The 70,511-nt window shown below is 54.7% G+C and overlaps 2 protein-coding genes across 3 annotated transcripts; one reads left to right on the forward strand and one right to left on the reverse strand.

Annotated features, from left to right (window-relative positions):
- Positions 1-24,652: 24,652 nt before the first annotated feature.
- On the reverse strand, positions 24,653-26,274 carry AMIGO2 (adhesion molecule with Ig like domain 2). The gene has a single exon (XM_040979036.1). The coding sequence runs from the start codon at positions 26,218-26,220 to the stop codon at positions 24,694-24,696; it is 1,527 nt and encodes a 508-aa protein (XP_040834970.1). The 5' UTR covers positions 26,221-26,274; the 3' UTR covers positions 24,653-24,693.
- Positions 26,275-51,484: 25,210 nt separating this feature from the next.
- Positions 51,485-57,284, forward strand: PCED1B (PC-esterase domain containing 1B). Of its 2 annotated transcripts, none has more exons than XM_040978938.1 (3): positions 51,485-51,632; positions 53,603-53,886; positions 55,693-57,284. In XM_040978938.1, the coding sequence occupies exons 2-3, from the start codon at positions 53,725-53,727 to the stop codon at positions 57,034-57,036; spliced, it is 1,506 nt and encodes a 501-aa protein (XP_040834872.1). In that variant the 5' UTR covers positions 51,485-51,632; positions 53,603-53,724; the 3' UTR covers positions 57,037-57,284. The 2 variants fall into 2 exon arrangements, with proteins under 2 accessions (XP_040834872.1, XP_040834874.1); XM_040978940.1 differs by having other exon boundaries at positions 55,696-57,284.
- Positions 57,285-70,511: the final 13,227 nt, after the last annotated feature.

Consider the following 70,511-nt stretch of genomic DNA (forward strand, 5'->3'; position numbering starts at 1 on the left):
ACTGAATGTTGGCAGCAAGCAATCTTGGCTGAAGTCCTTTCTCCCTCCCTGACCTCGCCCATGCCCAGAGGTGCCATAGCCAGCCTGCCTCTTCTGCAGCCCACCCAAGTATCTTGTACCCACTGCCAGGCCTGCCCCAGGACCTCCTGCCACACCCTCTGACCTTTGCCTGCCTTCTCTTTCCTGGAGCTGGTGCCACCTGGGATTTGGTGACAGCCTTAGCTTCCCTGGCACCAGCTCCTGCTCCGCTTGGCTGCACCGCTTGCCCCCACCCTGTGCTGTCGCAACTCCCTGCTGCCCATGCCGAGGGGACCTGCCTGAAAGGAGGTCACGGAGCCAGTGGAATCTAGGCAACAGGGCATGGCAGTCCCCAAGGCTGCAGGACATGACATGACGTGGGCTCTGCGGGTCCTCTCCACGGTGACATTTACTTCAAAAATAAAAGTTTAACAGCAAAAAATGTAAATGGAAGAAGAAAGTCACTCACTCCAGTACCCATTTACAATAAGGCACTTAGGGTCAGTGGGAGTGAGCACCTGCTGAACTCCAGGCCGTGCCAGCACACAGCGCTCAGGATGCTGAGCCCACGCCTCATCCCAACACACGTCAGGAGGGTCGCAGGGCCGTCAGTCGCATATCAATTAAGACACTCATATCAGTTTTCCTCTAAAAAACATACGCTAAAAATACTTAGGGGCTAGCACCTCAGCCTATCACCCTAAGCCTTTACCTACAGAGCCGCCACCCCAAATGGACACCAGTTTGTGTCCTGGCTGCTCCACTTCTGATCCAGCTCCCTGCCAACAGCCTGGGGAAGCAGTGGAGGATGGTTCTGCACCCATGTGGGAGCCTGGAAAAGCTCCTGACTCCCAACTTCATACCAGCCCAGCTCTGGGAGAGTGAGCCAGCAGACAAAAGATCTGTCTCTCCTCCCTGTAACTGCCTTTCAAATAAAAATAAAATAAATCTTTTCCAAAAAAAAATGCAATGCCTTTTGACAAGTGCTCAGTATAAATGTCTGACTAATGTGCCACCTGCTTATGTTCAGTAGCACACAGATTTGGAACTGTCTCATCTGCAGACCACAGAGCAGCTCGGCACCTGTGACACAGTAAGAAAGCAGACTGCACCTGCCCGCTGCCAGTCCAACTTGCCAAGTCACCTTCCATAAACAACATCAGCTGTAATACTACACTACAATTTAAATGTTGGTCATGCTTTTCCTAATGCTTACTTTGTAAGTATAGCAGCTTTTTAAAAAAGAATTATTTTTTTTTATTGGAAAGGCAGGTTAGATTTACAAAGAAAAGGAGACAGATCTTCCATCTGCTGATTCACTCCCTAAAAAGCCATAACAGCTGGAGCTGAGCTGATCTGAATCCAGAAGCTTCTTCCAGGTCTCCCACATGGTTTCAGGGTGGCAAGGTTTGGGGCCATCCTCTACTGCGTTCCCAGCCATAAGAAGGGAGCTGGATGGGAAGTGAAGAGCAGGAATGGGATCCCGGTGCTTTCAAATTAAGGATTTAGCCATTGGGCCATCACACTGGGTCCAGTATGGCTGCTTTTATAATGCGTAATTATCATGACCAATTTTTATGCTCAGCCTTTACATATTTAAGTAACATAATTAAAATAGTTCAAATAAATCTTGGGGAAAAAACTTAAGCATATTACCCTGTGAAATTGACTGCCATTTAAACAATGCATTTTCATTTGCTTGAATGGCACACAACACATTAATCCAGTGGTTCACTCGAAAGCCAAGACTGTGTCGAACCAGGAGTTTGGAATTGAACTCTCATAATGTGGACAGACTGCTAGCTGACTGACATGTCACCTCCACCTACAGGGACCCCCAGCTGACTGACATGTCTCCTCCACCTAGAGACCCCCAGCTGACTGACGTGTCTCCATCCACCTAGAGACCCCCAGCTGACTAACATGTTACTGTCCACCTACAGGGACCCCAGCTGACTAACATGTTACCGTCCACCTACAGGGACCCCAGCTGACTAACATGTTACCGTCCACCTACAGGGACCCCAGCTGACTGACATGTCTCCTCCACCTAGAGACCCCCAGCTGACTTACGTGTCTCCGTCCACCTAGAGACCCCCAGCTGACTGACGTGTCACTGTCCACCTACAGGGACCACCGCCTGACATGTAGACCCCCAGTTGATCAATGTGTCATTGTCCACTGCAGGAACCCCCAGCTAACTGATGTGTCTCTTTGGGATCCCCAAGACCTCCATCTGACAGTGTCACCAGCAACCCTGAGTAGCCCAGAAGACAACGACAGCACTGTCCAGAGTTCACTGAGGCAACATCTCAAGCTGCATCCTGACCCAATCACACACTAACAGTGGGCTCACCACCACACGCAGGCTTTAGTCTCACTGTACAGTCGCCACATGTCTGTCTCAATCCAGTGCCACCACACTCCTTTCTCGGGTATATAGACTGACGTTATCTGCCAGGACACAACAGCCCACCATGGCAGTCACGTCATGCTGCCGTCCTGAGACACCTGCGCAGTGTTGCTGAGCTCAAGACCACACAGCACACTCTCGGATGAGATTTTGAGGGAAATACTATCAGACCAAGGTCACACAGACAGGCTGAAGTTCTTCTCTGCCAAGCCATGAGCACAGCAGGTAAGAGATGAATGATTAAATGCACAAATAAGAGCACAGACTGCCAAGTATATTTTAATTTCAGCTTTAGCTAAATGTTACCTTCTGAAGAAAATTAAAGCCATTGAACTTCTATTTATAAGTGCATTTAAGAAAAAATAATCCTATGGGATGCAAATTTATGTTCCCAAGGTAAAGTGCTGGGGCAGGCACATTGGTGAGGGATGTAGAACGGACGGGAGGATGGAGAGCGATGTAACTTGTGGGTGGGAGTTGGGAGAGGAGGAGGAGAGGAGGGCAGGATGGAGAGGAGGACGGGAGGATGGGAGGAGAGGAGGGAGGAAGGCGGAGGGAAAGGGAGGAGGGAGGAGGGAAAGGGAGGAAGGAGGAGGGGAGGAGGGGAGTATGGTAGGGCAGCTGCACCCATCTCACTGCTACAAGCATGCAGACAGGAGGCCGAGGGTGGAGGCCTAGCAGTAGTCAACTCCAGGTCCAACCAGGACCTGTGTGTGCCTATCATAACCCCTCAGAATGTGGGTCACCCCGCCCTCCCCAGCTAGGTCTGCCCACGGCCCTCATGCTCTCCTTCTGGTCAGGCTGCCGCAAGAAGACTGGCAGTGGCCAGTGGTGCTGGGTTTCCTGCCCTTCTATTTGTAGCTGTGCTGTAGCTGAGGCTGTGGATACCCAGGGCTGTCCCGAGCGTCAAGTGCACTGCGAGGGTGACACAGATCCAGGCCCATGAGTCATCAGCTCTATTTGTGGACAGGGCAGGGGTGTCTACCACAGGGTCACCGCCCTCCATGTGGACAGAACCTGGAGTCACTGGACTCACAGGTCACTCTCCAGAAGTGTCACCCGCCCTCAGCCCCTTGGTGGGGCACACTAACAGCCTTGCCACCCTGTCGGATACTCTCCCTGGTCTTCTGACATTTTTCATCCTGGCTTCCTAATTCCTCTGACTCGGTAAAGAGACTGGATGAGGCCTGGAGGGCCAGCCACTGTGGTCACACAGCTACAGGATGAAGGTCACAGCTCCCAGGGCCAACAGCCGCCCGTCCAGTCACCTGGACTCTGCAGGCCTGGGTGTTTCCATTTGTGACATAGGCTAACTGCTCACTCCTGGGTTAACTGGAGAAAAACAAATGCGCATGCACACGGGGCCTGGCACATGTCTAGCCCCTCCTCCTCATTTAGAAGATAATGTCTTGGTTCTGATCTAGCCCCCTCAAACTTACAAACCCACAGAAATGTAACTTGCGAATTCCAGTCGGTGCTGGCCCACTTGCCCCTTAGCAGGACAGCAACAGGACATCTAACAGTGCCCTGCAGGAACCACCATACAGGAAACCTCAACAGGGACGGAACTCTCTCCCCAGAGAAAGAACTGTCGAGTGCTGGATCCCTGTGACCCAGACCCTCCACAGGACATGACTGCTGCACTTCCCTCCAGCTCCCCGCCTGTGGCCTGGGAAGGCAGTGGAGGATGGTCTAAAGCCTTGGGACCCTACACCCATGTGGGAGACCTGAAGGAGGCTCTGGGCTCCTGGCACCCAGGACCCCGAGCAGCTCTCACCACTGCCCATCCACAGTAAAAACACTTAGACAAGATTACCCTTCTTGGTTCACACACCTAGATGGGAAAATAAAATTTGTGCAAGGAGGAGGAATTCTCAAATGAAGGGGCACTTATTTTTCAAAACATTCTTAAGGCTGCTTTTGGAGTCAAAATAACAAATACAAATAGGCAAAGGCCAGAGGTCCTAGGTGGGTATGGGTGACTGCAGGTGGCCATGGAGGGCACGGGTGGCTATGGGTGGGCATAGGTGGACACAGGTGGGCACCAGTGGACACAGGTGGGATGGGGTCACGGGTGGCTATGTGTGAGCATTGGTGAGCACTGGTGGCCACGGGTGGGTAGCACCTTTGGAGTCCTAGTCTGACTGGAGAGGGTGGGGCCCATTAGGTCAGGAGGAGTTTGGGGAACAAGGGCCTTTAATGGAGCTGTCCCTTCAGTAACTGGGAATCCCTCTTCCTCAAAGAGGAGGAAGGCCAACCGAGGTAGGTCTCCATGGACACACACAGCACAAGGCCACACTGGGTCATGGTCTTCAAGCACACATAGGCATCTCCCTAGACATGGCTGTGACCATGTCTGTGGTTCTGAAAACACACAAAGCACGTAACAGGAGCTGGCTGCATCTTTCTGGGCTGAGTGACTGACACGGATGAGGGCAGGATGGGCCCAGGGCCGCCACAAGGTCAAGCTTAGTTCCTGAGTGACCCTCAGTGACTACTCACACAGAAGACTCTCCACCTGCGAGCATCGCCAGCCCAGCTGCCTCAGCTCATTATCACCAACAAGCAAACAGACCCCAAACAGTTCAAGTGTGTTGGACCCCAGGCCCTGAGGCAGTGGCTCCATCCAGAGAGGGTTACTCACAGGCAGTCCAGCCTGCAGACTAACCTATACCTTTATGGAGGTGCTCTGGTGGCTGGTCCCTGGCCTCTCGCCCACCAGCCATGCGCCGGATCCCTGTAATCTGGAGCAGATGAGCTACAAAACCCTTGCCTCTCTCCAAGGGTAGCGTGGCGCTGCTTGCCAGGCTCACTCTCAGACCACACCGGCTTCCTCAGCTGGTGTGTGGCTACTCTGGGTGCCAGCAGGGGAGGGTAACAGGAGAGCAAGCCGCCTGCAGCATGAGCATGGACCCTCTGAATTCAGCCAGAGCCCATGCCATCACAACAAACACTGGTGTGGCACGCTGCCTCGTGCACCCCTTGTGGGCAGCTCCTATCACCACGGGTCTACCCACTGCCGGCACGCAACCTCTCTTCTGGTGCTCCCGGGCCCCAGCTCACCAGCAGGCAGTGTCCTTGTGCGCACAGCCACTCGAGCCACTGGGAATGACAGGGCTTGCAGTGCTGGCCTGTGGCAGCTGGACACAGGTTAAGTCACGAGCGGCTGTGGAGAAGGTGTGGCCCCTCCTGCCACATGACCGGACCACTACCCTGGGTGGCCATGAGTTTGCCTCAGCTGCCGCTAGGATTTTAAGAACTCCAACCCTTCTCACCTGCCACAGAACTGAGGCACCACTACCGGACACAAGGTCAGGGCGGAACGGGCCTGCAGTGGGACGGAGGCTGGCAAAGCTGGGACGGCCAGGCCAACTCTCAGTGCCCAGGAGGCCCACATGTGTTCCAAGTCCACACGAAATCAGGGTTCCTGCTTCAGGCCTCTCCCCCTTTATCCTTACTGCTCATAGTCCTTGAAACCCCAGGTTGAGTAACACAGAAGGAAAACGGTAGGCCCACCTTTCCGGCTGTGCTGAGTCATGCCGAGACAAGGGCAGCTCTCCAGGGCGCAGCAGACTCCTCACTGTAGAAGCCATCACAAGGCGACAAGAATCACGGTTGGCAGCGCCGGCCAGCAGCGGGATGAGGAGCCGGCGCAGGCCTGGGCGCACAGCTCCTGCGTGGCTGGCCACAGCGGAAGGGCGGGGAACGCAGGAAGCGTTCCCCTTAATTGCCCACTGCTGTGTACCCAGGTGGGAAGCAGAGCGCCTCCCGAGCGCACGCAGGGAGCCTTCACCTGCTGCTCCTCCCAGCTCCAGCCACTGTGAAGCAGCCAGGGTCCGCCTCAGCCTCGGGGGGCTCCCGGGGCTGCCTGGGATGGGGTCCCCAGCCGCTTCTCAGGCCTGTAGATGGTCGGGCTCCATAGGCCCAGCGACGTGCGAGTAGGGTCACCTGCTCCACGTGCCTCTCCTGGTCACACATGGGTAAGCCGCTACTCTTCCAGCCATTCCTGGGGATCCACTCCGCGGCTCACAGCATCTGTGGCTCCTGGGAAAGCAGCGTAGAATGGCCTACATGTTAAATTAAGGTCGTTAGAGGCACGGCATGATGGCCTAGCAGCTAAAGTCCTCGCCTTGAACATGCCAGGATCCCATTTGGGCACCAGTTCTAATCCAGCTCCCTGCCTGTGGCCTGGGAAAGCAGCCGAGGACAGCCCAAAGCCTTGGGACCCTGCACCCGTGTGGGAGACCTGGAGGAGGTTCCTGGCTCCTGGCTTTGGACTGATGCAGCACCAGCCGTTCCGGTCACTTGGGGAGCGAATCATCAGATGGAAGATCTTCCTCTCTGTCTCTCTTCTTCTCTGTACATCTGACTTTGCAATAAAAATAAATAAATCTTAAAAAAAAAAAAAAGATTAATGTTGTTTGGACCAACCCAGCCCCTGATGTTGGGGCCATTTGGGAAGTGACCCGGCAGGTGAAGGTCTGTGTGTGTTTGTCCAACCTGAGGGCGGCACAGGCTTGAAAGGCATTGTGGGAAGATAACCGGCGGGGCTGGATAGGTGCAGCACACCGGTTCCTGAACACACCACAGTCACCTAGGCAACACCAGGTCCTAGGGATAGGGGACAGCCTTCAGGGACCTAACATGGGTTTAAGGAAATGGAGGAGCAGACCTCGAGGCCGGCTGGAATGAGCCAACGTGAGGGAACAGGCAGGAGGAGCCAGGGGCGGGTCGTGCACTGCGCATGCCAGGTGACTGTGGGGAAGACGTATAAACTTAGATTGACGAAATCAGTGAGTGTCTAACAGCCGACTAGCACGGTCTCAGCCCTGGCTTACAGCAAGGCTCCAAGCGCGGTCAAGCCACATCGCGGCTGGCAGCACACACTGCTTCTGTTGGTCTTTTTAAAGATTTATTTTTATTATTTTTTTATTGGAAAGGCGGATATACAGAGAGGAGAGACAGAGAAGAAGATCTTCCGTCCGATGATTCACTCCCCAAGTGAGCCGCAACGGCCGATGCTATGCCGATCCGAAGCCAGGAGCCTCTTCCGGGTCTCCCATGCGGACGCAGGGTCCCAAAGCTTTGGGCCGTCCTCGACTGCTTTCTGTTGGTCTTTAATTGGCTTGTGGAGTTATAATTAGCTCCCAGCTGCAAGTCCTTTAGAGAAGCAAAGGGTCCTTCTATCTGAAACCCACGGAGACGGAGACACCGTGTCCTTCGTTTTCTCCCAGGATCCCACCTGCTGAGCCAAACGGCTGGGGTGTGGCGCTATGTCCTCACCCTGCCATCCTGCCCCCTGTGAGAATCAGCTGTGAAGGAGCTGCTGGTGGCCTCCAGGGCCTGCTCAGGCCTTAGCAGCTGGGGCTGCAGAGGGCACAGACACCCTATTATTCTGTTACCTTCTCTGTCCCACCCATGTTCAACCCTGCCCTATGACACATCAGTCCTCAGAATGTTGTCGCACGCTCTCACCGACTGAGCTCACTGGTCACGGGTGAGGCCCTGGTGTCAGCTCGTCTCTGTGTCTCACAAGGATAGAGCGGATAGGCCCCCATCGGCACAGCCTGGATGCCCTCAGCCCGAGCACCTTAACTCAGACATTCCTCCAAGCTGGGCCATCACGGTCTCGAGATCTGGGACTCACCCAGGGAGCTCTGCAACGTTTGGATTCCCAGGCCCTGCCTGGGGACTGCTGGCTCTGCGGCTACATCTGCGTGCTTCGAGCTCTGGGAGCAAAACCACCTCTAGGCAAAAAGTGTCCTGGGAGGGTCTGCCAGCCGCTGGCCCCTTTCCTCAAGACCTCGATTCTCAGAGATGTCAGGCAGCGTATCTCAGTACCTAATTTAAATATCTCCAAGCCAAAGCAGGGCAAGGGATGGCCGATGTCAGAGACTTTGTGAGGCCCTGCCGCCTGTCGGGTGCAGGGACACCTCAGCAGGAGGCAGCCAGCAATGGCTTGTTCACCATGCTTGTCAGTTCACCCACTGTCCAGCGAGGGCTGGACAAGCTCATTGTGTGACCTGGAGTGCTTGTGTTCTACAGGCTCAGATGCCTCAACCCTGCAGGTGCCCAGCAGAGGGTCAGTGGATGCAGTTTCTTGCCCAGAGGCTCCAAGTGGACAGCAGCCCTTCCCACGCATCACCTCGTCACGGGGCTGCAGAGTGCACAGGACGCGGGCACCAAGGAAGCTTGGTCTGGACGCCTTTGCCAGTGAAGCCCACAGGCCACATGCTCCTGACTAAGGGCTGGGCCTCTCCTGGTGCCCAGTCGTGGGTGGAGCAGGCTCAGCCTGGCTACTGAAGCCCGTGGGTACCTGCGTGGAGGGTTGTAGGAATGCCAGCAAATGCAGCCATGTGGCTTCTCTGCTGCCTCCTTTGGAGCCCACAGCCACAGCATACTCAACAGGCCGGAGCTCATGATGGCCTCCTAGAAGGCCCAGTAGGAGGAAGCAGACCTGGGGCCCTAGAGCAGTCACTGTGTATGCACAGGATCCGGGGAGATCCCGACGAGGACACAGACAGGTCGCTGCTGGCAGGTCGCTGCTGGTGCCACCAGTGGCTCACAGGGTGGCATCTTCTGCTGTCTGGACAGTAACCGATCCGACCAGATGCCAACTAACTCGGCTCTGTGTGGCACTGACATCGTGGGAAATGGGTGGTGGCATAGCACTGGGTCCTGTGGAGGCTCAGAGGGCAATGGGAGGAAGAGCCAGAGCTATCAGAGCCATCAAACAGCTATGAACTCCCTGCTCCAGGGCGCAGCCGCAAGGGGCACACCAGCTCGAGCCCAAAGAAGCAGTGAGGGAGAAGAGGTTCCTAAACCACATCCTGTTGTGCAGGTGAGCTCCCTGTGGGGCCAGCCACAGCTGGCCAGTGGGAGAGTGACGGGTGGATGGTGCACGCGGGTGATGTGTTCCTGCCTTGGCCCACAGGTGTGGCTTGGTTCCTGTGGAAGCCACCAGCCCCCTAGGTGATGTAGCCCTCCTGTGTCAGCCAGGAGGAGCTCAAGGTAATCTCTGCTCTTCTCCACATGCCAGCAGGAAGCTCCGAGATGGGCTTATTTTACATATATATATAATTTATCTATTTGAAAAACAGAGTTACGGGCCTGGTGCGATAGCATAGTGGTTAAAGTCCTCGCCTTGAACATGTCAGGATCCCATATGGGTGCCAGTTCTAATCCTGGCGGCCCTGCTTCCCATCCAGCTCCTGCCTGTGGCCTGGGAAAGTAGTCGAGGATGGCCCAAGGCTTTGGGACCCTGTGCGTGGGAGACCTGAAAGAAGCTCCTGGCTCCAGGCTTCAGATTGTCTCAGCTCTGGCCATTACAGCCGCTTGGGGAATGAAGCATCAGACAGAAGATCTTCTTCTCTGTCTCTCCTCCTCTCTGTGTATCTGCCTTTCCAATATAAATAAATAAATAAGAAAGAAAGAAAGAAAAAGAAAGAAAGAAAGAAAGAAAGAAAAAGAAAGAAAGAAAGAAAGAAAGAAAGAAAGAAAGAAAGAAAGAAAGAAAGAAAGGAAGAAAGAAAGAAAGAAAGAAAGAAAGAAAGAAAGAAGAGTAGAGCTACGGAGGAAGAAGGAGTGATGGGTACCTTCTGTGTGTCCACTCCGCAGATGGTCAGGGCTGAACCACAACAAAGCCACGATCTGGGCACTTCCTCCAGGCGTCACAGGCGAGGACGGGGCCCAAGCAAAAGGGGTCATCTTCCACTACTCTTAAGGCCCATCATCAGGGGCTGGGAAATGCAGCAGCCAGGATTTGAACTAGTGTCCATATGGGGTGCTGGCATGGCTCCTCTGGAGTATGAGGTGTCATCCTTAGCCTGTGGGGTTAGGGTTAGCAAGAGTCACGCTCTGGAGCCAGGTTCTTGGTGGCTCCGCTGCCACGTGGAATGCCTGCATCCTGTATTGCAATCCTGGATTCAAGTTGTACATCTGCTCTCCTCTCCAGCATACTGCTCCCATGTACCTGGGAAGACCTAGACCGGTGCTCGGCTTCTGCCTTCAACCTGGCCCTGGCCGTTGCAGGCATCCGTGCAGTGAACCAGGAAGATGTTTCTGCCTCTCAAATAATTAAAATAAAGCTTCCAGGAGCTCATACGTGGCACATTTAGTTGGACTGTAATTTGTAATGTTTTGTATTCAGGAGGCCACTAGATGGCACAGAAGGCCACCATTACCTATTACCTACAGACCACCTGCACGGGGGCAGGAGGCAGGACAGGACGTAGGGTTCACAGAACAAAGACCGGGCTCAGGGGCAGAGCTGCCCTGCTTACTCCCCTTTGGAAGAGAATCAAGTTCGCAGCAGCACCTTCCCTTTCTAAGAGCCCGAATCCTAATAACCAACTTCGCCGTAGCATGTGAGGATTGCAGGTAAAAACGCTCATGCGTGGCTTGTGCGGTGGTTTTACAGACTAACCCTCCACCTGCAAATGCCAGCATCCTGGCTGCTCCACTTGTCCAGCGCCCTGCTAATGTGCCTGGGAACGCAGCGGAGGAGGGCCAAGTGTGCGGGCCCTGCATCTACAAAGCAGAAAGCTCCTGGCCTCTGGCTTGGGATTGGCTCAGAGTGAACCACTGATGAGAGAGCCTTCTCTCTGTAAATGTGCGTTTCAAATACAAATAAATCTTTTTTAAAAATTTCAGGTAGGGGCCCGGTGCGGTGGCGCAGTGGTTAAGGTCCTCGCCTTGCATGCCCGGAATCCCATATGGGCGCCGGTTCTATCCCGGCAGCCCCGCTTCCCTTCCAGCTCCCTGCCTGTGGCCCGGGAAAGCAGACGAGGACAGCCCAAAGCTTTGGGACCCTGCACCCGTGTGGGAGACCCGGAAGAGGCTCCTGGCTTCGGATCGGCATAGCATCGGCCGTTGCGCTCACTTGGGGAGTGAATCATCGGACGGAAGATCTTCCTCTCTGTCTCTCCTCTCTGTATATCCGCCTTTCCAATAAAAAAATAATAAAAATAAAATTTCAGGTACTTAGTTTCCTGTGTTGCTGGATTATTAGACATATAGGCAGGGACTTCATGGCAAGGAAATCCAGCTGACAAGAATGGACTGAGGGGCTTCTATGTGCCCCCTTCAAGTCTCTGCCCTGGCACACCATGCCTGCAAGGCCGCCTACCACCCGGTTGACTCAGTCACCATAGTATCCCTGGCATCACAGTGCCAGGTGGGGGACAGTGTCCAGCTTTGCATGTCACTCTGAGGTGTTAACTGCTGCCTGAGTTAGGGCAGTGGTCGCCGTGTTCAAAACAAACACAAACTGGGCCCAGTGTGGTAGCCTAGCAGCTAAAGTCCTCGTCTGACATGTGTCAGGATCCCATATGAACACCAGTTCTAATCCCAGCAGCTCCACTTCCCATCCAGCTCCCTGATCGTGGCCTGGGAAAGCAGTAAAGGACAGCCCAAAGCCTTGAGACCCTGCACGCACATGGGAGACCCGGAAGAGCTCCTGGCTTCAGATCAGCTCAGCTCCAGCCATTGTGGCCACTTGGGCAGTAAGCCAGCAGATGGAATATCTTTCTCTCTGAATCTCCTCTCTGTAAATCTGACTTTACAATATAAGCAAACAAACAAACAAATACAAACAAACAGCAGCGGGTTGGCCCCACTGTACAAATGTGGAAGCAGCAAGCTCTCCATACATGATTACACTGTGGAAGCAGATGCCCCAGGCACTCCGGAAGCCAGCGAGAGGCCTCCCAGGCCTTAGGAGGCTCTGGAAGAGGACAAGAGATGGGCCAGCCTGTCTGGTAGCTTGCTGCCCAGTCTAAGATCCCAGGAGATGCAGCAGCATCATGAAAGCAGCCCCACCAAGCTGGTTGGTTGCAGACCCAGTAGCTGAAAGGCAAGGGTGGTCAGGCCCAGCTCTAGCTCTCTCCAGGAAGGTCTAGAGAGGGGAGCCAGCGGAATACCACCCATGCATCCGACAAACACCCACCTGGCTACTAACACAGAAAAATCTCAGTGTCCAGGAGTCAGGCATTTTGTAAATGGTGGCTATCTCCTGGAGACATACCGGATGCGTGTTTTCATCATTCTGAGAGTGAGCTGTGGTGGCAGAACGTGACCATGTGTGATACAATACTACAAACACACGTCCTGCAGATAGAGCTACTGAAGTGGCCAGGGCTTGGGGAACATGACCTCTAAGGACTGCCCATGCCAGTGACACCCACTGAAAGCCGCCATGGAACTGCAGGTGGCATGAGGCTTTTTGTAGACAATGAATGGCACCTGTTGGCAGACCCCAGCCCATGAGACCCTGAAGGAGAGACACTCGGCTTTTCCAGGGCGAAATCGGGCCCTTCCAGACTTCCCCAGCACCAGTGATAGTGTGCCCTCTGCACTGACTCAGTAACACAGAAAGAAGACAAAGAGAGAGGATAAGGGAGGAGAAGCACAGACAGCCCTTGTACCCTGGATACAGCAGGATATTATCACGGCTACAAAAATGACCCGAGACTAAACATGAGTAAGACACAGGAGCATAAATCCCACAGCCTTGCAACGTGGACAGCTACAGCTGTCCACACGCTTACAGGAGACCTCTGGCTAATTTTATCCCGCTCTCAGTAAACAACGTTGGCAGCACCTGACTCAAAGATGACAGTGAGCATAAAACAAAGAGCGAACAGGTCCTCTCCACTGTGACCACAGATGTCACATATCGCTGGACCCACACCTGTGAGTGATCCTCAGCAAGGCTTACCTCGTCCTGACTGTATCCTCTCTGTGCAGGGTCAGGTGGGTGTCCTCTCTGTGCAGGGTCAGGTGGGTGTCCTCTCTCTGTGCAGGGTCAGGTGGGTGTCCTCTCTGTGCAGGGTCAGGTGGGTGTCCTCTCTGTGCAGGGTCAGGTGGGTGTCCTCTCTGTGCAGGGTCAGGTGGGTGTCCTCTCTGTGCAGGGTCAGGTGGGTGTCCTCTCTCTGTGCAGGGTCAGGTGGGTGTCCTCTCTCTGTGCAGGGTCAGGTGGGTGTCCTCTCTCTGTGCAGGGTCAGGTGGGTGTCCTCTCTCTGTGCAGGGTCAGGTGGGTGTCCTCTCTGTGCAGGGTCAGGTGGGTGTCCTCTCTCTGTGCAGGGTCAGGTGGGTGTCCTCTGTGCAGGGTCAGGTGGGTGTCCTCTCTCTGTGTGCAGGGTCAGGTGGGTGTCCTCTGTGTGCAGGGTCAGGTGGGTGTCCTCTGTGTGCAGGGTCAGGTGGGTGTCCTCTCTCTGTGCAGGGTCAGGTGGGTGTCCTCTCTGTGCAGGGTCAGGTGGGTGTCCTCTCTGTGCAGGGTCAGGTGGGTGTCCTCTCTGTGCAGGGTCAGGTGGGTGTCCTCTGTGTGCAGGGTCAGGTGGGTGTCCTCTCTGTGCAGGGTCAGGTGGGTGTCCTCTCTGTGCAGGGTCAGGTGGGTGTCCTCTCTGTGCAGGGTCAGGTGGGTGTCCTCTGTGTGCAGGGTCAGGTGAGTGTCCTCTCTGTGCAGGGTCAGGTGGGTGTCCTCTCTGTGCAGGGTCAGGTGAGTGTCCTCTCTGTGCAGGGGTAAGGATCTGCATCTTCAATATCCAGTTGTCCTCCTATCTACCTGCAGCCTCCTCTTGTGACAGGTCATGGAGACCCAAGGATCAGTTGGTAACAAAGTCAGAGTTCCCAGTGTGCAACCAGTGGCCCTAAAGCTCCTGTCACATAACAAGCTAGTATAGCCAATATGCCTGGTCCTATGAGCAGGTGGCCTTGAATTAGGTCACAGGTGGAAAGAGAATGGTGGCTTTGGCAGAAGCTTGCAGGGTCAACAGGTACAGCACACAGAATGACCCCTCCCCAGGGTCAGTGCTGCTTAGTTTCTATCTCATGCATTGTTTTTTCCCCTTTTCTAAGGAAGCTAAAAATGACAGAATATCTACCTAAAACCATTGATGTCTGCATGCCTACTCCAGAAAACATGACGGTACTTCAGTTTTAAAATATTGAGCCCGGTGTGGTGGCCTAGCTCAGCAGCTAAAGTCCTCACCTTGAACGTGCTGGGATCCCATATGGGCGCAGGTTCTAATCCCAGCAACCCTGTTTCCCATCCAGCTCCCTGCTTGTGGCCTGGGAAATCAGTCAAGGATGGCCCAAACCACTGGGACCCTGCATCCTTGAGGGAGAACCAAAAGAAGTTCCTGGCTCCTGGCTTCACTTCAGCTCAGCTCAGCTCCAGCCACTGTGATCATTTGGGAAGTGAATCATCGGATGGAAGCTCTTCCTCTCTATCTCTCCTTCTTTCTGTTTATCTGACTTTCCAATAAAAATGTCTCACTGGAGTGTGGCTCTTAGGCAGCAGGCCATGTTGGTCCTCCAGGTGCAAGCACAGATCGCATCCCAACCTCCACACTGCAGATCCAACTCTTTGCTGATGCGTGTCCTGGGGGCAGCAGGGGGCAGCTCAGGTACTTAGGCCACTGCTGTCCACATAGGAGACCTGAACACTGCAGTTACAGGTCCATGCTCCCCTCTCACTGAGTCCCAAGGACCAGCAGGTGTCCCAGAGCCATGTACCCTCCTCACTGGGCAGCCTCCTGGGGCGTGGTTCTCTTCCTCACTTCATGGGATCGTTCAGAAAAGCTGTTTCCAGAGAAGAGCAGGTAGTTGGCCTGTCTGACTGCCTGGCCAGCCGCGTCCCTTGTGACAGGACACCTGCTGTGAAGGCAGGAGGTGACTCTTCCTGCATTAACGGGGTTCTTTGTTGGTCCTGAGCAGCTTCATTTTCCTGATGCATTCTGGGCACTGCATCATACTTTTCCATGAACACCCCACGGGCTTCTGGGCTCAGGGGAGACATGCAGGGCAACGCGGACTTACCGTGGGATGGCAGGTTCCTCCTAGCCCAGACCTGGTGACTGTGACCTTGGCACTGTCTGAGTTGTCCCCAGTTGGTCCTACTGGCACTGGGAAAGCAGCCCCCGAAGCCGACTCCTCAGTGACGGGGGCCCCATACACCAGGAGGTGACAACCATACCAGAAGGTGCAATGTGGGAAGGTGGGCTGGGATTGATCTGAGTCCCATCTCAAATTCTCTGCCTGGCAGGAGCAGAGCTACACCTCTAGACCCAGGGACCTACAAGTGCTGCACCCATAGGAGCTAGGTCCCTGCTGCTCCTGCAGAGTCGGGAGACAGAGCAGACAGAACTGGGTCCCCTGGGAACAACGCACTCTGAGCCTGACGTCCTGTGGCCAGCAGCCGGGAAGTGGTCCATGGACACCTGAGACCAGGCCAATAAAAGCCATTGGTTGTCGTTGAGTCCCCCATGGCCGACCCCATGAATAAGGAGTGAAGCCGAGGTGTCACAACTGTCATGAGGGTAAGCCCACACTGCAGCTTGCTCAGGGCCTAAGCATCATACGCCCCTAAAATACATGCGCTATGGACGATGGGCTTTTCCAGTTACCCTCACTGCCTAAGCACACACTTGGCTTCTGACCCACTGGCCCCCGGTACCAGCTCTGGCTCCTCTGGGCTGAGGAGAGTCGCACGGTTGCCTGGGGAGACACCTGCCACCTCTCCCCACAGTGGAGTGGGAACTTCCAGAGTGGGTGGCTGCCATGTGATTCTGAATGTTAAAGGACACACACAAAACAAGCAGCTTCTTCTTTCTACATGGCAGATCTTCCATTGTATTTCCACCTCAGGCAGGACACACTTCTTGGCAGAAAGATTAAGAGTTAAAAAAAAAAAAAAAAAACAGAATGTGTTTTTCACGTGCACAACAGCATGGCAGGCTTGGCTGCTCAGCAAGATTAGCTCCTTGAATGGAGCGAGCTGGGGTGTCCACCTGTGGGCATGCCGGCCTGCCGATCACCTCTGCAGCTCACTCTGGGCTTTGCCCCGTGAACATCATGCCTTCCTTTCTCTTCCCACCCGAGTCATTCCCAGTAAACTCATCTTGGTGACTGCAGTGTGTAGGCTGGCGGTGGAGGCCTTGGTGTCCCTGGCTCTGAGATGTGCCTGGTCCATGGAGTACTAACCGAGTCGAGGAGGGCCCTGCACCTTGACCTTGGGAAGCCCTGGCCTCCGACAGTGCCAGCAGTGGGTGTGTGAGCCAGATCAGGTCCCAGGAACTGAGTCACATGCCCAGTGCAAGGGGAACAGGAAGCCAGGAATGGCACACCAGATCCTGCCCCGTGGGGCTGGGGTCACCCTGTCCATGGCCTTATTAGGAGACAGATTGGCGCTCACTGACTCCGGGGCATCCCTAGGGACCTGGAGCACAGCAGTCTCATGGTCCACAGGGTGTACATGTCCAGCATGACTGGCAGACCCTCCCTGGGGCCTCCAGCCCAAGGGCAGCTAGTCTGTGACCGGCACCAGCGGGGATAGGGGTTGGCTGATGGGAGCTCAGTGCCTACTGCTGAAGAATTGGATGTCATGGAAACACCTGCCCACACTGGGCACAGGAGGAGGACCAAGGGGAACACAGGGAAATGAGATGCCAGCTCTGGGGACTCTGCCAGTGGGAAAGGCGGGGGAACAGAGGGCAGAGCCCCGAGTGCAGGCTAAGGAGGCCCCCACTCACTCATCACACATGGGACTTTGGAGCCCAGGCACCGATTAGGCAGCGCTGGTCCCAAATCCTGTCCCCCAGCTCATGCTCAGCCACAGGTGTGGACAGCAGGCCTGCAGCCTTGGCAGGAACAGCCCAGTGCCTGCTTCCAAGTGGTAGCGTCACAGGCACCCATTCCTCATGGCACAGCAGGGCCCCCGAGAAGGGGGCAGGGCTGGGGTGTGGACACATCTGGACTAAGATCCTTCTCCTACAGCCCGAGTCAAATCAGTAACACAGCATCCCTCCCAGGTCTGTCCCTATGGGCCCAGGTGATAGCGATGGCCTCGATGGGTAGGCTTGGTACCCAGGCCCAGCTGGACAAGGCCCTGTCTCTGCCCATTGCCCTCCTCCCCTGCCTTCTGTCAGCTGCCGTGGTCACCTGCACACACTCTGTCCGACCATGGGCTACTCACCACCAGCGTGGTGACTGCTGCTCTGGTGGCTTGGCGATTACAGGCTCCAGGGCCCAGCATGGCGCACATGACACACGCCTGTGCAGCCAACTGCCGTAAGCCCAGGGCCTGGGGAGCTTCATCACTGGGGAACTTCCCACAGGGTCTAGGTCACCCGTCAATTCTAAGGAAATTCACAACAAACTGCCATCCCCAACCCCATCAGCACTCTCCCCCGACCAATCCAAGTAGGTGCCCAGCAGGCTACAGCTCAGCCTTCCTATGTCCAGGCACCTGACTGGCAGCTCTGAGGATGGATGCCCATGCGGCTGTTTGCTCAGCTGCCTCTTGAGCACCATGTCCTACCTGTGTCCAGTGCCATGTGAGTCTGCTGGGGCCTGTGCTTTGCAAAGTTGCTGTGTGGGTCAAGCAGCAACCCAGGACCATGGAACAGGCATTTCTTGTGGTTTTCAGGACAAAACAGTCGCCTGAGACAGCCTCTTTCTGAGCTGCTTCCGCACATGTGACAGGGATACAGCTCCCGAGTCAAGGCCGCTGAGACAGGGATGACAGGCCCGCGCACTGCTCAGCCCAAGCACAAGGCTGTGCACACGGTCACCCAGGAGCAGCTGCCCTTCCTGGAGGCAGCCCTGGAGGAAGCTGGGCCAGATGGAGGGATGGGACGGTGGGGGAAGGAGGAAGCTGTTCTAACCTACAACGACAGTGGTGGCGGGAGGCACAGGGAGTCGGCACTTGCAGCCTGCAGGACATACCCAGCCATTGGGTCTCCTCAGAGCTGAAGCTGCAAAGCTCATTGTTGCACATCACCCCGGTGAGACTGATTTCAAGCCAAAAATAACATAAAAGGGAGATGAACTGGATGAATCCAGCCCTTGTCCTCTCGGGGGAAACATCTCAGGCTTCTCCCCATGTCGCAAGCCATGCTCGCCCCTCCTCCCGTACTGAGAGATGCCCTGAACAGCAAGACAAGCACGCCGACATAGCTTGTGCCTCAGGCGGAGGCGATGACATGAGAGCTGGAGTGGCTGCGTGGAGCCTGTGGCACCCACACTTGGCAGCAGACACTGCTGAACAGGCTTCACCATGCTCCTCCTGTTGGCTTCATTGGGTGCCTCCGGTGACCATCTGAGATATTACTTAAAAAAAGAAAAACCCATTATCTATGCAAATAGTCCAGGCAACTACAGCTAGAAAAATCAATACACTGAAGCACCCCTAGGCCAAACAGCGAGGAATGATGCAGAGGCCGAACATAAATAAGGCAGTTTAGAGGCCAGTCCTTCTGCCTGCAAGTCCACACCAATGATGGAATAGATGGGGGGTCAACAGCGAGCAGCCAGCGAGCCCAGTGTCCTCCCCATGCTCGTCTACAGGCCTGGGCAATGCCACTGGTGCCTCCCCCACATCTGCCACGAGTCCCTTACCCCCATGGCCATGGTGCTGCCAGTCACACAGCCTCCAGCACAACCCTACTCATCACTGGCAAGGAAGACCAGAGGAAGCACTGAGGAGGACAAACCTATTTTAAAAAAAGTTAATTTTGAGAATCAAGATGGCAGAATAGGGTAAGGACACGTTTAAACAGATGGAGAAACATAAACCAGTGTGAAGCAGAAAGGGCACGCTCAAGGAAACAGGAGAGGGCAGAACAACAGCAGAGGGGCACCTGGAGACTGACAGACACAAAAGCAGCAGACTCAACGGTTTGAGGTTGCAGTGACTGATACTCCCACAGCATTCAGCAAGCAGCGAACTGAATTGCACCAGAAGCTGGAACTCTACCAGCAACAAAGTGGGAAGGGGTGTTCACTGGGAGCTCAGGAGGTGAACCCAGACAAAGAACTGCCCGTCCTGCTGGTCTGTTTGATTTGACCAGGAGCAAAGACAGAGCGGCAGATCCCAGACGGGCAGTGCAGGAACAAGGTAGATTGTACAGTCCAGTCCACCCCCTAGAACTGAATCAGGCACCATTTTGTCTAAAAACAAAAATGCTGTGGAACAGGACTGTGTATGCACTAAGCTGGGAGTGAACTCATTTCTGGCACAGTAAGCTGCAACAACATGGCATGCTACAGGTTCCATTCAAGATAGATCTGACCTGACAGTCAGCAGACCAAGAACTCTAGTAGTGGCACATCAGGCGCCATTTCGTACAGTGTGGCAAAGGCTTTAAGGCTGCAGGGACAACAGTGAGCTGCGCATGCACTGAGCTGGGAGTGAACTCACTGAGCTCAGAGCATTGCACTGGTCCCATGGGAAAAATAATACCAACGCTGGCATCATACAGGTCAAAATAGGCCTGTGTGGCCCTCAGACCTAATGGCCAACAGCTTCTGGCAAGATCAGTACCACCAACAACCTAGCTATATAGGTCACCTGGTGTCTCCCTAATCCTAGGACCTGCTCCAACCAGAAGTGGGAGAAAGGCTGTACAGACAACAGTTCAGCCTCAACTTGTATCACAGGAGGTGGAGAGTGATGATCCAGGAGCTGGGGCTAAAGAGACCATGGTGGAAGTCTAACATAAGAACCCAGACCTGGAACTCGTTGGAGGGAGTGGCACAAGTGACTGCAAACACAGAGCCATGTACCAACTGCAATAAGTAAAATCGAACTGTAGATCTGTGAGTGACACAGCTCAAAAACCTGTTCCAAGGAGCAGAATCTGCTAACCAGAAGTACAATGACCAAGAGCAAAAAGAAGAGATGTAAGCACAATGAATATTACCGAAAACTCCCCTGTGAAGGAGCAAGTCTTTGCCAACCTCAAGGTTAACTGAGGAATACACTGAGAAAATGGGGGATAAAATTTCAAAACACTTGTTATAAAACTTCTTATCAACAACGAGAAGTGTGTAAGGCAGGCGTTCAAGGAATTTAAGGAATATGTCACATAGGAAATGAATCAAATGAAAGCTGATATATCAGAAATTAAGAATACAGTGGAGCAAATTAAAAATACAGTGGAGAGAGCCTAGCTCAGTGGCCTAGCAACTAACATCCTCACCTTGAAGGTGCACCAGGATCCCACATGGGCGCTGGTTCTAATCCCAGCAGCCCCACTTCCCATCCAGCTCCCTGCTTGTGGTCTGAGAAAGCAGTAAAGGACGGCCTAAAGCCTTGGGACCCTGCACCTGCACGGGAGACCCAGAAGAGTCCCTGGCTCCTGGCTTTGAATCAGCATGGCACTGGCCATGCTGGTCACTTGGGGAGTGAATCATTAAACGGCTCTTCCTCTCTATCTCTCCCCATCTCTACATATATCTGACTTTGCAATAAAAATAAATAAATCTTAAAAAGAAAAACAAGAAAAGGTACAGTGGAGAGTCTCCAAAATAGACTGAATGAAGCAAAAGAAAGAATCTCAGAATTGGAAGATATTTCCTCTCACCAGAGGGAAACAGACAAAGGGCTGGAAGCAGAGCTGGGTCAAGCTAAAAAAAGTTTTCAAGAATTGAAAGACACTATTAAAAGGCCAAATACAATAGTTATGGCAGCTCCAGAAGGTGAAGAAAAAAAAATCTGGGTTTAAAAATATATTTAATGAAATATTAAAAGAAAATTTCCCTAATCTGGAGAAAGAATTGGAAAACAACATCCAGGAGGGGCACAGAACTCCCAACAGGGTTGACCAAAAGCGATCTTCACCAAGACACATGATAATCAAGTTCTCTTCAACTGAACATAAGGAAAAGATCCTTAAAACATAAGGAAAAGATCCTCAACTGACATAAAGGAATGCCAATTAAATTCACAGATCTCTCACAGGAAACCCCATAGGCCAGAAGAGAATAGAGTGACATATTCCAGATTCTAAAAACAAAAAATTGACAGCCTGGGATAATGTACCTAGCAAAGCTTTCCTTTGTCTTTGAAAATGCAATAATAAAGAAAAGTTAAAAGAATAGGCCTCTTCCAAACCTGCCCTACAAAGGATACTTAAAGATATTCCCTTGGGCCCGGCATGGTAACTCACTGGCTAAAGTCCTCGCCTTGCATGCGCCAGGATCCCATATGGGCACTTGTTTATTTCCTGGATACTCTGCTTCCCATCCAGCTCCCTGCCTGTGGCCTGGGAACGCAACCAAGGATGGCCCAAAACTTTGGGACCCTGCACCTGTGTGAGAGACCTGGAAGACCGCTCCCCGATCCTGGCTTTGATTCAGCATAGTTAACACCGCCGTAGTGGCTGCTTGGGGAGTGAATCAGCAGATGGAAGATCTTCCTCTCTGTCTCTCCTCCTCTCTGCATACGTGACTTTGCAATAAAAACAAATAAAATCTTAAAAAAAAAAAAAAGTTGTTCTCTTGACAAAGAGAAATAGCACCCACCAAAACCAAATGGAAATGTGAAGAACATCCCAGTAAAATAACAACAGAAGACTAAATTAATTAGCAACCCATTGCTAAAATGACAGAATCAAATTACCACCCATTCATACTAACCCTCAATGTATATGGCTTAAATTCATCAATCAAATGTCATAGATTAGTAGACTAGATTAAAAACACAAAATCCACCTATTTGTTGCCTACAAGAGACATATCTCACCAACAAAGATCAGCGGAAACTGTATCTTATGGAATTTGGGGTTTTTTTTTAGTTCCATCTCTTTAAAACATTTTCTTCTCATTAAATTCTCCACTGACTCAAAGATCATACAGTAGCATCATTTTCTTAAAGAAGATTCTTGATTTTCTTTTTCATTTATTAAGCAACACATTAGTCATTCAGTAAAATGTTATTTAACTTCATGTCGTTTTTAATTCCTTTTTCTCCCCATTGTTGATTTTGTTTTGTGCCTTTTAACTCAAGGAGATGCATAGTAACTGTGTAAGGGAGTCTATCATATCCAGTAGCACGTTATTTAGCTTCACGGCATTGTAAATTTCTATTATTCTTCCTGTTGCTGATTTGTATTGTGGCTTTTCATTTAAGGAGATGTGTAGTAACTGTGTAATGGAGACTATCATACCAGATGTGAAGATACAATGTCCAGCTCAAAGATGGACTCCCAATGAAAATGCTAACTAAATAGGATGGCGGACTCTCTGCCATTGTCCATGCCCGCAATGATGGACATATGACTATACTATAGTAATAATATAGGGGAACTCAGTGTGGGGGTGAAGGGAATTGGGGAGGGGATAAGAGAAATCCCAGGACCTATGGAACTGTATCATAAAATGATAACAATAATTTTAAAGAGTAAAAAAAAAAAATAGCTAATTCTGTTCCTATATTTAAAGTACATGTGATGAGACTCCTGTCAGGAAAAAAAAAAGATCTGTGTAAGAGGCTAAAAGCCCGCATCACAGGACCCATTGTTTGTTATCGCATTGTATGCGAAACACGGCTCTGCCGCCCAGGACTCCATTCATTGGCTTATAAGGATCTTAATTTCTGCCTCAGCTCACCATTAGAGAGACAGCAGTCATCACGGCCGGCCAGCAGTGGCCACACTACTGCCCCATCCTAGCACTGTCCTTCTGCTCCCCGGTCTGGGGCCAACCAGAAGAGCCTCTGTCCACAACTTTCTCGTCAGAGATGGCCCCAGCTCCACTGCACCCTCAGGAGAGCGGTGGGGTGCCCAGGGCAGCCCATCCCAGCCAAGTAGTCCCGATGGCTAGAGAGGGTGTCAGGCCGTGGCCACTCCCCTGAGGCAGGACAAGGACAGTCCCATAGCCACATGGATGATGGTGCCCGTCGCACCCCCTCTGGGCACCTCCAGCACTGAAGAGGCAGTGAGGTTTGAGACCCCTTAATCCCTAAAGGCACTTCCTGGCCTGAGCATCCTCCCTGCTGCTGACTAAGACTGCCCCTTGGTGCCCAGCCATCCTCACACGTCCATGCTTGTCACTGACTGACCTGCTCCTCGGGGTCTCTGGTCAGGCCACCCCAGACCCTATCTCTACATGTTCCCCGCTCTGCGGAGTGGGCCTGGGAGCCCACTGCCATTTCTGTTACCTTGGCTGGAGGCTGGGGTCCTTCTCTGGGCCCCCTCCCTCAAAGCCACCACATTTTCAGCCCTCTGGTGGCCACCAAGGGGAATGCTGAGCCCGGGCTCTCCTCTCCCCACCCTTGGAGAATTCACTGCCGGACCCTAGACAGCCCACAACCCTCCTGGCTCTCATTCACCCCTAAACAGGGACAAGGCCATGTACGACAGTCAGAACCTCTTCCAGCTGTCCGTAAGAAGCCCACAGCTGCTCTCCGTCATACACCTCTGCTCCACCTCTCCCCTGTGCCCCACCCCTCCCCTCTGCTCCACTCCTGTGCTCCGTCAGAGTGTAGTGCAGATCAGAAAGCCAATGGCAGCCTGGGACACAGCTGGGACCACAGGAAGGGAGCAGTCCCAGCAAGGGCAGGACCTGGTCTGTGCAGCCCTGGTCCAGAGGGGACAGTTAAAACACCACAGGCAGCAACGGCAACAGCAAGGTGCCCAGCTTGCTCACGCTTCCACACACACGCAGAAAATCCAAGTTTAAGTGTCCTTCACATCCGGCTGAAGCACACAGTGATGTCAGAGCCAACTGTGACACGTCAGTCACCTGGGGCTAGTGCCTGCTAAAGACATTCCCCATATACATTGCTCTTCCTGCTGAACTCAGGAACTGAGCCAAGGTTTGCTGTAAGCAGCCATGTGAAACAGCACAACCTGGTCACAGGAAACAGCTCCAATTATGTGTTTTAGTAGTCAGGTGGAACAGGATGGGGACCGTGACACAGGATAATTTCCACTAAGCACGGGTTCAGATCACAACACTGGCACCACGATACTTCATATTGTTAAGGTTTACATGGACACACATGCGCAATGAGTCACAACGGAGATCAGCACAGCAGACACACGGTTCCCATGCCTGTCGATGCGGGGTCGTGCTGTTCCACCAAGGACACGTGAGCTCCGGGCGGCTGAGGCTGCGGGAGCTGCCTGCCCTCGCTGGGTTCAAGTGCTTGGTCTGCAAACAACCCCAAGCCTCAGGCCAGCTTCCACTTCACGGTGCTGGCCTCCGCTTTCCATGGCTCTGCAGACAACGAGACCCTCTTTAAAACACTGTCACTCAGCCAGAGCTGTGGGGAAAGATCACTACTGTCTGGCAACTCCAAACCCCACATGGACGGCCCCTCCCAGGCACCCCGAGCTAGGACAGTGAGGCCCCTGGCGCAGGAAGCAGGATGCTCAGCGCCCTCTCCTGCCCACCTCCTCCTGGTTGTTGACTTGAATGCCAGAATGCAGAGCCACACCAGGGCGGACCCACCGCACTGCTTGCCTGGTCCACGCGGCTCAGGCTAAGGCCACAAAGGGCGTGTCTGAGAAGCCAGAGCTCATGGAGTCCGCCTTCCCCCGAGGGGCCCTCAGGATGCCCTCGGCCAGGGTGGCCTCCCCGGGAAAGAGCGGGACTCTGCCGTTCTGCCCAGTCACTGCCTCTTTCAGCGGCTCCAGGAACACCACTCTCTTCCCGGCGCCAGCCCGGGGCTCAGCCACGCAGCCTTCATCGCTGGGCCGGGGACACAGGCTGGCCGCCTGCATGTTGCCCCGCGTGGGCGTGCTCCTAGGCCCGTTGGCTCTGCACTTGCAGGGGCAGGGCGTCAGATAGAGGTACAAGAGCACCAGGACGATGCTGGCCACACAGGCTGCCAGCGTGGTGAAGGCCGTGTTGAAGGCCTCGTGCGAGTGCGCCCTGCCGGCCGAGCTGTTGCTCACGGTGACCGTGACGTCCACGGACTCGTTCAGCAGGCGCTGCCTGTTCATGGCGATACACGAGTACACTCCGGCGTCCTCCAGCCGGAGGCTCTCTATCACCAGGCTGCCGTTGTAGAACACGTGGAAGTTGTCTGTGGTCCGGCCAGGCTCCAGCAGGCGGCTGTCGGGGCCCACCCAAAGGAAGTCCGTGTGCGCAGAGCCAGCCTTGTCGTCGCAGTGCACCACCAGCCTCTGCCCCACCTGGGCCTCGTGGATGAAGCCCAGCGCGTGGAAGGAGCCATTGGCACCGCCCACCGAGCAGTTCAGGAAGCTCTCGCGCAGGAGCCGCACCTGCTGGCCCGACCCGACTCCCGCCGCGATGGGGCGGCAGGTGTAGTGGTCCTGGAACTCCACCACAGCGCTGAAGTGCCTGCGGTACCACAAGACGAGCAAGGAGTGCAGGGCGCAGTCACAGACGAAGGGGTTCCCGTGGAGGTAGACGCCCCGCAACTGCCTCCCGGGTACCAAGTGCATGTGGTGCACAGGCAAGGCGGTGATGCGGTTGTAGGACACGTCCAGGAACGTGAGCGCCGCCAGCTTGAACCTACCCAGGTACAGGCCCACAGGGAACTGTGTGAGGGTGTTGCCGCTCAGGTACAGCCTCTGCAGGCGCACGAGCCCGCCGAAGGCCGATGGGTCCAGGCGAGAGATACGGTTGTCATAGAGCAGCAGCACTTCCAGTGCCCGCAACTCCTGGAACGTGGCGTCCCGCACCACCTGCAGCCTATTGGAGGACAGGTCCAGGTTCCGGACGTTGGGGATCGTACCGAAGCTGCCTGCGGAGATGCTGGCGATGTAGTTGTGGCGCACGACTAGGGTGCTGAGCTGGAGCAGGGGCGCCGGGATCCACTCCGAGTCCAGGAGTCCAATCCGGTTATAACTCAGGTCCAGCCTCCGCACGAGCCTGAAGAGGTTCGCGGGCACCTTGGACAGATTCCTGTCGGTGCAGCTGACGACGTCGGTGGCGCAAGTGCAGGCGGCGGGGCACAGACCGGACGCGCCGGGGCGCACGGCCGCCGTCACCGCCAGCAGGCAGAGCAGCCCCCGGCAGCGCGGGCGCGCGGACATGGTGGCCCCGCAGCTCCTCCGGGCGCTGCCGCGGCTCTGCCCCCACGGCGAACCTGAGACGCTCAGGGCGGGACGCCGCCGACCGCCTCCGAGACCCTGAGCGCCACGCCCCGCCATCCGCCCGGGGAACTTTGATCTTAGAAAAGGTCGAGAAGCGATCCGCCCGGGGAACTTTGGCTACGGGTTACAGCCGCGGGGGACTCCGGGGCCTTCCCGCCGCCCGACCCGTGTGTCCCAGGCCGCTCCAGGCAGCTGTGCTAGCCGGCGGCCGCCAGCAAACGCCAAAACACGAGAACGTGGCCGTAAACAGCCGCGCGGGAACGCCCGCCGGCCACCGCGCGGGAGACACTCACTCCGCAAGCCGGAGGCGAGGAGGGTCCGGACGCGTCCCCGCTCTCGGCGCGGCCCGAGTTCCCGAGGAGGTGGCTTCCTAGGGTCGTGGCCGCAGCGCTGACGGCACCTTTCTCCCCACGGTGCCCAGGTACGGCCGGGCTCAGGTAACGCCGGGTCTGCGCGCGCCGATCCGCCTGGGGCCGATTGCAGGAGCCCGAGGATCCGCTAGCGGACAGCCGAGGGCGAGCGGGTCCGAGCGGTCCTGCGCCGCGCGCTCCGAGGCTCCCGGGCCAGGTCCCTCCCGCCCCGCGCCTCCTCCCTCCCTCGCGCGGGACAGGCTCCGAGATGGCGGGCGGGGCGCGGGGCGCGGCCAATCGGAGCCCCCCACGCCCCGCCTCCCGACCCCCTCCTCCGGGCCCAGGCTGCCCGGCCGAGGGCTCGCCCGCCCCAACTGGGTGGGGGACGGTCCGGAAAGTTAAGGGCTCTCCGCGCCCTGGGGACCCCGCAAGTCCACGCACCCAGTCCGCGCTGGGGGCGTCCACTGCGAGAAATGGCGGGCGGGGACATTCCTCCACACCGACTCCAGGAGCACTGGTGCGGGGAAGGGGGCAGCGACTCAGCCCTGCCGACCTCGCCGTCCCTCCTGAGCCAGGTGCAGGCGGCTGGTGGGAGCTGGGAGGGACAGACCGGGTCGCAGCAGCGCGAGGGCTAGGAGATCCATTGGGGCCGCAAGTCTAACGAGATTTGGGAGTTTGGCCATCCCATGGGAACTAGAAGTGCATTACTGCCGCCAGCAAAAGCAGGGCCGGTGACCGGGCACCTCCCTGGCGGCCTCTTGCCTGCGCTGCACCTCTTCTGGTTCTCCCCGCACAGAGGCAGGTCCGAGTTACTCAGGGGGGTGGACAACCAGGAAACCATGAAGGCTGCAGGCAGACGGAGACACGCAAGCCACCCCCCTCTGTGTGTTCCTGGCAGACCTGTGACTCCAAAGCAGAGGACTCTACCTCCAGGCTAGGCTGGGTTAGAGCCGAGAGGGAGAAGGCCTTGACTCAACCTTACTGACAAAGCAAGGTAGGGTCTTGTTTGTAGAATATGAGGCTTAAACTACCTGAAAGGCACAGTAACAGAGAGGGGGAACCATGTTTGGGGGAGCATTTCCCATCCCCATAAGGCTGCAACAGCTGTGAAAACTGGTCCAGACAAAGCCTGGAACCCCATCAGGGTCTCCCACGTGAGCACAGGAACCCAAGCACATGGGCCATCTTTCACTGCTTTCCCAGGCTCCTTAGCAGGGAGCTGGATGGAAAACGGAGCAGCCAGGTCTGGAGTCAGTATACTGCCGTTGCTGCAAGCCCTGGCTGAACCTCCTGTGTCACAGTGACAACAGGAAACTGTGACTTACAGACTTCCCTCTGGCACGTGACTTCTTGGGGCAGCAGGCTCTCTGCCCTGGCCACTTCTCCCTCGCAGCATCAGCCAGCACTGTGTGGCTCCAGCCCTTGTCCCCAGGGAGGCCGCAGCTGCGCTCCTGACAGTTTGATGGTGGGCAGTATGCAATCGCTTTGAGTTCTTTGAAGGCTGTATGTGACACACAAGTTCTTGCAGGAAAAGGTCGCCTGTGGTGGCTTGCCATGGCAGAGGGGAGAGCTGCTTCCCTAACCAGCTAAGGCCTTTCTGAGCTGCTCAGTCTGCTGGCATTTTGGACCAGTCGGTGATATGTCCAGGAGCAGCAGGCCAGGACTGAGCTGGATACTGAGACAGGTGTGGCCGGGGAGTGACTACTGTTCCCAGCAGGGAGCACTGGGCAAGATCTCGGAGTCTTCCCCCACATGCCTCCCAGGAACCCCAGGAGCTAGGAGACAGCGGCTTGTCACAGCACAATGCTGAGGAGCTCAGTTTGCCAGTCCTGCTGCCTCTGGCCTGCATCCTGCCTTAGGGCGCTTGGCCTGCTGGGCAGCAGCCCTTCCAGGGTGCACTGAACAGCACCTGCACCTGCTGTGCTGGTGGGCTGCGGGAAACTGCCCAACACCTAGTGTGGTGGAGCCATCCTCTCACTGCCAGTGCACATCTGCCTCAGGTACGCCTGCTCTGAAATTCACAGATGGGAACCGCACTGTATGTCTGCCTTCTCCCCGCCCCCCTGCAATGTTCAGGTTTGGGTGAGGACGCCAAGGGATGCAGACTACCACAATCATCCCACGAAGATCCCACGGAGCTGAGATCTCACTTACAGTGGGATCTCATACGCCCAGCGTGGTGGCCTAGCAGCTAAAGTCCTTGCCTTGCATTCGCCAGGAGCCCATATGGGCCCTGGTTCTAATCCCAGCAGCCCTGCTTTCCATCCAGCTCCCTGCTTGTGGCCTGGGAAAGTAGTTGAGGACGGCCCAAAGCCTTGGGACCCTGCACCCACATGGGAGACCCGGAAGAAGCTCCTGGCTCCTGGCTTTGAATTGGCACAGCTTCAGCCATTGTGGTCACTTGGGGAGTGACTCATGGGATGGAAGATCTTTCTGTCTCTCCTCCTCTCTGCATATCCAATTTTCCAATAAATATTTTTAAAAATGGGATCTCACTTAGAATGTGGTCACAGGGCCTCCGGTACCACATGCCCATCCTTCAGCTTTGACCCCATGGCACAGCAGTAAGGGTCCTGCACGAGGCCCACACCCTGCTCCACAGTTCCTGGGTCCAGCCCTGGCTCTGCTCCGACCTCGGCTTCCTGATGACACACATCCTTGGGGTCCTAGCCATCAAGAGTCTGGGTTAACTTTCTCTCTCTGAAAAATATAGAGAATGTTTAACAAACCCAGTTTGGAGAACTATATGAAACATTCAGACTCATGCTTTATGTCCTTAAGAATCAGATTTCCTGTAGCAGTAATTAATTTATCATAGCTTTATAACAGTGAATCTAATTATTCAAAGTAATATCTGATTTGATGCAACCGTTATTCTCTAGCATGAACACAAAATGAGATGGAGAAAGAACCTGTGTCCCACTGTCACAAGATTAACACAGACCCCTGCTGTCAGCAAGCATAAGGTCATCTGCCCTTGAACTCTGACTTTTCTGACAGTGACAGCACGGAGAGTCGGCCATCAGCAGAACAGAACACGGACAGCATCTCAGGGTCCCGGGCTTCTCCCCTGACTCTCACAGGGCACCGAGAGATGGCCACAGCAGCCCCACCTGCTAGTGAGAGCCAGGGCATATACCCAGGACTAGTGGTGGGGCAGGGTTTCCCACCTGTCTGCCCTGCCCTTGCCTTGGACTTCCACATCAGCTCAGTTTCCTGTGCAGAGGTGAAGGTCAGCTGTGTTTGATATTAGGGCTCACAGTACAGAAGCTCGTGTGGCAGTTGCCCATCAGCAGTCCACGGGAAAGTCTGAGATGGACACAGGACAGAATCCAACTCCAAACTGGGTAATCGCTATCAAAAACATGTAGTTTCAGGCCCAGCACGATAGCATAACAGTTAAAGTCCTCGCCTTGCATGCGCCGGGATCCTATATGGTCTCTGGTTCCAATCCCGGCAGCACCACCTCCCATCCAGCTCCCTGGGCCTGTGGCCTGGGAAACCAGTCGAGGACAGTCCAAGGCTTTGGGACCCTGCACCCATGTGAGAGACCCGGAAGAGCTCCTGGCTCCTAGCTTCAGATTGGCTGATCTCCAGCCATTGCAGCCACTTGAGGAGTGAGCCATTGGATGGAAGATCTTCCTCTCTGTCTCGCCTCCTCTCTGTATATCTGCCTTTCCAATAAAAATTTTTAAAAATCTTAAAAGAAAAAAGCATGTAGTTTCAAGCCCCAGCAATTCCAGATACAAATAGAATTTTAGCATTTTAGATTTTAGTCATGGTAAACTGGATGAGTTCAGAATCAGAGTCCTTGCTTAATTCCCCAAACTTGCATCTGTCAACTGGGTTCCCTGAATTGGGAATCCCAGCTTCCCCATTTCGAAAAGACAAAGGCAATAGACAGATGAAGAAAATGCTTCAGGGACCAAAGAGCCATGAGTCTTGCCTGACAACCATGCAGCGGCATGGCCTGCCGCAGACTGTGGACAATGCCTGTCTGTCCGGTGGACATGGCTTGGTTAGATGCAGCATCTATTTACAAGGCAACTCCTTGCATAGTCTGCACTGGTGCTGGGAAGCCCAGTCAGCCTGGCCCTAGGGTATCTCGACTGGTCTGCACATGCGCAGACGTTGGTCAGGAGCAGTGAGCCGCGCTGTCACTGCCCTCAGATGAACGACAGAGGAAGCTAACCCAGCCCACATCCACTCGCTCTCCTCAGAGAGGCCAGGACCATTACAGAGAATGTGCAGGGCCAAGCCTGCCAGGCGCTTGTCCACATCCAGCCCGGAGTAGGATTTCTATCTGCTCAATCAGATTTATTAAAACTCTAGCTCTGCCCTAAATTCCCTTTGTCAGGAAGGCACTGAGTGTCTGGCGCCACAGCCACGGCCCTAAAAACATGTCTGCAAGCTGAGCACAGGCCATGTAGGGGTGTGCACAGTCCCCCCGAGAGGCCCCACAGCTGCCCCAGAGGCCCCATAGCCCCCCGAGAAGTTCCACAGCCCCCCACATCCGCCCAAGAGGCCCCACAGCCGCCCCAGAGGCCCCACAGCCATACCACAGAGGCCCCACAGCGCCCCGAGAGGCCCCACAGCCCCCCGAGACCCCACAGTCATCTGAGGTCCTACAGTCATACCACAGAGGCCCCACAGTCACCCTGAGCAGGGCTATCATCACCCCCAGCCAAGCACGGGCCATGTAGGGGTATGCACAGACCCCCAAGAGGCCCTACAGCCGCCCGAGAGGCCCCACAGTTGCCCTGGCCAGGGCTACCATCACTCCCAGCCGAGCACGGGCTGTGTGACGGTGTGCATAGCTGCTGAGAACAGCACCGCACCCAGGTCAGGAGAGGCAGGCACTGTGCAGAACCTCAAATAATGTGTGCACAGCACAAGGACACTGAAGACTTCCAAGCAGATCAGGCTCCAGCAGGCCGTCTGAGGCCAGAGGCCCAGCACACAGGACTCAGAATCCTGAGCACACACCGGCAGGCTGGGCAGAGCAAGGGCAATGCAGAAGACCCCAGGCCCTCCCAGCAGCCCGCCCACCCCTGCTGACCAGCAGAGATCTACCCAGCATTCCTCTCAGACCCTTTGTGCTGCTCAACTCTGCCATTTGAGAGATCCAGGGAACCTCGGTAGATGCTTCTCATGGTGGTACGCTTCTGCTGCATGGCTGTGTGGCAGGCTTCGCAGCCATAGGCCAGGACATGCTAACACTTGTCTCCAGGTGCTGACACACAGTCCACAGGAAGCTGTGGGCTTGGCCACGGTGCTCACAGCCACCCTCCTGGTGGGGGCCCCCACTTGGGGGCTCTGGGGGTGCAGTGCCGATCACCTCCCACCTTATCCATCACAACCGTCATGGTGGATACATAATGGTTAATGACCTTGAGCCACTTACCCTGTTCAGACAGCCTCTTCCGTGATTCTGCCATGTCATTATGGGTCTGACTGATCTTCAGGATTTCCATACACATTCTGGATTCATACTTTAATGTGTGTGTGTGATGATACACATTGACACGCTGCTATTGCCTCCCACCCAGCAGCTGCCACATCACCCACTTTGGGTGAAAGGGCGCTGTTGGTTAGAGCTTGTTGTCCTTGTTTCCTTTTGGGTTCATGCTTGGCTTGTTTTCTGGCGAGGAAGAACTTCCCATTCTCTGATCACAGAGATGTTTTCCCTCTGAAAAGCCTTGTGGATCCGGCGGCGTGGCCTAGCGGCTAAAGTCCTCACCTTAAACACACCGGGATCCCATATGAGCACCAGTTCTAATCCCGGCTACTCCACTTCCCATCCAGCTCCCTGCTTGTGGCCTGGGAAAGCAGTGGAGGACGGCCCAAAGCTTTGGGACCCTGCACTCGCATGGGAGACCTGGAAGAAATTCCTGGCTCCTGGCTCCGAATCAGCACAGCACCAGCCGTTGCGCTCGCTTGGGGAGTGAATCATCGGTTGGAAGATCTTTCTCACTGTCTCTCTTCCTCTCTGTATATCTGACTTTCCAATAAAAAGAAATAAAATAAAATAAAAAAGCAAAGTCTCGGGGTTTACTTCAGGTCTACTGCTGCACTGTGTCTAGACGTTTGCCCCTCCAGCCCTGCAGGGTCACGTTGCCCACTGATGGTGTGACTGCACGTAGCCCTGCATCTGAACTCGCTCTGCCCCCGTGCCACACAGCTCAGTGAGCACCACCACAGCCACAGCACCCACCCACACCTCCTCGAGAACGGCTTAGCTATGCCTACACTTCCACATTTCCATTAGTTTTAGAGATATTTGATGGTTTCTGGGGGGAAAAAACCCACAGCTTGGCTTTGGGCTGACAGAGGGGAGAGGTCAGCTCGAGGTGGCCGTGTCCACCTGCGGGCTCTGCTCGGCCTTCCTCAGGAATGTCCTGCACACCTTCAGAGTCACTTCTAGGACCAGCTACTGCATATCTGCCTACTGCCTGTTTGCTTACTGCCAGCGCATAAACGTGACTTGTCTCTGTATGTTGGCACCAAGTCCAGTTTTCCTCCTCTGCTCTACTGAATCCACGCTTTGGTCCACAGGTCCTTTGTAAATGCTGGATGCATGTATCTGCGGCTCAGAACTGCCTCCAACCTCCACAACTTGCATTCCCCTCTCCCATTCCAATGCCACAGAGAAGGGCAACAGGGAGCACCCTGTATGCTCCCAATTCTCTGGGAAGTTTCCAGGGCTGAAGTTCAAGAGCAGTGCTCCCAGGGGATATCTCACAAACCTTCACTGCTGAGTTAAGGAGATCCTATTCCTAGTTGCAACATGTTTTCATTACAAATCAGTGCTGGCTTCCTCACATGCTTTCCCTGCTTGAGTTCCCTGCATGGCTCTACCCTGTGACCGTGCTGAGCGACGGTCTGCATGGCTCTGTTCCCTGACCATGCTGGGCGATGGCCAGCATGGCTCTGCCCTGTGACCCCGTGCTGACCAATGGCCCGCGTGGCTCTGCCCTGTGACCCCGTGCTGACCAATGGCCCGCATGGCTCCTTTCTGGGTCACCTTGTGAAGTGACAAGCACCTTTCGGACCTAAACTGCCCCTGAATCCCCTTGTCACTTTAGTGGTATGCCTAACAGGTTGTCAAGAACTCTCCAGTCACACTATGACAAAGACGGCTTTTCCTCACGCGTTTGATTCTTTCAGAAGTCACTAGGCTCTCCTTTGTCCGTGTCTCCGTGGAAGTACAGAATTGCATCAGGAAGAGGGGATTTTTTGCTCAAGCGTTCCGAGTGCCGCAGACACACACCGAGTGCTGCATGCCCCTTGCTTCATCTCCCATACTGGTTCCCCAAGTGGGGAACAGGCTGAAGTGGGCACTGCTTGCTACAGGCAAGCACAGCCTGGTGACATGAACACTGTGCCGGCCAGCAGCTGAGTGGCCAAGGCCTGTTCACCTTCACCCCTGCCACTGCTCTTCTTTGGAATCCAGGTGTGTGTGCCCAGCCACTGGGATAGTCGGCCCTGCCCTGTCATACGGTGCCCCCTGTTGGCCGCAGGCTGTTCCCCCACATGTCCGACATCAGGTAGCGACAGACAAGTCTCATCCTGGCTTTCAGAGAAACCGAGGTAGAAAAAAGCCAGACTGTATTACAGCTGTTTCTGGCTTGGTTTCATGATGATTTACTCTGGAGATATGCATGCTCTCTAATGGATACTTTAATTAGCACCTGTTATAAATATACAGGAAGTAAACTTGGGGCACAGCTTTCATGTGCAACATCTTAGCTGGCTGGAAGCATAATTGAGGTGGAACTTGACCAAACAATTATCAGAAATAGACATCTAAGTTTGTGGAAGATAACTTCAGCACAAGGTCAGGCAACAACACTGCCCTTTCAACAAAGGATTGAAATTTTTCAAGCCAAATTCAAACACTTGCCTCACACCACTTCCCAGCTTTCAAAGAGTGTTAGTGGCTACCTTGGCCGTGCCCTTCAGAACTGGATGCGATGGGCAGGGGCCAAGCAGACCTGAACAGGTTGAGCTTGGACTTGCATTCTGTCTGTGCCAACTAGAAGCTCCAGGAACAGCCCACTCAGGGCCCACTCCGTTCTCCAGGCCACAGCCCCATCCCACTTGGGCAGAAGCCCGGCTCCTTTCTGCTGCAGCAGCTTCTCCCTGGCCTCTTGGCCACACGCGTCCAGGACACAGGCAGGGATGATAATACTGTTTGTTTAGTTCTCTGCTTAGCCCTGGTTTCCAGGCACTGGACTGTAGTTGGTTCCCAGAGTCAGGAGTTGTCATCGTTTAAGTAGCTAAATGGATCACTGCTATGCAGATACAAAGTTTAGTGCAATCGTTTCCAAGTATTCTGGGAACTTGTCTGCCCACTTGAGATCTGTGTGCTGCTTCTGTGGGAAGCCAACAAGCACAGGCTCCGGCCTGCAGGGCCAAGACGGACTCAGCAGGGCCTGAGACGCCTCTGCCTGTCTCTGTGTGCCAACAGACAGAGGGACCCAGACCCAGCTCGGTCTCCTGGAGCACCTCATGACGCTGATGGCAGCACCACCATCCCTGGGCCAGTAACTTCTGAAGTTCACAGGAGGGAGCAGGGATGGGAACCACAGCTCTGTCCCAAACTCAGATGCTCTTCTACTTTGTCTCAACCTCCCCCACTACAAGGGAGGGGCAAGTGGTGTCTACAGGGCCACCTGTGCCATCTCCCTGGCTCACACCCTCAAGAGCCCTGCTGCGTAACCTCTCTGGGCTGCAAAAGGCCTGGCAAGGGGGTCCTGACTATGCTACAGACCCCTGCCACATGCTGGTGGGCAGCTATAGCCAGGCTCTTGTGGCTCTGGCCAAGTGTCAGAGACCGAGTCAGAGGCTGAGGTGCAACCAAGCTGTTGGAGTTCTCTCCACGAGGGCCTAGGGAACCTCATTCTGGAAGTGAGTGAACAGGAGGGTCAGAAAGCTAGCTAGAGACCAGGACCGGCCCCTTCGCCAGCAGCAGCTGGACTCTGTCTCCTGCTGGGAACATCTAGAAAATTGCAGGCCTTATCTTCAAAGTCAGTGCCTCCTTCTAATTGCAGTTAATTTGGGCGAGACTTGATTCCTAGCAACAACCTCCCTGGCTGACAGCCTAGCCCCACAGCACCCTCTCCCCACCCCTGCCCGGGGAGCAGCCACGCAGGGTGCTGGCCTTCCAGGAAACTCCAAAAAAACAGAGCAGCACAACACTCAGGCCCAGCAATCCCCATCCTGCTTCCGTCCGTGAGACCATCACTGCAGCTCTCAGAAGCTCTTTCCCTCTGCACAACTGCTGGTGGTGTCCTGTACCCTGACCTCACTCCAAGCTGCTCAAGAGCATGGTGAAGCACAAGACAGTCAGTCTGGACTTGGCTAAAGAGAAGGAGCCCAGAGGGCAGTGATCCTCGGAGCAGGTGTCGGATCCTTTTGAGCCAGGATTCCTGCCCTCTCCCTTCCTTCTGGGGACTCCCGACAGCTGCAGGCTGTCCCCCCCGTCCACCTCCGGCCACAGCAGGCCTCTGGGGAAGATGCTGCATGTCGGCCTTGGTGCAGGTGCAGGCATGCAACTCTGCAGCTCCACAGGCCTGCACGATGCCACACACCCACTCCCCAGGAATCAGCATCCAACCATAGCCAGTGAGGGGTGGTAGCCCTTCACAAGTACTGTTCTACAAGGCAAGCTTCCCCGTAAGGGACCCTTTTCTGCACAGCCTACCACTCAACGTCACACAAACAAGGGAAACACAGCCCGGCCCACATGTGGCTCTCTGCTAGATGCATTCTTGTCTCCCCGGTATAGCACTGGAGTTCACTTTCTAAACACCCAATGGTGCGGAACGACTCACTGCTGGTGTGGAACTCCAGTCTGTCAGTTAAGACCCCGCTTTCATTCTTCTGTCTGCTCGCCACCAGTCTAGACCGCATGTTGGGGTTCTCCCACTGACAGCATGCGGCCCCTGCACTTCCCTGCATTCATAACACAGTGAGGCCATCAGTAACTGTTGCTGGCTCAAATTCCTGTGCAAAATGCCAATCAGAACCCTGCAGCTGGGCCATCTTCTGCTGTCTGCAGTGATGCCTTCCACAGTGGGGAAAGGCAGTCTAGATGTAGCAGAGAAGGGAGCCTCGGGGAAGGGCCCTACACGAGGGCCACCAGCCCTGCGTGTGCCTTGCCTTGGAGGAGCAGTGCACTGAACACCTCATGGATCACTTGCTTCAAGCACAGACTCATTCACTCTGCCTCGTCTGAATGTAATCCCCCAAGGTCCTAGAGTCATGGTAGCATGTTCATCTGCTGGACGTGTTCTTTATGATTTATACTGAATCATCCCAACAAGAGAAACATGGATAGAGAGAAGCAAAACATTACCCAGAACCGAATCATGGCTCAGGGCAGGCGGGGCTGAGTGGCTGTCATTTGCCCGGCCTCCCGGGCAGGGAAGCAAGACGCCCCTGTGTCTGACACAACCATCTTCCCGCTGTTCCCTGCCTGGCCCCTTCCTGACCATTCCCCTCTTGCCCCAAAACCCTCGAAACGGCTGTGTGTTCAGCAGCCACTGCTAAGACGACCATTCAGGATGCAATGCCATCATCACCCCGGCCCCTTCCTCTGTCCCACCCTGAGGTGCCAGAAGGAAGTCATACATGTAGGACGCAGGATTCCCAGGGGAAGGCACAGAGCCTGAAGCAGTTTCAGAAGGCCCGTCCCCACCCCAGCTGTGGGGGGCACAGGTGGGCACCAGGTTCTGACTCTGGGAGTCACTGCCATGCTGGGGTGAACCTGGCGAACTGTGACAGGGTTTGTACAAGCATCATAATGCACTGGGGTCCTGGTGTGCCATGTGGCTCCTGGGCAGTTTCGCATCGCATGCTTACTCCCAGCAACAGCAGCAGTGGCACAGAGGAGCTGACCACGGGGCTGGGGCCCTGAGGCACCCACCACAGGCTGAACTGCCTTTTAGGAACATGGCATCACCTGCATTTTATGGGCCATAAAACTGCCATTTTTAGTCAGCAACTGGACTACCCACAATTTCCTATAGCTCAAGTTACAGTGCCTTAGATCTCAGCTCCAGCCTTGCGAGTTCCTTGGAAGAGAACCATTACACATGCAACAGTTGCCATGAGTGGCTCAGGGTGCCCTGACTAGGGGTTCCCGTGGCAGTACCCAGCAAAACCAACCATTGCTGTGGTGAGAGGAGCCAAGGGTGTCCGTCAAACGGCTTCCCAGGCCTGGTTATCCAGTCCTGACCTAGTGAGGGTACACGCGGAGGAGGTGTAAGCAGCAAGTGTGTCCACGCAGCCAGGAGCCCAGGGCAAACATGCCAGGCTCCAGCAGGTAGAGGCGCCCCAGGCCCTGGGCATCCCAGTTATTAATAATGCCTGCCTCTGCCACAACTCAAACAGAAATGCATTTGTGTCATGTGGTATCTGTGTGACTCTCAAGTTGGCAGTGGGAGGGCAGCTGAGAACCATGCCATGCTATGCTCCCGGTAGCAGCGGCCCTGCTGGGCCTTGGGGCAGGCTCAAGGGAGTCTCCCCAGGGGACCGCGGGGAACTGTCCAGCAGGTGGGCAGTGTGGAGGCCCCACATGACAAACCTCACTGGCTGTCCCTGGAGTCACTGGAGGCCTTCTGCTGTGAGTTCCCCTGGCTATCCTGCTCATTTACAGCAGGATCAGCGTAACCTTTCATCTCTGAAGTTTGTGTTAACAACCATCCTTCCAGCTTGAAGGTCAGGCTACTTCCTTTGTTTCACTCAGTTAATCCTCTGCTAAGGGCAATGGAAAATGAATAATTAAACATGAATGTGCTATTTTCCTATTTCAGATAACAAAGGCCCTTAGGCAGGGAGCATGCTGGGAGGAATGGCCACAGGTACCAGTCACTCCTCTCAGCTGAAACCAGGAAGAGGAGCACCATAGCACAAGGGTTTTCTCAGCACGGAGGTGGGACCATGGTGGGGAAAGGGTGGCAACCACCATTTGGTGGTGTCTGGACAGCACTGCCCATGGTCACCTCAATGAACAGGTCAGCTCAGGCAGGAGTCAGGACTTACAGGTCCATAGGCAGCAGGATTAAGGATAAACTGCTAGGTCCTGCTGGGGAAACTGAGGCACCTCTCAGTCCTTGAGGACTCAACTTCTCCCAAACTCCCCTGGAGGCAGAAGCTGTAGACGGTTCAAAGACACAACAGCTGGGGCCCACAAACTGGAAGGGTAGATGCAGCCCTGCACAGCCCCACAGCCTGCACCCCATCCTGTGGCCTCTCCAGCCCAGTACTCTAGGGGTTGTCAGGGGGCTCCGTGGAGGTGGGATACATATCTGAGGGCGCTCGAGGCTATGCCTCCTGCCAGGGAGGTCCTTTCCCTTCACAGAGAGGAGCTAGAACAGTGATCTGGGCAGTGAGGCCAACACACATGGTCAACAGGGAGAAGTGGGGAACCAGGTCACAGACACGGGAGGATCTGTGACCTGGAACAGTTGTTTTACATTTTCTGTCCTACTACTTCTCCTTCTTTTGGAAAAACAATGATTTATTTCTGTGTCAGGCAGGCTTCTACCTACTGGTTCTCTCCCAAAATGCCTGACAGAGTCAGGCCTAAGTCAGGAGCCCAGCAAGGACCCGAGGACAGAGCCTCATCTGCTGCCTCCCAGGGTGTGCCAGAGCTGGGACTAACCCTAGCCCTAGCCCTAACCCGAACCCTCATCCACAAGCTCACAAGGACAACGGGAAATGCAAACACGCAGGGCAGACAGCTCAGCTGTCATGGAATGTCTCCCAGCTCTGCAGGGCTATTTTCTTAAGATGCTTAAGAAGTGACCTTTACTGTTGAGGAGCTGGGCGAATGCCCTGCATGGAGCCAGGTATCCCAGCAACAGACACCCAGTGCCCCTTCCCCTTAGAGGCTGCACAGCCCGCCAGGCGCCTAAATGACCTGCATCCTGCAGACACATGGGGAGCCAGGACAAAGGGTGACATCTTACCCAAACAGCCACAAGCTGTTTCTCTCATTAGAAGAGATTGGCTAGATTTCACTTTTTGCCAGCTCCAAAAATTGTGTAATTTATTTTGAGATTTTAATGTTCAATGTGCACAGATAGGAAAGAAAATGAGGCTGCTCTGTGTGAAACAGATCCCTTCCTAAGCACGGCAGGTGGCAAGGAGCTTCGTCACAGTCACACTGGCTACATGCAGGCATGACCGGGTGGATGGCCCAGCCGGTTTATTTTCGTTTCTGTTTTGCCAGTCTAGCTGCTAATTATTCGTTGACTGGAATTATCAGGGTTGTGTTCATCTGAATGAAGTCATTCATGAGTACTCAGGAACAAGATTTCCACTGTCATAAACAGACACAGAGCAACAGAACATGGTACAGGGTGAAAAATGTCTCTCCCGGGTCTGCGCAGGAGAGAGGTCTCCCGGGTCTGTGCAGGGGAGGGGTCTCCCAGGTCTGTGCAGGGGAGGGGTCTCCCGGGTCTGTGCAGGGGAGAGGTCTCCCGGGTCTGTGCAGGGGAGGGGTCTCCCGGGTCTGTGCAGGGGAGGGGTCTCCTGGGTTTGTGCAGATCTGAAGCAATGCAGTGAAGACTCTCACTCCAGCGGTAATGAAGTGCCCTGTCCTTTAAGGATAGCCACTGGTTGAATGCTTATAAGCAAAGGGTCCATGCAGTCCTCAAATCCACAGAGGCCAGCCATATTTGCACGGAGGGAAGGCTGTGCCCTGAGAGCCTGGTCACATCTGAGCTTGGATGAGTCTACCAAGAGCAGCCTGGCATCCCAGCAGCAGTAGCCCTCAGGGCGGGCCTCAGTAGCCAGGTCTGGGGCCCACTCAGGACCTGGAGGCCTACTCCCTGTGCTGCCCATACCCAAGGTGAGACCTGAACCCTGGACTGTGAAGGGAGCTTGCCATGGCCATTGTGTTGGCTCAGGTGTCACAGCTTCACCTTGGCCTCCCTCAGGGCCTCAGGGCTGCCTGGCCTTGCTTTCCAGAACAGATGCAGACTTGACATTCCTAGCCGAGTAGTCTGACGGTGGACCTGCTCATGTGCAACCCCAGCAGACCTCTCCCTCGTTGCCCAGTGTCCATTCCAGACAGTGACTGCCTTCCCAGAAGGCTCCAGGCACCGGGAGTTTCAAGGCAGCTCTGGCCTCCATCAAGAGCCCATGTTAACAAGAGACTCAGAGCTCAGAGGTGGCTCAGCGTGCAGGCAACACAGCTCACCTTTCACCCCGTCACCACTGTGAGCGCTGCTGCAGCCCTTGCTTGGAGCCCAGGGGAGCCCAGTCCCAAGGGCTACTGCATGGGGGGTGTCCAGGGCATTGATTTAAAGTGGCCCTGCCGCCACGCGCCATCTGCCCTGATATCTCTGGATCCGCTGACCTGCTTGCTTCTTTCTATAGCGTCAGGCATCAGCTCCGCACCCAGCGCTATGCTACTTATCTACCCTCTGTCTCGGGGTAGATGAGACCCCACGGGCCACGTTCTCATCCTGTGTTCTCTGCTGTCCAGGCCTTGGAAACAGCCTTTGCTCTGTGACACAGCTGTACACACAACCCTCACTGGTGTGTGTCTACACCACACAGCCCTCACTGGTGTGCGTCTACACCACACAGCCCTCACTGGTGTGCGTCTACACCACACAGCCCTCACTGGTGTGCGTCTACACCACACAGCCCTCACTGGTGTGCGTCTACACCACACAGCCCTCACTGGTGTGCGTCTACACCACACAGCCCTCACTGGTGTGCGTCTACACCACACAGCCCTCACTGGTGTGCGTCTACACCACACAGCCCTCACTGGTGTGCGTCTACACCACACAGCCCTCACTGGTGTGCGTCTACACCACACAGCCCTCACTGGTGTGCGTCTACACCACACAGCTCTCACTGGTGTGCGTCTACACCACACAGCCCTCACTGGTGTGAGTCTACATCTCCACACAGCCCTTACTGGTATGTGCCTACACCACACAGCTCACTGGTGTGAGTCTACACCACACAGCCCTCACTGATGTGTCTATACCACACAGCTGCTCTCTAGGTGTTTCTGCAAACCCCGTTGTATGATTCACAGCAGGCCTGTAGTCTTTCTTGCAAGATTCTCTCTCTCTGTAACTCTCAGCAGGAGGGAGACAGTGTCCAGGAGGGGACAGCAGGTGCAGCAGCCCAGAAGGGAGCGTGTTTCAGTGTCGTCAAGAAAGGAAGAAAGGAAGGTGCAGGAGAGGGTAGTGAAGAGGGAAGAGAGGGCAGTAAAGTGCTGGGGGCCAGACGATGTTTGTGTTTTTATGTGCATGTGTGCATGTGTGTTTTAGAGGGCTTGTGTATGTGTGGGTGTGCACATATAGTCCCAGAACACTCCAAAATGTCCATGAAAATGCACATGTGTGTTGTGTGTCTGCCTAGTACACAGGGGGATAATGTGATGTGTGATGCATGCATGTGTGTGGTCACATGTGTGGGTGTGTGGTCATGTGTGTGGGCATGTGCAGTGGTATGTGTGGTCGTGTATGGTCACGTGTGTGGTGTGTGGTCACATGTGTGGTGTGTGGTATACAAGTGTGGGTGTGTGCAGCGGTATACGTGGTCATCTGTGGTTCTGTGTGTGGGTGCGTGGTACATATATGTGTTTACATGTGTTAGCATGTCTTCCTAGTGGAGAGGGAATAGTGTGGTTTTGCTGCATGTGTGTACAGTGTTATGTTCACATATTGAAATTGCTCTTATTACACAGAAGCTGCTCAGAGCTCATCCTGGGGGGTGGACTGAGTTCACCCCGATCAGCACTTCTTGCAGACACGCGGCCGAAGGCCCCCTGTGCATGGGAGAAGCTGGGCACGCGTGGCTGGGTCGGTCCTTCTGAGGAAGATAACCAGCAGAGACTAGCACAAATCCCCAATGCGCTCAAAGCAAGCATCGAGTTCGAGGCTCTTTTGTTTATAAACTCTGGCAAAAACGTGGCTCTGAGAGCTGGGGCACTTGTACCCTACATTACCCAGGCTCCAGGCTGTGGGCACTAGGCGTCATCTGTCACAGCGCTGAGGACCACGCGCCAACTGCCCTGTCCCCAGAGGTGCTGTCCTCATTCCCTCAGAGCATGCACAGGAGATGCCACCCAGACAGTGACAAAGCTAATTGCTTCACGGGGAGGGTGCAGCCGATGGCACACAGACTTTCCATTCCTGTAGGACTGCGTGGCCACAGGCAGAAGCAGGCAAACCTTCTGTGTGGTTACAGGCAGAACCACAGGAACCATCTACATGCAGTGGACAACAGGCAAAGGCCCCCTTCTCTGCCAGCCATGCTGCGTGCCGTGGTTGCACACCCTGAGCAAAGAAAAACCAGAGTACACCCTGCTTTGTCAGGCCAGGGCACTGCTCAGCTTTTCCCCAACAGCAGTATGTGAGAGGCGATTCTGCCCGCAGTGGGCGCCATGGGCCAGTGTTCAGTGAGGTGTGTGCCACCAAGCCAGGAGGGGAGCACCTGTGTGTCTCTGACGCTGTACACGGCCACAGTGACTGTCACTGGGACCCTCCCTCAGCGAGCCGATCCGAGGCAATCATATCCCAAAGAGCCTGGCCCTGTAGTATGACTCATATGGTCTTTTCAGTGAGAACCCATGTCACCTCCAAGTCCTGCCTGCCTGACACTCACGCCCTCTTCACACACACCTGCCATCACCCCAGCCTCAGTAACCCAAGCTCCTGATCCACGCTGACATCAGTTCAAAGGCCACACCCAGAGTCTCAGCTAAGACACAAGGCAAACTCCCGGTTGTGACCCTGCGAAAATCCAAGGTACAGACGAGGGTCAGATACAAGGCATACATCCCCATCCCCAGGGAGAAACACAGCCAAGTAGAACAGATCAGACCACAGCAACACCCAAACTCGGCAGTAACGCAGGCAGTCCTACAGCCCATGCCCTCCTCCTCAGCACGCTATGCTGGGAAAATTGTCACCTCACACCCTGCTGGTGGCAGCCAATGACTTGGTTCTTAGAGCTCAAAGTACGATCTCGGCAGCTCCCCTGGGTGATGTCCCAGCAGGACATCCCTCACCTAGGCTCCCAGGCTGGCCAGGGCCCTCCCTGACAGGTGGCCTCTACAGCTGTTAGTCCCTGCCCAGGTGGCTGCTCCCGGAGCTGCAGGCTCGCATGGGGGTTGGCCAAGCATGGTGGAGCATGCTGCTGTCAGCCTCCCCAACAGCTGCTTCATGTTGTGGGTCACTCTGTGGCCAGCTGCACTTCCAGTGTCATGAGTCAGCCCGGCCTCCTGGGCTTCCTTGGGAGGCTTGGAGGAAGGAGCCATGGCCCCACAACTCATGTCATCTTCATTCTGCAGCAGCAGCAGGCGGTAGGCAACACAGAGGGCTGGGCCCACTCCACTGCTGGTCTGGAGGGAGCTGTGAGCATGCACACCAAGGTGTGTGGCAGGCACTGACCACACCACAGCCAGCCCACACCTGACTCTGAGGACAGACTGTGGGTTGGTCCAGGGGTCCAGCCCTAAGACCTGCTCATCTGCTGCCTCTAATCTCCCAGGAGCCCTCTTGGCTGCTTGTGAGAGACTGTGCTCCCACCCTCTGCCCAGGTGTCCTCCTCAAGCCCACGGTCCCTTGGTCATCGCCGATCCTCTAACCTACAGAATCTAACCCTGCTCTCGTTGGCAGAAAGGACTTTGCATAACTATTCCCAGGTTCTGTGTGGGTCACCACTGGCTCATCAACTTGCTGCTTGTGTCAGCTTCCAAACATCCCGTCTCATTTCCAGGATTTCCTATCCCAGAGGTATAGTCTCTAAAAGAAAACTGGTAAGAATGCCTTGCCAAGATGCCAAGATCATTGGCAGCTGTGACAAGAAAGCAAACAACTCAGAAGTGACCAGCCTTGAGCTGAGCTCACAGCTGTCCCATCACACGGTCAGAGCAGGACAAACCACAGCACCACACCTCCAGTCCATCCCAGTGCCACGACCCACAGCACAGGCACCAGCTGCTGACAGGTGCAGGCAGCAAGAGGGATGCCCAGAATATAATGTCACTACACACTCAGGGTTGCCAGAATGGTTTGCTGGGTGGAATTCTGAGACACACGGGTGACCACACTCTCCCTGAGTCGTACACTCACCGCCAAGATCACGGTTCTGTCTCCTCAGTGGGCTATGGCTGCACTGGTCGACTTTGCCAAGTACCTCTGATGCCAGGCTTCCACGGGGCCACATACGTTCATCACTGCAGTCCATCCTGGTTCAGGACCCTGGGGAGGTAGCGAAGAGAATCAAGGTGAGAGTCAGGCAGCAGACCTTGCAGCTCATTAGGCCCCATCCCCACACTCTTAGAACAAAGCTCTTAGAACAGCCGGGAGGCTGCTCGTACGTCACAGACAGTACCACTCTGTTTATTACAAAGGAGTGGCAGGGTGTATGCAAGCTCGTGTTGGGCAGCAGGCCTTGATCCTGCCTGGAAATGAGGGCGTGGGAAACCCATACAGACAGGCTGAGCGCCTTGTGGCACGCTGGTGACCTGTAGACAACACCCCGAGGGTTACTGAGGTAGGACTCCCTTCGGCTCTTGTCCGTAACCAGGGCCTGTTCCTGGCACAGTGAAATTGGCAAACTACCAAAATGCGCCCATCAAGAAAGGACACGGGCCTGTATCACATGGGAACCTCGGGCTCCACCCGACTGGACGTTGCCCTGGCAACTGTTTCTAGTTTGGCTGCAAGCAGAAAGTCTGTGCTGAGGTGGGGATGATTCTCACCCCACTGCTGCACATTCCCCTGCTCGCCGTCTGCCCCTTGACCCCACACGAGCCTGACTCTGGGCCGCAGCACCAAGACACTTGCTCAGACTGGGTCCTGTTGCAGGCCAGACAGGAGCACAAACCCATGACTGCAAAGTCCTATGTGGCCCTTCACCTGTTGTAGAGACAATGTTCAAGTGAGAATGCAGCTCAGGAAAAATTCATACCAACAGTTTTTCCTCTTTGGAAAATTGAGCCCCTGGCCACATAGAGACCGTGCCCCCTGACCGCACGGAGGCCGTGTCCCTGACCACACGGAGGCCGTGTCCCTGACACATGGAGGCCGTGTCCCTGACACACGGAGGCTGTGTCCCTGACACACGGAGGCCGTGTCCCTGACACACAGAGGCCGTGTCCCTGACACATGGAGACCATGTCCCTGACCGCACGGAGGCCGTGTCCCTGACACACAGAGGCCGTGTCCCTGACCGCACGGAGGCCGTGTCCCTGACACATGGAGGCCGTGTCCCTGCTTCAGGCTTGTCAGACAGCAAGGCTGCAGCCCTGTGTTTGCCACAGTCCTCATGTGCATCGCCCTCCTGTCCCTTCCCTCTGTCCCACATGAGAGTGATTCTTTTCCCTACCAGGATTAAGAGGAGGCACAGTGATAACCTGAAGACTTTCAGGTAGGGCACAGCCTTAACACAATGCTTCAAGTGCCACCTGGGGTGTCTTTGTTCCCACTGGAGGGCCTGGCTACCGTGCATTTCTGACCCAGCCTCTGGTTAAGGGGTCTAGGAGGCACCAGGTGTCTGGCTGGTCTGAAGCTCTTGGCTCTGGCCTGGCCCTCCTTGGGCGTTGCTGGTATGAGACTGCAGGTGGGCAGCGGGCAGGAGGAAGACTGGTGGAGGTGAATTTAGAAGAACAGGGCTGCAGACCACACCCAGCTGCACTGGTGCTGTGCTGAGAGGAGGAGACCCAGGGACTCAGAGGTGTACTGAGGATTTACTTTAAACGGGATTCTTGCTGAGTCACAACGTTTACAACAGCAGAGACATGTGTTGACTCAACTCATCATGTTTTACAACAATCCAAATTCAGCAGCAAACCCCACCAAGAACAAATGTGTGCTTGGGAACTAAACGCCATCTGTCTTCATGGTTAGCACCCATGGGTCCAGGGATGAGGACACTTGGCCAACACAATGTGGAGTGTCCTCAGAACTCCAAGCAGAAACCCTTGCCCTTTCTCTTCCTGGCTCTTTAAGTGTGTCTCAGAGAAGGACAAGTGGTTCTCAGCATTAGACCTGAGGCCCACCACGTGGGGACAGCAGCCACCATGCTTGCCCATACTCACTTCCCAGTGTGGGACATTTCGTTAATCTGTCCTACTCCTTACCTGTGTCCCTGCTTTGAAAACTCCTGTTATGCTAAAGCTCAAACTGGGAACAAACCCAGCTCGGGACCCCTGTACCCCACAGCGTGACAGCTGGGTGGATGGGTGCACACTGGCTCCCAGAAAGGACTCAGCTCACCAAGCACTCTGGCATCTCACACATCTGACACCGAATGTGCAGCAGGTTAACCCCAGCATGGAGCTGGAGGTCCTTACTGCTAACACAGCCACGCTCAGGCTATCCTGGGGCAGCCAAAGACAAGAGTGTCAAGCTCGCTGATGAAAAGCTCAGAAACCGGCTAGACTGGGCTGTACCCTGAGCACAGGCAGACCCCACTCTGCCATCAGATTGTGGTAAGGCAGGCACCTAGTTCAGGGTCACTAGCTTGGAAGCCACTCCCCCACCACCAGGTGTTCCCTCCTGCCCACCTGGGATGCTCACCTATCACCTGAGAGGGGGCAGTATTGCATTGTTGTGCAACCATTCCCCTCACAAGCCCCTATAAAGGCCCAGGATAGGAAGGGGCGCTCTCTCTTGGTCCTGTGCTTCCATAGCTCTGGCACTCCGACTCTTGGCCTCCCCAGTACCTCCTAGGACAGGTACCCCTGAGCAAGGCCCCTGTGTGTCTGTATTTCTCACCCTCTGTTCACTGTTTGGGTGCGACAATGAACATAGCAATGCTAAGATGCTTTGTATTTATGGTTTGTGTGCTGACAGGAGTCCCAGGAGAAGTGAGGCCTAGCAGTAGTGGAATGTGGGCAGAGAAGCCAGGGAAAGGTGAATGTCTGCAGCTTTGGAAGTGTGTCCAGGTTGCTCAGTGTATGTCTCTTAGAATAACTTATATTGTTGGGGAAGGTGGGACATAGGCCTTCAGCTTAACAGATGGACTTGACGGTAACGACCATTTGTTCCTCTTGGGGTTACGATTGATTGGATTGCCATATGGACCTGTGATTTGCTAATTCCTAGTGGGCCCTGTTATCACCAAGTTTGGTTAATAAAGGATCCTTAACAAACCTTAGACACGTCTGGCATGGTCCCACTTGCACCTTGCAACAAAATTCCACTCCCAAAAGTTCTTTCTATTTTTCTTAAATTTTTTTTAAAGATTTTTTTTTTATTACAAAGTCAGATATACAGAGAGGAAGATCTGATTCACTCCCCAAGTAAGCACAACGACCGGTGCTGTGCCGATCCGAAGCCAGGAGCCAGGAACTTTCTCTAGGTCTCCCACATGGGTACAGGATCCCAAAGCATTGGGCTGTGCTTAACTGCTTTCCCAGGCCACAAGCAGGGAGCTGGAAGGGAAGTGGAGCAGCCGGGATTAGAACTGGTGGCCATGTGGGATCCCAGTGTGTTCAAGGTGAGGACTTTATCCACTAGGCCATGCTGCAGGGCCCTATTTTTTTTTTTTAATTAAAAAAATGTATACTTATTTATTTGATAGGCAGAAAGACAGATCTTCCATCTGCTGATTTACTCCAGGCCAAATCAGGAGCCAGGAAGCCAATCTGGGTCTCCCAGACGACAGCAGGGACTGTCTTCCACCGCTTTCGGGCTGGAAATGGAGCAGCCGGGACTGCAACCCGAGTCAGCTGGGGGGTACAGGAGTCCCGAGCAGTGGCTTAGCACACCATGCTAATTGAGCACATGATCAAAACACCCACTGTTCACATGTGTCCGAAAGTGCTAAAAGGGAAAAGACCAAAGACACACAGCAAGTCAAACAGGCAGAAAAAAAAAAAAGTGTTGCGATTTTCCAAATTTGGTCCTTTTCAAAAAAGGAGCCAGACATAGATTTGAACGCAAAACACACACCAGTGGATGAGAATAAATGCACTTATAAGTAAATATGTGAGTTCATTTCTGGCCCACTTCTGAGTACTCTGTTCCAAGAAGGTAAGAAAAACAACCAAGTTTCTTGAAATAGCGTGGTCAGACAGCAAGGGCTGCTGGACAGAACACTCCTAAGCCCTGTGGCCAGAACCATTCATGGCCTGCTGCCTCTCGGAAATGCTCAACTTGAAGGGTTTAGATGTCAACATAAACAAAGGGAGCCGGCATTTGGTGCAGCCTGGCCTAAGCTACCACCTGTGGCGTAGCATCCCACATCCCAGGTTCAAGCTCCAGCTGCTCCACTTCCTAGCAACCCTGTTAACCCACCAAAGAAGGCAGACACAAGATGGCCCAGATGCTGAAACCCTACCCCCAAGGTGCAACACCCGGGAGGAATTCCAGATTCCTGGCTGCAGCCTGGCCTAGGCCCAGCCCTCTGGTTTCTTGGAGCACCTGCAACATGGCCCAAGGGGACAGGAAACAACCCTGCCCAGCCTGTGCTCAGGTCTACCACTCGCCTTCTCCCCCAACCCGTCCCCTGTCCACCCTCCAAGGCCAGCCTGTCCTGGATGTCCCCCTTGCCGTCCTCCCTCCCAGTGACCCGACAGAGACAATGTCCCCGGCTCCCTGCTACCTTCTCCAAACCTGGTAAGCCTCCCCCACACTCATGTCCAGTGCCACCACCATTGCCCTGCAGCCAGGTGGCAGTTCCCAGTCCAGCTGGGCTCCTGTACCCCTGCACCATGGGACTCAGGGTGCAGTCACAGATTTTGTCTCCTCCTGGCAGAGCCTTCCGCAGCCCACAGCTGAGTCCTGTGAGTGATCCAAACACCCAGCCCTGTTGCTGTCCTGCAGCGATGGACTTGGTGCATGGAGCCAATAATAACCCGCATGGACTACTGACTGGTGATCAATAGCTGAAATTTATTAGGGGCAACACACTTTATACACTGAGGGTCGTATAGGATTAGGGTGGAGATATTGAGCTCATCAGCAAACCCATCAACTGTTTCTATGCTTTTGTTTGGAAGTCCTTTTGTCTTGTATATTCCACCAAGTGTTCTCATACACATGCTGTCCACTCAACTGTTCTCATACAAATGATATCCCATCGGTTGTTCTCATACAAAGGTTATCCAATCAGTCACACAAAAGGCATCCATTCAGTTGTTTATCATACTAATATTGTCCAATCAACTGTAATCCTGTGCTCCCTGACCTTCTAGGGTCCCAATGTCCTCCTACACAGCCCCACCCAGCCCTGCTCCTCTGGGTTCTCCAGTGTTATCACCTTCAGCACGCTCAGGACCAGCTCCCCTTCAACTGTTGGCCCGGCCCTGTTCCACATTCTGCTGCTGCAGGCCAGAGGGTTCTGCTGCAACCACGCCTTCCCAGCTGCTTCTGTGCTGGGCATTTGCTGCCCCAGGTCTGGCTTCTTCAGCTTGGCTCGGCTGCTAAATCACAGAGCAGTTCCGGCCCACGTGGTGCATGGTTCCAGCCTGCATAAAGAGCACGTTCTGGCCCGCGTGATAAACAATCCCTGCGCAGAGCTCCCACCAGGCATACCTGTGGACTCCCAGGCCTTTCTTCTTTTGCCCAGACTGTTTTTTAACAGAGGTGTTTCCCACCTCTGCCTGCTACAAGGCAGGAATTGTGTGTGACTGGGTCATTCCTACTGTGTCCCCTGTGCTGCAATGCTGCCTGCCATGGTCACTGACAGACTGAGGACAAAAGGGCAGCCCTGTGTCACACATCCCTAGGCCTGGTGCTGCCCGCTTAAGTCATCGTATGGCTCTGCAGTGGCCACGTCACCCTTGGACACAGGGTGGCTGTGTCCTCCTCCCTAGTGCCCTCCCGTGGACACCCTTGCTGGGCAGGCTGTGGTAACACCATGGTGGCCATCAGCATTTGCAGAACAGCCCCGAAGCTTGGAGTTCTCAGCCCTCCGAGCGCCACCTAGGTGTCAAAGCACCTGCATGGAAGGTTCTGAGACAGCAACAGGCACTGCACCTGGGAGACTAAAGGGTTGGGACTCAAACCACCGCATGCAGGAGGAACCTTCAAATACAAAATAAGAACGACCATCCCAGGGCCGACATGAAGATGGGCACTGGGCAGTGGGAAGTCCTTGGAGCAGCATTCTCCCATCACACACACCTGAGGTGGTGGAAAAAGCCAAGATGGTACAGAGCTGTGCAGCAGATCCCAGGAAGGTTACCTGCTGCCTGGGCCCTGGGCAGCTCTGCAGCCATCCCAACACCCAGGACCCAGGTCCTCTGCTGGTCAGGCCTGTGGGAGTGGGAGACGGAGCTCCGCACTGGCTGCCAAGCTACCCTGCGTGCTGCGTGCCTCGCATCCCACAGGAGGCGCTCTATCCCAATGTGTCAAACACCCGCTGGAGGCTCAGGGTTCTGAGAAAACCTTTCTCAAGCCTTCATTTCCTCATTTTTTTCTTTTTCTCTGATTCATTTCCTCCTTCTAGGCCAAGCTGTCTGGGTACTTGGGAGAGGAGGGGAGGAGACTTGCTCCTCCCACAGGTGATTACAAACCAGAGAGGAAGGCCAGGCCACAAGCCTGAGGCAGGGGCTGGGGGTCTGTCCAGTTTTGCCCCTGGCTGAGGTCCCTGGACAGGCTCAGGTCTGTCTTCCCAGCAGAGCAGGTGGAAGGCTTGGAAGTGGTTAGTTTGTCGGCCCAGCAGTGCAGGGTCACTGCTACGAAATCTGATTTAGGAAAGAGGAGATAGGCCTTCCCACAATTGTTCCTCCTCCCAGAGGAAGGCCTGCAAGGGGGGAGGGGAGGCGGGAAAAGAACTGGGGGTCTCAACAAAGAAAGCCCCCTGAGTTACACTCAAGTTCCGGGCTAGACAGCACTTCCCGGGGCACCCCGGGGCTGTTGCTCGCCACTTCCTAAAGCCCAGCCGCACTGTTGCTGCCCTCCCCCTACGCCGGAAGTGCCTCTGGCTGCGCTAAGGTAGTACCGTGGCACCGGGCGGCCAGAGGACACCCAGGGACCAGCATCTAGGCACCAGGCACGCTTGCAAGTAAGTACTTCCCAGCTTCCGGGTCCAGCTGGGGCCCCAGCCCCCAGCCCACCCACTGTGAGGAAACAGCCCTCGCTGTAAGCCACTAAACTTGTAGCTGTGGGCGAGAGAGGAAGCAGCCAGTTTAGCTGGAAGGATGTGAGGCCCGCCAGCGTTCTGTTCTCTGGAAATCAGTGCCCACGGGTGGGGAACTGACCTCTTGACCGTCATTTCCCAAAGTGTGAGATGAAGACAGAGAACCCGACTCTCAGGGGAGACCCCTCGGTGTTGACCGAGTACAGGCTTGTGTGCCACACTGTGCTTAAGCTCCCAGCCCATCCCCCGCCGGGGCTTCGAGGACCCAGCCTCCCACACAACCCCACACACTGCTGACCTGTTTGGGGGCCCAGGCCCACTGGAACCTGGGCCCTGCTGACAGGTGGGAGAGCACGGGTGGACACAGGCTGGCAGCGGCCTTGGGCATCTTGCTTTTTAATCCACAGCTTTTTTCCAGACACATAAGTGCACATAAAATTCAGAGCCTGGTGTTAGCAGTAACAGCAGTGGCATCCGTTTTGTATCCTCAGGGCTCTGTCACTGGACACTGTCCCTTGTCTTTCAGCCTTATTCACATCTGGACACCGGTGAGGACCAAGCGCAGTCTCACTGGTTGGGGCAGGACTGACAGGGAAATGGACCAAGAATCACAGCAGGGTGGCTCCCCCATGTGCCACTTGCTGAGGGGGCACGGCTGCAGGCCTAGCAGAGGGCCCGGTGCAGGAGCAGTAGCCCCTCTGATGTCGCCATTTTCTCAAGGATGACCTTGAGAAACAGCCATGGGCAGCAGGACCTCCCCGGGCTGTGGCTTGGCACGAGCCATGGGAGCTGATCGAGTGGGCACAGTGCCCAGGGACACTGCTCCAACACAGGCAGGCAACAGGCGCCTTAGGCAAGGGCCCTTGAGCGGAGGAGAAAGGGATTGAAATCAGTCACCTAGACCGCTCCTGCCCCATCCCAACCCCACTGCCTGCAGTTGGGGCTGCTTTAGGAGGCCCTGCCAGCAGCCACAGGAACACTGGGAAGGACCCGAGTGGCAGGGTATTATGTGACAAAATAGAGATGAAATAAGGCATTAATCAAAGCAAACACATTAAAAAATTAAAACAGGGGAAATTGGTCTCCAGGCTCAGCTTCCCAAAGTGCATTTCAAGGCCCTCCCTCTCCCCTGCCAAGAGGCCACTGAACCCAAACAGTCGCAGTCTGGAGGAGCTGGACACTGCCACAGGCCTCTACCCACTGCGCAGCTAGCTGGGGCCGCACCACAGTGCAGTGCTTGTGGGCGACCAGCGCCCCTGCGTCAGCCGTTCACACAGGCTCATCCTGGTGGAAACCCTGCCGGAATCCGTGGAGATTTTCCACAGAGTGCATGTCCCCAAGCTTTCTGGGGACCCCTGGTGTTTGCTTTTGGGGTGGCTGTTCAAAGGCTGGGCTAGAATTTTCCTAGGAATCCAGCTGTCCTTTGATAGGAGGGCGAGTGGGCGACTGGGGCCATCCCTGACAGCTTGTCCTGCACACAGGAACCTTCCAGGAGCCCTGGCCTGGTCTGGGCTGGAGCCCCATCTTGTTGACTAAATCCCCCGGGGCCTGGGAGTGCCTGGGCTGGGGCAGTCAGCTCTGCTGGTTCTCCCTGGAGCCAGCTCTCCCTCGGGAGCCATCTGCATTCTGATGGCGCTGATAAGGGGTGGCCCCCTGGGGTGCTGGGGGAGGGGTGTGACCACGGGTGTCAGCCAGCAGCCTGGGCGACCTAGGGGTCAGGAAGTGGCAGCGAAAGGCAGCCAGTAGACGGCCCTGAGGAAGACCCGCCTTCAGGGGTTCCCAGAGACAGAGGGTGCCAGGACCTGGACGCAGCCGAGGGGAGGAGCGGCCACCCTTAAGCCCCCACATGACCTCGGGAAGGTCACCGGACAAGATAATTTACAAACACTCCTTAGGTTCTGCGGCTGTGGAAGATAAAGCCAGGGAGTGAGTGGGAGGAGAGGACCCGACGCACTCCTTAGAAACGTGGCCTTGAAGCGAGGTGGACGGTAGGCCGGTCCTGGAGGTGGAGCAAGAGATGAGAATGCGTTTCCCGCCAGCAGGAGGGAGCCAAGGCCGGGAGAGCGGAGCCGACGGGGACTGCGCGGTCGGACCGCCTGCAGGGCCCAGCCTGGAGCCGGCTGGCGGCTGCGGGGAGAGCCTCCCCGAGCGCGGGGGGCCCGGCTGCACACCTGAGGAGGTACGGGCCGTGGGGGCTGGGCTCACGGGGCGCCGGCAGAGGGGGCCTCGCCGGCCGGGCTCTTCCTAAGCACCTAGCGGGGGCGGTGACACTCCTTGTTCTCTGGAGGCCGTGCTGGGCAGGGCCCTGGGTCTGCCTGCCCAAACCTTTCAGTCCGGTGAACAGGAATGCGGCTCAGCCCTACCTGCAAGGTTTGTGCTCACCGCTCTGGACAGAAGGCCTAGTCCTGATTGTGGTGGCCACTTTATTTACAGTAAGGGCCTGTCAAGGTTGAACGAGAGTTCTTCAAGTGAGGCAGCAAGGGTCAGCTGCTGTTTGTGTGCAAGTTCCCTGTCAGCCGGGTAAATGGGGCCCTCACCAAGTCCCTGGAAAACATGCACCGTGCAAACACCATGGGTCCCAGTCAAGTTTTCCACCAAGAACCTCATGCTGGCATCCCCGGCCCACTGATGACGGCTCCCTGAGGCTGTTGCCTGCTGGCACAGCTGGGCGGGCCTGGACACATCCACTCGGCCTGGGAACCCCTGAGCTAGCTGCAGCTCCCCAGCTCCATCCAGTGCTCCCCGGGTGTAGGGGCTGGAGAGGAGCCTGAGCCTTCCAGGGAGAGGCGCCCCATGGTGCAAGAGCTGGGCGGAGCCTGGACAGCAAGAGGCGCCCCAGGGACTGGGGCGGAGCTTGGACAGTCCAGCAAGAGGCGTGCTCCCAGGCACCTTTTTGCCTTTTGTTTTGGGGAGGTGGTTTTTTTTCCCCCCCACAGGCAGTGGGGTAGAGAGGGGTGTCATCCTGTCACTCAGTCCCTCTGGGCTGCAGCTCTAGGCATTGTCCCTCCTCTCATTGTGTTCTGCAAGGTTGGCCTGAGCGGGGGGGGGGGGCGTGGGGCGGCTGGCACCCTGGGCAGCCGCAGTGGTGTCTGCAGGATTTTGTCCAGGCCTTCAAGATGTGTACACGAGGCATCACACCCTGCTGGAGAAGCAGACCTTCCCCAGTTGGAACCTGAGTCCAGCCACAGGCTGTCCTGTGGAAGAGAAGCTGCAATGTTTGTGGAGTCCCTGGCCTTGGGCAGCTGTGACCTGGTCTCCTACCTCCACAGAACCTGCTAGAAAGGCAGCAGAACATTGACAGATGACCCACCTGATGCTACAGCATGCTCACTAGTGGTCACTAACCCGGTATCATTTTAAACACTCCATTTTAAGAAGTTCCCCTTACAGACAATACAAAGGCCCAACCTTAGCATTCCCAAGGAGCAGGTATACAACACCAATAGCCAGAACCAGCACCCCTGGGTGCTCCATTTCCCAGGCTAAAGTAACCTGGACTCAATTCAGCCTGAGTCAAGGCCACTGCTCTTCCAGATCTAGTAAGCCCAATAGCCCCTGGGAGCAGGTGCACACTGTGACCACTGCTGGCCCAGGAGGACAGTTGGGGGGGGCTGAGCTGATGTCCTGGGGGCAGGTGCACGCTGTGACCACTGCTGGCCCAGGAGGACAGTTGGGGGGGGCTGAGCTGATGTCCTGGGGGCAGGTGCACGCTGTGACCACTGCTGTTATTGCCAAGCTGCAAGGCTGGCTAACTCCATCGAGGAGTCAGACATGTTGGCCTCTAGCCACAACCAGGCAGCCTGGTAGACCTGCAGCACCTCTGGACCTGTCCCAGGGAGCACTCGGGTTGGGGGTGGGGGGCGCTCCTGGTCAGAGCAGCCTGTGGTCCAAAGATCACACTCCAGCTGCAGCCTGACCACAGCCACCATCTGGCACTCCAGGCCCTGACCACCCCCACTGCAGCTTCTCTCTCCTTCTGTCCCAGCAGCCAGACGCCCCTCCATACACCAGGGGTGCTATGGTGCCCCTGCGGGCCTCCGAGGTGCGGCAGCTTCTCCACAACAAGTTCGTGGTGGTCCTGGGGGACTCGGTGCAGCGGGCCGTGTACAAAGACCTGGTGCTGCTGCTGCAGAAGGACTCCCTGCTCAGCCTGCAGCAGCTCAAAGCCAAGGGGGAGCTCAGCTTTGAGCAGGACACGCTGCTGGAGGGAGGCCAGCTGGACACCCTGCACAACGGCACCACCTACCGTGAGGTGCGCCAGTACCTCTCCGGGCACCACCTGGTGCGCTTCTATTTCCTCACACGCGTCTACTCCAAGTACCTACAGTCCGTGCTGGAGCAACTGCAGGCCGGCGAGCATGCCCCAGACCTGGTCATCATGAACTCCTGCCTCTGGGACCTCTCCAGGTATGGCCCCGAGTCTGGGAAGATGTACCTGAAGAACCTGGCCAAGCTGTTTGCACACCTGGGCCGGGTGCTGCCCCCATCCTGCCTGCTGGTGTGGAACACGGCCATGCCTGTGGGCCACAAGATCACTGCAAGCTTCCTCCCTCCTGAGGACCAGCCATATGCCGCCTCCCTACGGATCTACCTGATGGAGGCCAACTTCTACTGCTTCGCCGAGGCCAGGAAGCATGGCTTCGACTTGCTTGACCTGCACTTCCACTTCCGCCATGCCAGTCAGCACCGGCACCATGATGGTGTGCACTGGAACGCGCGTGCGCACCGCTGCCTCTCATACCTGCTGCTGGCTCATGTGGCTGATGCCTGGGGTGTGGAGCTGCCACGCCGCCCAGCAGTCAGGTGGCTCCAAGAGGGCCCCACAAGAGGGCAGTGTGGACGGGGGGTCCATAGGCAGCACCCGACCGGCAGGGATGCCCTGGCCCAGCCACTGACCCCTCCCAGGCATGCACCCCTGCTTCCATTCTCGCCCCCACCCCCACTGCTGCCTGCACCCAGTCTGATGACTCTACAGACTTGCCCTGTGCCCCCTTACCCAATGGTGCCCCCGTTTCCACTCTGTTCCCAGGATTCTTACTTCACCTCAGACCATCCTTTCCAAATGAATCCATTCTGCTTCAGCCCAGATGCCTCCTCTCCGACCCAGACGGGATTTTCACTGGAAGCCAACTTGACATTTGATGGTCAGCCCCCTGTACCCTGTGTCCCATCACCATATGTCCAGTGCCAGGCTCCTGTGGTCCATAGGGGTTTTCCCCGGAACCATCCCTATGGCCCCTACAGGCCCTGGAGAGGGCGGCCTAGACACTCCAACAGGCGTGCCCCAACTGCCCAGAGCCCAAGTACAAGAAGAGCAACCTCGGCCTGACTCCCATTCATGGCCAGGACCTCCCAGCCACCAGAGCCTTTGGCCTTGTGGTCATCTGTGCAATCTAGAAGGCGGGAAGCACTGTGCCACAGTCCTGTTGTCACCTGTGGTGGCCCCATCCCCAGGGGGTGACCAAGCAGTCCTCCTGCCTCCCAGCACCTGTCAGCTTTGCCATTTTGTGAACATAAAATTGGAATAAAGAATTCATGTTCCGAAGCAGTTGTGGGACGTGCAGTGTCTGCGTGTGACAGGAGCAGGGTTCTGCCTGCTGGGCAATAACCTACAGCAAACCATTCCAGCAGCTCCCAAAAGCAGAGCTGGTTCCTGACAAATGATGTCAAATTTTCAAAGAATCATTCATTTCTACATCTGTGTCAGCACTCCTGGTCCACTCTCCAGCCCAGTTTACCTCAGCTCCCAGTCCAGCAAACAGTCCTGGCCTGCCAGAGGACAGCTGGGATGGGCCTCAAGCAGTTCCCGCTCTGGGTGTGAGGGAATCAGCAGGTGGTGTGGCTGATGGCCTGGGTTACTGGGTAGATGCACATGTCATGCCTTCCCATGGAAAGGTAGGGACTCGGACAACCAGTGAAGGTGGATGGGACTAAACTTTTTTTTTTTAAAAGATTTATTTATTTTTATTGCAAAGTCAGATATCCAGAGAGGAAGATCTGCCTGATGATTCGCTCCCCAAGTGACCGCAACGGCTGATGCTGTGCTGATCCGAAGCCAGGAGCCAGGAACCTCCTCCAGGCCTCCCACGCAGGTACAGGGTCCCAAGGCTTTGGGCTCTCCTCGACTGCTTTCCCAGGCCACAAGCAGAGAGTTGGATGGGAAGTGGGGCTGCCGGGATTAGAACCGGTGCCCATATGGTATCCCAAAGTACATTCAAAGGGGAGGCCTTCTAGCCACTAGGCCACCGCACTGGGCCCGGGACTAAACTTTTCACCAAATTGAATTGATCTGTCCCCAGAGTCACCATCAGTAAACTTGGCAAACATTTGTCACCCTGCAGACAAAGGAGAAAGGCAGAGCAGTACATAATCCGCGGAAGGACGAGCAGTGCTCAGACAGGCTTGCCTCAGCCCAAGTGCCAGGCCTAGCACTGCACCCCAGCGACAGCATCCAGGCCTACTACCATTTCCCAATGACAGTGTCCAGGCCAAGCATGTCATCCCAGCTGCAGTGTCTGGGCTCCTGGAGTCCAGAAGGAACTCTAGGATGGAGTCCAAGGGGGGTACAGTGTCGGCCTGAAGGCTCTGAGAAGCTCTTCCCTCTATTCCCTCCGGTGGGGGTGAACTCACTAGATTGGAGGGTGTGGTTTGCCTGGAGCAAGTATGCCACTGTTTGCTTCCCTAATCAAGTCCCTCAGGATTTGCTGCAGGATGGGAAGGCTGCCTGCTCCGGGATACGCTGTGGCCCAGAGGTGTGACCTCTTAAGGGGAAGTTACCTGAGCTGACAAGGGAGAGGAGGGATGGAGAAGTGGTCTGGGAACATGCACCTCCAAGGAGAGCTCAGACACTGGTGTTGGAGAAACTACTGGAGCGGCTGGTGGAGGCCTTTAGAGCATGGCAAGGTGGAACTGGTCCCAGTGCAGTCAGCAGAGGCCTGCCTGGCTAGTGTCCATGCTCTGATGTGAGCATGCAGAGCCTCTGGCAAATCTGTTGTGTGTGTGTGGAGGCTGACATGTGCCCTGTGTGTGTGTGTGTGTGTGTGTGTGTAGGCTGACATGTGCCCTGTGTGTGTGGAGGCTGGCATGTGCCCTGTGTGTGTGTGTGGAGGCTGGCATGTGCCCTGTGTGTGTGGAGGCTGGCATGTGTCCTGTGTGTGTGGAGGCTGGCATGTGCCCTGTGTGTGTGGAGGCTGGCATGTGTCCTGTGTGTGTGGAGGCTGGCATGTGCCCTGTGTGTGTGTGTGGAGGCTGACATGTGCCCTGTGTGTGTGGAGGCTGGCATGTGCCCTGTGTGTGTGTGTGGAGGCTGGCATGTGCCCTGTGTGTGTGGAGGCTGGCATGTGCCCTGTGTGTGTGTGTGGAGGCTGGCATGTGCCCTGTGTGTGGAGGCTGGCATGTGTCCTGTGTGTGTGGAGGCTGGCATGTGCCTGTGTGGTGTGGAGGCTGCATGTGCCTGTGTGTGTGGAGCTGCATGTGCCTGTGTGTGTGGAGGCTGGCATGTGTCCTGTGTGTGTGGAGGCTGGCATGTGCCCTGTGTGTGTGTGTGGAGGCTGACATGTGCCCTGTGTGTGTGGAGGCTGGCATGTGCCCTGTGTGTGTGGAGGCTGACATGTGCCCTGTGTGTCTGCATCCCCTCAGAGACATTGAGGTGGCTTCTCCCTTGGGAGCAGGGTTGCTGAGTTCCCTAACCTGGGGAAATACGGAGAGCCTTGGGACCCTGCACCCATGTAGGAGACCTGGAAGAGCTCCTGGTTCCTTGCTTGGGAATGGCTCAGCTCCTGCCATTGCGGTCACTTGGGGAGTGAACCATCGGACGGAAGATCGTCCTCTCTGTCTTTCCTCCTCTGTATACCCACCTTTCCAATAAAAATAACTAAATCTTTAAAAAAATAATAATAATATCCTACAGTTCAGCTCAGCTCAGCCGAGATAAGACTGAGTTTGGAGCCAAGGGGGCAGGGCTTCCTGTCTTCCTAGTCCTGGGACACATAGGCACTGTCCCACGGCTGCCTTTCATGCTGTCACCCACAGGACCAGACAAAAACCTCCCCAGCTCATCTCTGTCCCCTGTGAAGAAAGAGCCCCCCTTCAGCTGTCACAAGGGGGGCAGGTCTCAGCCTGAATGAGCATTAGGATGTGGGCTGAGGTAAGCAGTCTTGGGATGGCAGGGGGTTAGCCAAGGGACCTCTTCCCCACTTGTTCTTCAAACTCAGTTCTGTCCCATTCTAGACAAAACTTGAGATTCTGAAAACTTCTGCAAAGCAGGGCTACCCAGAACCATAAGTGCCTTATTCAGGCAGGTGCCTTCCCAGATGCTGAGAGCAGTGCTGAGAGCGTCAGACCAGGAAGACGCTCAGGGGGCAGGGTCTGTGCACTCCAAGCAACACACACAGTGACATGCTAAAGTGCTAACATTTAAAGGTTTGCTTTCATGAACTCTGAGAACAATGACTGTTAGGAGTAGCATTCAGAGACATGCTTGCTTTCAAAACAAGTAACTCACATTGCTCTGAGTAAAGCAGGTGCATCCTCAATGCTTCCTGCTAAAGTTCTTTAGCACATGGGCCAACATTTGCCCACACAGATCCACACAGGCTCACACAATTTCACATAGGATCACTCACAGACTCACACAGGCCCACGGGGCTCACACAATCTCACACGGGCCCACAATAGCTTGTTCTAATGGCAGAGGCCTACCAAGCTCCCCATACATGTCCACATGTCCTTCAGGCAAGTGGCATCAGTGCGGCCCCCTATGGATAATGTACAAGACTAGCATCTGTCCCACACACCCACAGGCCTGCTCTGTGCTGTGCTGGGCATATCTCACCAGGCCTCTCTGCCACCATTTGTTCTAAAAATAGGCAGAAACCAAATGCATGACACTAACAGGCAGGTTGCACCGGGCTTCCAACCTGGTTCTGCTCAGACAGATAGCACAGGGAAAGCAGAAATATACAGCCACACCCAGTCCCCAAGGGCTTCACACTCCCACCCTGCAAAAGGCCCTCCTGTGACTGACAGCCAAGGATGCACTCTGCACCCAGGGACAGCGCAGACCGTGCACGCCTCCTGCAGGTGGGTGCAACTTTTCACAGCCCTGCAGCAGCAGGCTCACAATGGACGCACAGAGCCTGCCTTGGTGTGCGGGGGCATAAGTGTGCCCTGCAGCATGAGCACCAGGGCCTCTCTCTCCACCCTTCAGGGATCAGTTCTTTCCCAGATGTGCTCTAATCTTAGATGTGAAAATAATGACCTTGAGTTTCAGTTCCCCTCTATCATGCTGAACCATGTAATCGTGTTGGCAGATTGGCACAGGAAGCTCTCCCTCTGCTGGCAGCCTGTCACAGCAGGGGTGAGGCTCTTACTGAAACCCACAAGGCTCCCAGCTGACACCTCCGCCCCCCACAGCAGGGAAGGGCTCCAAGGCTGCCACCCAAACAAGCGGCTTGATGTCTAGCCTAGCAGAAGGCCCTCTGCGAGCGGCAGCAGGTGCAGGACCAGCTCCCTGCCGCCCCCTCCACGATTCCAGGACCAGCAAGACAAGCTCTTATCAGAGCCAGAGGGCCTGGCAAGCCACTCAGCCCTCCCTCCTCCCCCAGCAACCCAGGCTACCCCAGTCTCTGCCCCACCACAGATGACTCTCGGTGTAAACAAGTGAATAAGCCCTTTTCTTCAGCTCCCAAGTTTCCTTCTGAAGCCCCTTGGCGCTGCCCATGGAGGTTTTTCTCCTGCTGATCTGGGCCAGGTCCTGGGGTAGCAGGCAGCAGGACAGCCCACTCCCACAGAACCCTTCTACATGAAGGACTGTTTCATGTCACTGGGTAGGCACAGTGGCCTCGGGCCCACCATGGGAGTCAGCTGTGTTAACAGGGAGTGTCTGATTCTAGGAAGGACACCCCATGTTCTCACACCCCTGTAGAGGTTGACCAGCGTCTCCACTTTGGCCTACAAAGGCAACAGGTGGATATGGTAACTGTGACAATGACCATGGCGGAGGCAGATCAAGTCTGCCTTCCACCCCCCGCGACACACACACCCCTCAGGACACGCTGCCGATTCTACGGGGAGTGGTGGAGATGCATAGCCTGTGGTCCTCTGAGCGAAGAACCATCATTCATGAGGCAACAGGGCACAACTGCATCCCAAACTCTCAGTAAGATGACCATACTCAGAAGAGAAATTCCAGGGGCCTGTGTTCTCATTAACATGGAAACGAGGTTCAGGAAGCAGCTTGGGCCCCAACTCTGTGCAATTCCAGGGAGTAGAGCAGACAAATGCGGAGTGATCTAATCCGGAACACTGAGTGGAAAGCCCACCCTGGGCTCCATCAGGAAGGGCCAAATAAAAGCAAGAAGGCAATTTCCTTTGTCCATTACATTAGGCCTCCGAGTAGCAGGCTCTCTCCGACCTTCCTGGGAAGGGCCAAGATGGCATCTAATCACTGCTTAATAAATTGCTGGCCTAAACTCCTACACGCTGGACAAGCAGGATTCAGCAAGACACACGGGGCTGAAAGACAGTCAATGGGGAAGCTCCACGGTGTCTCTAGCCTCTTGCTGTTTCCAGTTAATGCTCTTTAATTTGGAGAAACAAGACGGACTGCTAAGCGCCCTGGCCAAGCTGGATGGTGGGGGTATTGAACAAAACCCAGAGGTCACTTTCCACTTTTCACTAATTCATGTTGCTGCTCTGGAAAGGTGGTTTCCCAGCCACAGTGCCCACGGGCATTTGTAGAGAGGCACAATTTCTTAATGAGATGTAGATGGGCCGGGCATGAGGTTGCCCATATGACTGAGCCTGACCCAGCCACTGTTGCCACAGGAGCACGCTGCTGTTTCATGCTAAAAGACGGTTGCCATCGCCTCATCACCAGAACAGGCTTTGAGGCTATTTCCCTTCAAGTGCACACTAGGCCCCATCCAACATGGATGGAACATTAACTTTGCACCTAACTCTGTGACATGGTTCTCAGATGACAACTGCTGCATACCTGCCACTGTGTGGCTTAAAATTAGAGAGGATGGGGCCCGGCTAAGGTCCTCACCTTGAACGTGCTGGGATCCGCCAGTTCTTTTTTTGAAAGATTTATTTGTTTTTATTGGAAAGTTAGATATACAGAGAGGAGGAGAGACAGAGAGGAAGATCTTCCTTCTGATGATTCACTCCCCAAGTGAGCACAACGACCAGTGCTGCCAATCCGAAGCCAGGAGCCAGGAACCTCCTGCAGGTCTCCCACATGGGTGCAGGCTCCCAAGGCTTTGGGCCATCCTCGATTACCTTCTCAGGCCACAGGCAGGGAGCTGGATGGGAAGTGGAGCTGCCGGGATTAGAACCGGCAGCCCATATGGGATCCTGGTGCGCTCAAGGGGAGGACTTTAGCTGCTAGGCCACGTCGCCGGGCCCATATGGATACCGGTTCTAATGCTGGCAGCACCACTGCACATCCAGCTCCCTGCCTGTGGCCTGGGAAAGCAGTCAAGGATGGCCTGAAGCCTTGGGACCCTGCACCTGCATGGGAGACCTAGAAGAGCTTCTGGCTCCTGGCTTCCGACTGGCTCAGCTCCAGCCACTGTGACTACTTGGGGACTGAACCAATGGATAGAAGATTTTCCTCTCTATCTCTCCTCCTCTCTGTATATCTGACTTTGCAATAAAGATAAATAAATCTTTTAAAAAAATTAGAGAGGATACAAAAACTAGAATTAGGTGTTTACTCAAAATCATGGGTCCTTCAAAAGGCTCATAGATAAGAATATGATCCTGGTACGGAACTGAAGTAACACAAGCATATGGAGTCATATTTTAAAAGTCCTCATCACTACTACTATTGTAGAAAAAGAAATATGTGCACATGATTTTGAAAGGTCAAACAAAACAGACTGGTCTAAATGCAAAGGAAACATTGTGTCTGTCCTCTGGGGTGCAGTATGTTGTAAGCTGGCCGGAATAATGTGTCTCCCCCAAGAGGCAGGGTCTCGACTGGGGTAGCCATGTGACATGCTCAGATCAGCACACATGGTGCAAGAGACTCCTGCACACCTCCTCCCATGGGGCACCCCAAGGAGGACAGGTGCAGGAGAGCCGACCAGCAGACAGGCACGTCATCTGAGGTCCCCACCTGCCCATCCCTGGGCAACCTGACCAGAACCCCAGGATGAACACAATCCAAGCTACTTGGCCCCAAAAGCATATGTGTAAAGCAGGGCATCCGTGATGGCACAGAGGTGGATAACACCAGAGGTGAACCACTGGATACCCATATGGGAACTAATGGTGGAAGGAACCAGAACCAAGAGCCTACACAGGCCAGGACAGCCATCCTGAAGGAGACCACAGAGTGGATGGGGAGACAATACCCTAGGCAGTGCGCTCAGGACTTCTGTCACCTGCCCTGTACTCTCACACACAGATACATAGAGCCAGTGTGTGCACACTATACACACATGTACACACCCCACCCAGCGAGGTGTGAAGGCTTTCCTACACACAGAGCCAAGGTGTGGAGACTATACATACATACACACACCCCATCCAGCAAGGTGTGGAGAAGGCTTTCCTACACACACACACACACACACACACACACACACAGCCAAGGTGTGCAGACTATACATACATACACACACCCCATCCAGCAAGGTGTGGAGAAGGCTTTCCTACACACACACACACACACACACACACACACACACACACACGGGCTCTGGAGGAGTCAGCAGGGTGGGTTCTCATGCCGTCGTGTGGTGTGGTCTCAATAGCTGGGACCCTGCACCCTTTTTAAATTTTTTTTTAAGATTGATTTATTTTTATGGCAGTCAGATGTACAGAGAGGAGAGACAGAAAGATCTTCCGTCCGATGACTCACTCGCCAAGTGAGCACAACGGCTGGTGCTGTGCTGATCTGGAGCAAGGAGCCAGGAACCTTCTCCAGGTCTCCCACACAGGTGCAGGATCTCAAAGCATTGGGCTGTCCTCAACTGCTTTCCCAGGCCACAGGCAGGAAGCTGGATGGGAAGAGGAGCTGCCAAGATTAGAACTGGCACCCATATGGGATCCTGGTGCTTTCAAGGCGAGGACTTTAGCTGCTAGGCCACGCCATAGGGTCCCTAATTTATTAGTCTCACTACACTTTTTTGAACATTTAGTTCCTAATCACTAAATTTTATTCATTGTTTAAGCACACAGCCACACACACCAAAAGAAATACAAAAGCAAAAACTGACCTGGGCCACGTGGTAGTGAAGACATGGCTTAGTGGACTAGCACCACATGGGCACACCCAGGCTGCAGGCACACTGCACTCTTGCCTCCAGCTCCTACAAATATGCGCAATGGGGTCAGCAGGGTGCAGCGGTCAGGCCCAGGTGGGACTTGCCCCAACTTCCTGATTTCCATGCATTTGGGATGTTAACCACTGATGAGAGCTCTGGTTTGGTTTGTTTTGGTTTGGCTCTCTCTTTCTCTGTGTGTGTTTCTCTCCCTCTCAAATAAATAAAGATTTATTTACTTTTATCGGAATGGCAAAGTTGGAGAAAAGGAGAGTCAGACATCTTTCATTTGCTGGTTCACTCTACAAATAGCTGGTCATACAGGCTGCAGCTGGGCCAGCCTGATGCCAAGAGTGAGGACCCTCTTCCAGGTCGCCCACGTGTGTGTAGGCGCTGAAGCACTTTGCGCTGTCTTTCTGCTGCATCAGAAGTGCGACAGCTCGGACTTGAATCAGCATATATATGGGATGTTGGTGCCACAGGCAGAGGCTTAGCCTATTATACCACTGCACCAGTCCCTCAACTACTTCAACACAACAGAAAACTTAATGAAAAATTACTTAATTTACGTATTTATCTTCCCCTCCTCCCTATCCCTGGGGCATTCATGTTTTAGTTCATAATTTGGGCTTGTATTTCTGATGTTTTTTTTCTATCAATTTTTAATTTGCTGACTTCCCCCCATCCCGTATTAAGATAGTTTGTTACTCAAGGCTGAGTGGGAGTTTGTCATTTCTCCTAGTTTTAGCTAAAATGTAACATGTGACAGTTAACCCCTGAACTCACTGGAGACCAAAAAGGAGGAAAAAAGTAACAAAAGAGGCTTCCATTCCCAAAAACCCACTGGCACAGTTCACTGAGTGTTTTGAGTTCTCCCTTTGGCTTTGGTGTGAGGTCTTCCATGGCAGGCTGTCACCAGGGACCAGCAACACACGGAGAAGGGCCAGCCCAGCCAGCAGATTCACCTTTCACCCACAAGCAGTGAGCACTCTTCGAGCCAGGGGCTGCAGAGAGAACAGCCCTTCCACCCCACCTTTAAGACTGAGCCCCTCCCTGCGCCGAGGCCTCTCCAGACCTCATGCCCAGGCTGGCTGTGGGGCTCCATGGCCATGCCCACCCCGGGGGCTGTCTGTGTCAGATGTTCACACACGAGGCTTCTGTCCTCAGGGTGTTTTGTCATCTCCCTCTAGACACACAGACAAGCTTCCAGAAAGAAACCATTCTTCACAGGGAAAACCCACAAGGACAAGTTAGGCGGACAATCCAATGGCAAGTGCACTAGGCAGGTGGGCTCCTGGTGCTGGGAGATCCGCACTCAGACTTCCTCCACCACAAGCCAAAAGCAACAGGTGCTGCCAGGAGAGGCACCGGCTCAGGCAAGCCTGGGGAAGCCTCACTCATGTTGGTCCACCAGCACGTGCAGCAGCACATCAACCTATCTGGGTCAACAATGGACAGTCAGCCAAGTGAGGTCCCACAAGGGACCCCCCTTAAAGGGGTGCACTTAGCTGGTGCCTTCAGGTACAGGTTCCAGCTCATGCGAGCTGAGCAGTCCTCATTTCCTCGTCATATTCCTTCGCGTCTCCCCTAGCCACTATCCTCCTGACTTCTCCAGACCCAGGAAAAAGGCCTCTGCCCACACTAGCCACAGGAGTCATGTACCTCATTACAAACCACATGGACCATGTAGTTTCCAGAGCAAACTGAGGCTTGGCTGTGTTTGAACATAAACTTTCATCATTTTCAGTTTCTGCAAGGATGCCTGGGTCTACCTGAACCAAGAGTGACTCAGGTAGGTAGGTTTTTGTTGGTGAAATTCAGCCTTTGTGGTGAGGCAGGCACTAGTTCAGGGTCACTAGCTTGGAAGCCACTCCCCCACCACCAGGTGTTCCCTCCTGCCCACCTGGGATGCTCACCTATCACTTGGAACCTGAGAGGGGGCGGTATTGCACAAGTCCCTATAAAGGCCCAGGATAGGGAGGGGCTCTCTCTCCTGGTCCCCACTACCTGCTTGCTCTCTGGCTGCCTGTGGACTGACTGTGATGAGCATGGTCCCCATATGTCTGTATTTCTCACCCTTTGCTCATTGCTTGGGTGGGACAGTGAAGATGTCAATGCTAAGATGCTCTGTATCTCTAATTTGCATACTTTGCAGAGTGCCAGGAGAGCTGAGGCCTAACAGTGATGGAATGTGGGCAGAGAAGCCAGGGAAAGGTGAATGTCTGCAGCTTTGTAAGTATGTCCAAGTTCGCTGTATGTCTATTAGGAAAACTTACATTCCTGGGGAAGCTGGAACATAGAGCTTCAGTTTAATGGGTGGACTTCAGAATAATGACCATTTGTTCCTCTTGGGGTTTTAATTCAGACTGGATTGCCACATGGACTTGTGATTTGCTAACTCCTAGTGGGCCCTGTTACCACCAAGCTTGATTAATAAAGACGTCTTAATAAATCCTAGACTTGTCTGGAGTGGTCTCACTTGCACCCTGTAACACCTTTCACTGAGACACAGAAGAATGCCCAAAGCTTCCCCTTCCCTGGGAATGAGTGCTTGGTGCTGAGGACACAGCCTGAATGCAGCAGCCCAACATGACCTGTCTTCAGATTTTAAAGGAACACACATTATAGAAAGGGGGAAATGATCACGGAAAACCAAACACTGTTGGCACTGGCAGGGTGGCTCAATGGCTAAATCCTCATCTTGCATCCACTGAGATCCCATATGGACACCAGTTCATGTCCCGGCTGCTCCATTTCCAGCTCTCTGCTTACGGCCTGGGAGAATGGTGGAAGATAGCCAAAGCCTTGGAATCCTGTACCCACATGGGGCACCTGGGGAAAGACAGAGAAGGAGGAACGGAAAGGAAAAGGAAAAGAAAAAGGAAAGAAACTCAAACACTGGGCAGAGTGGGCCCAGGAAAAAGCAAGCTGCCGACCGAACATGTGGCTCTGCAGGCACCATGCAAAGAGCCAACTCTGAGACAACCAGCTGACCTCACCAGACCCCAGGGGAGCCAGCATGGCACTAAACTGGATTCACAGAAATGAGGCCTCTGGCCACCAGCCTGACTCCAGGAATGACTGTCCCTCCCTGCTTCCTATAATGCCCCAGGTGTCTTCCATCCAGGGGAAAAGCCTGCAGTGTCAGGTCATCACCAGTGCTCTAGCCTTGACCACACTTGGGATTCTGGACTCTCACATCTGGGTCCTCCTTAGCAAGACACAGCGTGTACACAGTCTTCACAGGTAAGGCAGACAATAGCCGGCCTAGCAGAGCTACTGCCTCTGATCTAGGACAGACTTCTCAGACTTGTGTCCCTCGAGGTGTCCCACAGTTGCTACGACATGGACCATGCAGGGACCAGGATGGCAGAGCTACTGCAGAAAAGAAGTGGCTGCCTCCTCCTCAGAAAGTACCCATAAATAATCACTAGGTCAGGCCTGGCATGGTAGCCTAGCAGCTAAAGTCCTCGCCTTGAACACACTAGGATCCCATAAGGGCGCCGGTTCTAATCCCGTCAGCTCTGCTTCCTATCACAGCTCCCTGCTTGTGGCCTGGGAAAGCATTCGAGGACAGTCCAAAGCCTTGGGGCCCTGCACCTGTGTGGGAGACCAGAAGAAGCCCCTGGCTTCAGATCAGATAGGCTTAGTTCCAGCTGTTGCGGTCACTTGCGAAGTGAATCATCAGAGGGAAGATCTTCCTGTCTCTGCTCCTCTCTGTATATCTCACTTCTCAATAAAAATAGATAAATGTTAAAAAAAAAATCACTAAGTCACCCACAACTTGCTAGGTCACTTCTGTGGGCTTGAGTGACCTGTCCTGCGGAACAAAATGCTGGAAGGCCATACTCAGGTACCAAAACTTCCAAAAGACCCTGTGACCTGTGACACAGCACTTATCTGCTGTAACCCAGCAGGGATGACTGTGTGCTAGAGCCACTAAAAACAGATTCAGTCTGACCTCATTCTGGGAACATGGCAGCTATGTGTGGCCTCAGGCTGGGAACAGGTGAGCTGTGTCCCTTATCAGTGTGTGTACAGGTGAGCTACGTCCCTCGTCAGGCTGGGAACACAGGAGTTGTGTGTCTCCTCAGTCTGACCTCTGTCTGGTACATGTGGCCTGTGACTCCCAGCCAACCTCCAGTAATTTCAGCTAACAGTTCCTTACAGACACTACCTTTACCCCCTTTGACCTTGGAGCAACAGCTGCCACTCAGTGGTTCAGGTTTTTTTGGTTTTGTTGCTTATTTTTTTTATTTAGTGATTCAGTTTTCTGTGTTCTACCTTGGGTTGTAAGGGGCTGAGGTCCTGCTATGCCACCAAAGTACAGGACTGCTACCTGCACTTGCTTGTAAGAGCTGACCACACTGGATTGGAGTCACTCATAGATGCCACACAGCCTGACAGAAACATCAAGGAAGCAGATGACGCCCAGGCCAGCAGGAGCCTTGATTGCCTCCAGGCCAGTCTTTGCGGGAAGCATGGTCAGCAGTCAGCTCTCCCTGTTGCCTGTGCCCACCTCACAGGCCCTCCCAGCAGCTGCAGGCTGAGGCTCTCTGTTCTGTAGAAGGGAGGCCATTGATCACAAGTCAAGGACAATTGGATCAGTAACGGAACATGCTGTTGTTTCTGGACACCATCACTTGCTTTCTGCACCTTTGCTGTCCACTGGGTCCAAACGTAAGCTGGGAAGGAAGAAGGGGACCCCACCTCTTCCCTAATGAGGGTCAGCACGGGGCAAATGCAGGAGCTGCTGGTGCAGCGGCAGCAGTCATACAGAGCGTGACATGCACTAATATTCTCTTAGGCTCCTCTGGCCTCCCATACCCATGTAAGCAACCATTGCATTACACTCCCTTTGTCTGAAATACTGTGTTGGCTTCTCTTTTTCTAAATACAACCTGATCAATGGGATGTGGTTTTCCAGAGCTACTATCTTTAAGCTAATTGAGAGCTGCTCTGCGATCTCCCTTTTGAAACCTGGAACGTTAGCCAGCTGGGTACAACCAGCTGTTCATTCCGTAGACCAGAACAACAGGGTGGAAGATAAGAATATTCTTGTGAAACTCCAATAAGCCTTGAGAAAGTTAAATAAAAGAGAAAGTTACTGCTTTGAAAAGTGATACTAGCTAGCATAGTTCATGGTTGTTTGGCAACAAATTGGTTATTAAAATGTTTCACTGTGACAATACTCACTGTAAGAATATTTATTCCACAATTTTCTAGGGGATGTTTTTTAAATCTGAGGATTATATAAAATAATCTGATAAAAATAAAAATAGGCACACTAATTCCTGGGGCTTTTAGTTTCAAAGTCTGTTTCCCCACCTGTTATCAGCAGGCTTGGTCTACACCGCTAGCATTAGAGTCATGGATGACTGCAACCTCAGACGAGGGAGAGACCATCTGTGCTCCTCTGACTCAACGCCAGGCACAAACATGGCTCACTAAAGCACCTGCAGCCACAGAGCAGGCCTGTGCGGACACCGAGTGGGTGAGTGACCACTGGAGCGCTCGTAGGAACAAGACG

The sequence above is a fragment of the Ochotona curzoniae genome, unplaced genomic scaffold (genome assembly GCF_017591425.1).
Source record: "Ochotona curzoniae isolate NIBS_2020 unplaced genomic scaffold, NIBS_Ocur_1.0 contig_2927, whole genome shotgun sequence".
NCBI lineage: Eukaryota > Metazoa > Chordata > Mammalia > Lagomorpha > Ochotonidae > Ochotona > Ochotona curzoniae.

Excerpts from the sequence above, each read along its gene's own strand:
- AMIGO2 (XM_040979036.1), bottom strand. The coding sequence starts at position 26,220 with ATGTCCGCGCGCCCGCGCTGCCGGGGGCTGCTCTGCCTGCTGGCGGTG.
- PCED1B (XM_040978938.1), top strand. The coding sequence starts at position 53,725 with ATGAGAATGCGTTTCCCGCCAGCAGGAGGGAGCCAAGGCCGGGAGAGC. Across the intron at positions 53,887-55,692 it reads CCGGCTGCACACCTGAGGAG|CAGCCAGACGCCCCTCCATA; the intron begins GTACGGGCCGTG and ends CTTCTGTCCCAG.